At 38.8% G+C, this 69,651-nt stretch overlaps 7 protein-coding genes and 1 long non-coding RNA gene across 14 annotated transcripts in view; 4 read left to right on the forward strand and 4 right to left on the reverse strand.

Moving 5' to 3' along the window:
• Nucleotides 1-5,411, forward strand: part of gsc (goosecoid) — a 31,765-nt gene extending 26,354 nt beyond the window's left edge. For 4 of the 5 annotated variants that reach the window (XM_025062002.1, XM_025061998.1, XM_025062004.1 and 1 more), the window contains 2 exons: nt 2,795-3,054; nt 4,364-5,411. In XM_025062002.1, coding sequence (XP_024917770.1) covers nt 2,795-3,054; nt 4,364-4,513 — 410 coding nt within the window. In that variant the 3' untranslated portion in view covers nt 4,514-5,411. Of the gene's footprint in view, nt 1-1,098; nt 2,213-2,794; nt 3,055-4,363 lie in introns of those variants that run through there. The other variant, XM_008317866.3, reaches the window with a different exon arrangement.
• A 14,562-nt stretch (nt 5,412-19,973) lies between these two features.
• On the reverse strand, nt 19,974-25,365 carry LOC103384383 (uncharacterized). Its single transcript, XM_008317887.3, has one exon. It carries the CDS (start codon nt 24,744-24,746, stop codon nt 22,485-22,487), a length of 2,262 nt encoding a protein of 753 aa, XP_008316109.1. The 5' UTR covers nt 24,747-25,365; the 3' UTR covers nt 19,974-22,484.
• A 59-nt stretch (nt 25,366-25,424) lies between these two features.
• Nucleotides 25,425-30,408, reverse strand: LOC103384469 (clumping factor A-like). The gene is made up of 11 exons (XM_008317996.3): nt 30,268-30,408; nt 29,978-30,145; nt 29,337-29,500; nt 29,168-29,248; nt 28,162-29,010; nt 28,030-28,069; nt 27,813-27,940; nt 27,061-27,178; nt 26,768-26,919; nt 25,914-26,010; nt 25,425-25,526 (listed from the first exon to the last, which is right to left on the reverse strand). Exons 1-11 carry the CDS (start codon nt 30,292-30,294, stop codon nt 25,437-25,439), a joined length of 1,914 nt encoding a protein of 637 aa, XP_008316218.1. The 5' UTR covers nt 30,295-30,408; the 3' UTR covers nt 25,425-25,436.
• A 1,208-nt stretch (nt 30,409-31,616) lies between these two features.
• On the reverse strand, nt 31,617-38,818 carry mocs1 (molybdenum cofactor synthesis 1). 3 transcript variants are annotated; one of them, XM_017035503.2, is made up of 11 exons: nt 38,451-38,817; nt 37,382-37,493; nt 36,070-36,237; nt 35,539-35,703; nt 35,378-35,439; nt 34,888-34,999; nt 34,436-34,548; nt 33,992-34,102; nt 33,738-33,858; nt 33,500-33,547; nt 31,617-33,402 (listed from the first exon to the last, which is right to left on the reverse strand). In XM_017035503.2, the coding sequence occupies exons 1-11, from the start codon at nt 38,655-38,657 to the stop codon at nt 32,462-32,464; spliced, it is 2,160 nt and encodes a 719-aa protein (XP_016890992.1). In that variant the 5' UTR covers nt 38,658-38,817; the 3' UTR covers nt 31,617-32,461. The 3 variants fall into 3 exon arrangements, with proteins under 3 accessions (XP_016890992.1, XP_016890994.1, XP_008316120.1); XM_008317898.3 differs by having other exon boundaries at nt 33,262-33,402; nt 33,485-33,547; nt 38,451-38,782; XM_017035505.2 differs by lacking the exon at nt 33,500-33,547 and having other exon boundaries at nt 38,451-38,818.
• A 1,732-nt stretch (nt 38,819-40,550) lies between these two features.
• LOC103384428 (V-type proton ATPase subunit C 1-B-like) lies at nt 40,551-45,644 on the reverse strand. Its single transcript, XM_008317937.3, has 13 exons — nt 45,415-45,644; nt 44,527-44,594; nt 43,943-44,028; nt 43,314-43,376; nt 43,054-43,148; nt 42,609-42,700; nt 42,438-42,533; nt 42,271-42,339; nt 41,779-41,871; nt 41,598-41,685; nt 41,424-41,521; nt 41,015-41,150; nt 40,551-40,700 (listed from the first exon to the last, which is right to left on the reverse strand). The coding sequence occupies exons 1-13, from the start codon at nt 45,553-45,555 to the stop codon at nt 40,566-40,568; spliced, it is 1,260 nt and encodes a 419-aa protein (XP_008316159.2). The 5' UTR covers nt 45,556-45,644; the 3' UTR covers nt 40,551-40,565.
• Nucleotides 45,645-46,795: 1,151 nt separating this feature from the next.
• Nucleotides 46,796-58,445, forward strand: nol10 (nucleolar protein 10). The gene is made up of 21 exons (XM_008317926.3): nt 46,796-46,971; nt 47,977-48,016; nt 48,144-48,248; nt 48,353-48,430; nt 48,513-48,550; nt 48,788-48,924; nt 49,009-49,074; nt 49,315-49,375; nt 49,886-49,971; nt 50,461-50,539; nt 50,900-51,049; nt 51,395-51,461; nt 51,954-52,006; nt 53,428-53,554; nt 55,779-55,858; nt 55,940-56,038; nt 56,401-56,493; nt 56,653-56,829; nt 57,138-57,442; nt 57,665-57,767; nt 57,875-58,445. Exons 1-21 carry the CDS (start codon nt 46,906-46,908, stop codon nt 58,013-58,015), a joined length of 2,151 nt encoding a protein of 716 aa, XP_008316148.1. The 5' UTR covers nt 46,796-46,905; the 3' UTR covers nt 58,016-58,445.
• Nucleotides 58,446-59,580: 1,135 nt separating this feature from the next.
• On the forward strand, nt 59,581-64,862 carry odc1 (ornithine decarboxylase 1). The gene is made up of 11 exons (XM_008317949.3): nt 59,581-59,736; nt 60,614-60,761; nt 60,935-61,047; nt 61,264-61,437; nt 61,575-61,747; nt 61,836-62,052; nt 62,140-62,223; nt 62,385-62,547; nt 62,626-62,744; nt 62,835-63,049; nt 63,159-64,862. Exons 3-11 carry the CDS (start codon nt 60,946-60,948, stop codon nt 63,295-63,297), a joined length of 1,386 nt encoding a protein of 461 aa, XP_008316171.1. The 5' UTR covers nt 59,581-59,736; nt 60,614-60,761; nt 60,935-60,945; the 3' UTR covers nt 63,298-64,862.
• A 2,767-nt stretch (nt 64,863-67,629) lies between these two features.
• LOC103384447 (uncharacterized) overlaps nt 67,630-69,651 on the forward strand; it is a 5,040-nt gene continuing 3,018 nt past the window's right edge. Inside the window, exons 1-3 of the long non-coding RNA XR_522108.3 lie at nt 67,630-68,051; nt 68,176-68,389; nt 68,467-69,651. The exon at nt 68,467-69,651 is cut by the window's right edge and continues 971 nt beyond it. This is a non-coding gene — a long non-coding RNA (uncharacterized LOC103384447). The remainder of the gene's footprint in view (nt 68,052-68,175; nt 68,390-68,466) is intronic.

Below are 69,651 nucleotides of genomic sequence, written 5' to 3' on the forward strand. Positions count from 1 at the left end.
AACAGCGAAGCTGGTCATCTGGGTTGCAAGCAAAAACCAAATTAAAGGTGTGGATTCCGAGGATATTGGTGTTTTGTAGAGGTTTTCTCACTGCAGGGCTCAGTGTTGAATCAGGGTTTTACAAACTAACGAAACCGAAGATTAAACCCTGTATGATGTACTTATTATTTCGGTTTTATTCATTTAAATTGAGCCTGACCACCAGATTTCAATACAATGCATTGTTTCGGTGAATTTAAATACATTTTGTTTCGGTGATTTAAATAAATCACGATTGTTTAAAAATATTGTTTTTCTTAATTTCTTCCTTCGAAATGTTTTAATTAACATTTTAATGTGCGTAGAAATTCTAAAAAAAAAAAAATTGAATCAGGATAAACGATTCCACAGGCGATAGTCTGCTTAGTAAAGCTTAGCTTTAAATGTTGATTGGCCTCCGTTGTTTTGGGGCATTAGTTTTGATAACAAAGAGCTGCGGAGTTCTTACGCTGCACTAATCATCTGCCATATCTGCTGCAGCATTGACACATCCAGCCCGGCGTGAGTGTGTCATTAACAGGCCATTCAGAGTTAAATGCAATCACTGGGTCCGATTAACGTCTGAACAGGGGAATCCACGTTCCTTCACAGCAGTGGCGCTTCCACCCCTTCATCTGTCCCCTCCACGGCTCCTCTGCCCATGTTATTAGCCGGGTAAATATGCAATAAGTCCCCGTTTTCCTTGAATGGGAGCTATAATGGGCCGTTATCTTATCCCATGCGAGGCGGGGGTAGCGTGTCTGTGTGCCGCAGACCCCCAGAGAGGGGGATGTTGTCTGGGAGGAAACGCGGTGATCAGCTCCCCGTGGAGAGGGGAGAAGAGGGAAGCCGAGGTTGGGTAATAAGATGAATCTCAAATATAATGCTCTCTGTCTGACGAACACACACGTGCGCAAACATGTTATTAATTCACAGAATGTGATCACGTGTATTTGTCCAGGAAATATTTTACTAAATTATTACACATGTATCCCTGACATGGGGCGGAGGGTTATTGGCAATGTAAGGAATTTTATAATTTTTTTTTTATAAATTTCATTTACTTTTTTTTAATTAAATAGTTTTGACGACGTAGACATGATGCTCCGTGACTCCGCGTAAAATCACAGATTTAAACTATTAGTAATAGCGAGTAAACGACACACACACAAAACTATCAAAGTACATAACGTAATACTACGTGTACTATCCATATCTCCTTTCAAGACAGAGGAGAACATATTAGAAATGAAATAGTGTTGTATTCGGGGTGCGGTTTTTTTCATTGGTCATCAGAGACTACTAAAATAATAATAAAAAATAACAAAAAAGGAACACGCAAAACCACATTTGTCATTTGTATAAACGACACTGATATTGTATTTAGTATTTTTTTATTACCATAGTCGTGACGCTGGAACCACAAACTCCACTAGTCCGTTAGAATCACGGGGTTCTAGAATAAAGGAAAAGGCCTTTTATTATAAACTGTATGCATCAAACGGTGGTGCCTTCACTGACGTCAGAAACATTTCGGTAACTGTGTAGAAACACCATTTCACCCCCTTCGGATTAACCTAATTCAATTAATTCTTAATTCACAAATGATCTGCGGCTAATCTCGCCGTTAGTCGGCCTGACGTCAGCAGCATATAAAAGCAGCCGTGCCCTCTGATGGTCTCAGTCGGTCAGAGCAGCAGTCTGCAGGCGCTCACTCACAGCCAGACGCATCAACCATGACAACGTTCTAAGAAACGCAGTCCTTTCAGAAAGATCGAGAAAATCCCAACCAGAGGTTTCACTTCCACGTGTTGACTGAAACTTTTCCATCCACTCCCGGTTCCCCTCGTGTCTGCCTGTGTAATGCCCGCCGGGATGTTTAACATCGACAGCATCTTGTCCGCCAGACCGAGTTGCAAGGAGCCGCTGCTGCTACAGAGGAGCGCTCCGGTGGTGCTGTCCACCGGCCTCACGGATTCTATCTACGCCGACTACAGCTCACTCTACACGGCCACGTGCGGACCCTCCTCGGCCAGCATTCACTCTGCAGTCAACGGGACCCGGATCGGATATAACGGCTACTACTACGGACAGCTGCAGATCCAGAGCGCAGGAGGAGGAGGAGGAGGAGGGCCGCCGTGCTGCGGCCCTGTGAGCGGCCTCAGCCCGCAGCAGTGTCCATGTTTACCTACAGGTAATCGCCGCAGGATCCCGGTCACTCTTTAAGGATTGTGTCGAAACACTCTTTGGTCGTGAGCTTTAGACGTGGTGGTGTTCACCGGTGGACTGGTTATGATCCCAGCAGTAATTCTTATCTACAAATATATATGCAGTATAAGTACGGAGATACACACAGGAAGATATGAAATAAAACGGAACACATACTATTATTTCCTAAACACTGTGTAAAGACGACTGGATTTAACATAAGAAATGTGCATTTTACAAGTATGATGAGTTTGATAAAAGAATAATTTTTGAGGAATTTCGTGACACGCCCCTCACCCCCACAGAGGGACCCTGACTCTGGTGATTTTCATGTTTTTATACGATTTGTATATATTGATTCAAATCTACTTTTGGAAAAGTTTTATATACTTTCAAACGTACGCTGAAGATATAAAAAAAAGAGTTTTAGTGATTTGTTTAAAAATGTTTACACCCATGGACCGTCATCCATCAGAGTTTCTCCTTTTCCTTCTTCTTCATATTATTATTGTTGTTGTTATTATTGTTATTATTATTGACGTGTCTGCCTTACCCCCTGACTCTGCAGGCTACGAAAGCCCGGCCTCGGTGCTCCTGTCCCCGGTGCCTCATCAGATGGTGTCCTACATGAACATGGGCAGCCTTTCTCGCAGTGAACTGCAGCTCCTCAACCAGCTGCACTGCCGCAGGAAACGCCGGCACCGCACCATCTTCACCGACGAGCAGCTGGAGGCTCTGGAGGGCCTCTTCCAGGAGACCAAGTATCCGGACGTGGGCACCCGAGAGCAGCTCGCCCGCAAGGTGCATCTCCGAGAGGAGAAGGTCGAGGTCAGAATTGTTCTTTTCTTTTTCTAATTCAATCAAAGAAATGTCCAGCGATAGGCGAAGTTAAAAATTCAAACTTCTTCGCAATTATTATGACAGTATTGTTTACCGTTGTTATGACGTAGTAGCTGATCTGCGCCACGGCATTCGCTTTTGTAATTCCTGAGCCGAGGTCGGGACTAGAGTATGGCAGGAAATTAATAACAATTATAATAATAATCAAAAAACCAAAATCGGAAAAATAACAACAGTAATAATAATAACGAGACAGACAATTGATCTGTGATAGACGTTGGCTGCGGGCGTACACAACTCATTCATGTTCAATCGGCAACAATTGCTCTATGAGAGCAATATTGAAACAATATTTTTGTTCTATTGAAAATAATTCTTAAACAAAATGTTAAAAAATTTTGTAAAACTTGAGCACAATTTTGCACGTACATTTAAAAATTTCCAAGAATATCTGTTTGGTTGAGATTAATTATTATTATTGTTATTATTATTTAAAAGAAAAAACAAATAGTTTAATAAGCATTTTTAGTTAATGCTTCTAAATTGTACTGTTTTTAAATATTTTTGAAACGACTAAGCAAACCAAAGAATAAGGTACAGATATTGAACATAATTTGAGTTCAGGGACATTTCGTCCATTTTAGAATGTTTTCTTGACGAGGCTTTGCTAAATTACTGGGTAATGTGACATTTTATGGACAGTGAGAGTCAAGATCAAGAGAGTATCTGTAACCGTGCTATTGAATAGGCTACAGCTCAGTTAATGTAGTAGTACAGTACAGCACATACAGTATTTGTGACTGCAGATACTACTTGTACACATACATGGATAGAACACGGAGTACGTCGTATAGTTTGTCCTGTAGATGTAACAAAAATAAAATCATAACCAGAGCTTGATCAATCACTTCATTAATAAATATTACATTTGACTGAGACAAGCAGCATTAGTTAAGAGAGAACAATGTTAACTCATTTACGTGGAACCACAAGAGCTCGGCACAAGCGCGGAGCTGCAGCTCTCCGCTCTTTTATTTAGTTTCCAAAACATTATTCAAACCAGGTCGATGTTATTAATGTGAGCTATGATAGAAACTTGATAGAGAATGGAGCTCTGACCCCGTCTGTCCGTGCAATAAAAACTTGATAGAGACTGGAGCTCTGACCCCGTCTGTCCGTGCAGGCTAACGCGAGGTGAATTGCGCAAGAGTAAATCTAGAGAAAACATGTGTGTCCTTGGTAGGAGTTATTGAACAGCCAATGAAGACGCAGTTTTGTCTTTCTTAATCACGCATAGGTTTGGTTTAAGAACAGACGCGCGAAGTGGAGGCGGCAGAAAAGGTCTTCGTCAGAGGAGTCAGAAAACTCGCAGAAGTGGAACAAATCCACCAAATCGCCCACGGAGAAAACCGAGGAGAGTAAAAGTGACGTGGACTCGGACAGCTGATAGTCACAGTGACTCTGGAAACGTGACGCGCGCGCGCCCGTGTGGGTGCGTGCGTGCTTGTGTACATTCTTAGTGGAAAGTGACGTGGACTCCACATGCATATTGATTGTGGTGGTGTGATGAACCGTGTTGCACAGCTGTAAATATCTACATTTTATTATGGGTTCCATGTGCTCTATTTATATTTAATTTAATTTTGTTTTTGCATAATATAAGTGCACGTTGCAGGGTCGTGTCTGAAAATGTTATGTTCTGTGCGACATTTTATGGATATTATAGATGTGGTCGTTCTTACATTTGATTTCCGCTGTTAACATGATGAGCTGCGGCCGCTCAGCGCCTGCGGCGGCACGAGGCGCCCAGCTGCTGCAGGAGGGATAATATACCCATGGTTTGTCAGTTTACTTTGAAGAAATATATCAAGCTACCTAGAAGACAAGGAGTATACATTAAAATATACGTGAACCGTGTCAAATATGGTGTCTTTGGGTTTTTTATTATAACCATTGCTAATATTATTTGCTAATAATATTTAAATGCGGGACTACAGAAATGAAACACATTAACCAAACTTTAGTTTATATACACGCTATAAAGAATGATGACCATATTTCAACCAATACAGAGGCAGCGGTAAAAGAGACGAGTCTTTCCTTTTCATCATTTCATACCTGACCATCTCTTTCTATTAAAAACTACCATCAACACCGATGTTCTGGGTCAATCTTTTTTTTTGTTTTACTCCAGTATCAAATATTCATTTTTACTCATCCTTGATCCTTGTATTTGCTTTATCCCGCTTGAATATATTCTTAATCAGACCGTGTGCGCACATGTCAAATATTGAATCAATATAATGTAAGGCAGTAAGGCAGACTATTTGCCCCCAACAAATCTAATCATGCGGACGACATGGCATTGGACTTGTGTTTTGAAAATCTAAATCTAAAACTGTTGTTTTGTGTGCGTGGCATTTTCCCAGACTTGTCAGTTGTGATACGTTAGTGTCTGAAAGTGGACAGTACAGTAAAAAAAAACAAAAAAACAGGTTAGTAAATGAGATGTGTTAAAAGGCTAACAATACATATTTTTAGGATTTAAGAAGGTTACATTTTAGCGAGTAGAAAAGTAATTCCAAAAGACACTTCCAAGGTATTGCTGTTAAAAACAGGAAACGAGGCGATGGCTGCTCCATTTACACATAAAACGGATCTTCCTGGCACGGTACAGAGGGGGCCACATGCTTTGGAAGAACATGCCGTGTTTTTTCGTCAAAATAAAATAAAATACTGAGGTCAAACAAAATGAGCTCAAGAAAAATTTCAAGCTGTCAAAAACATGAAAAAAAACCCCAATAATTAAAACCACATATCAAGATATTTGCCATAACCATAATCTGCCTTGGTATCTTTTGAAGGTGACTCGTGATTTTCGTTGATAGATTTTCTGTTGATTAGATTAAACTTGACCGCCTTTTTTATTTCCCTGGTTAGAATATTGTCTGATTATTTTATGTTTCTTTCTTAGTTTGTTTTTAAGCAGGTCACCGCTTTTCTAAGTCAACATTTCGTGTCTAGCTCTTCGAACCAGGTTTTCCACCACGTCTCTCACTCGGTGATCGTTCATTATTATTGTGTTTTTCCGATATGGATATGTATTATTTTACATTAAACATTTTACAACTATCAGGCCATGAGTGGAACGACATGAACGACGATCTTTAACGTTCAGCATAAACCACAAAGTAGATTTTCCAACGGACTGTGTTGGTCCACAGGAGTTACGGTTCACATAACATAATATTAATGTGATTAAACTTGTTTTTTATATTTTATTTCTAGTTTGATCTTATCTTCTGATATAATTTTCAACATTTAAAACAATACATATAGACATAGACTCTTGAGTCCTGGCTTATCGTCGGGACATGTCTTCAGTTATACAGTACATTCACTCACTATATTTATTGCTATATCTAAACGACCGTTAGCTAGCTTTACTAGCCTAAAGCTATTTTTACTTTTTTTTTATTTTACGATTACCAATTTCCGAGCAACAGTGTTACGAATTTGCTGTATATTCACTACAAATACTTTAAAGGGACCTAGACAGTGAATGATTCATCCACAGCCCACGGTAGCAGCGTTAATTATTCTGCTAAAACAGCAAAGGAGGCTAACTGTCCTCTAGAATGTTGGCACATAAATTGTCAGCTCTATACCCTATTACTGTTTTACATGAATGCGCTAAAGTACAATGCACTAGACAGGACTAGTTTATTCAACATCAGCTGTTTATCTACACGTCTGATGCGATTATTGTCCCTGCTCGGAGGGGGCAGCCCATTAGCACCTGCTGAGATTTAATGGGTTTAAATGACGAGGCAGCGGTAGCTTTACAGCCGAGTCGATTGGGTAACCGTGGAAAACAAAGCGTTTCCTTCACGGACGGCGGGCATTGTTGGCAGTCAGTGATCAGACGACCTGTTGTAGAAAGTGAACCACTTTTTTTTGTTGACTTTTTGAAAAGCATTTCCTGTGTCAGTCCAAAGGCAAACAGCGAGCATTCAATAAAAACCCGAGCCTTGTTTTAGTTGTTTCTATTATGTGCTGTTTTACGGATCCAGTTGTTTATTTATATATTTTTATCATTGTTCACAAAATAGGTTACAAAACACGTTTTAGAAAAAAAAATGCATTAGCAGAAAATGCGTAATGCTCTTAATAAAGTTGTTAAAATGCAGTGAATTTGAAAGTAACTCAATTCACATTCAGCCTCAGAGAATTAAAAATAAGGAAATATACTTTGGCTCAGAGACAAATTGAAACTTAAGAAATCCCTGACCTAACTGTTAAAATGACACACTCAATAAGGACGCCTGGTGTCATTGGCATTAAATAAACAACAACCATTTTAAGTAAAACCCTCTGTCTTACACAGTTTTCTGGTCAAGTATAAATTCTTGACCTTCGTGTCAGTCTCAGATGGATTTCATACACTCCTGTTCCAAAATGTAAATGTGCTCTGGAACAGAGAATTGGAATAAATTTCCAGTGAAAAAAAAGTGAGAAATAGAGATTTGTTTTAATTAATAAAACGCAGTTAGCACAGGCCTTATGACTGAGTGGTTTCTCATGTCCGCACGAGTTAATCATACTGTTGTATGTGTTTATTTTATACATCACAAGCACCAGTTTTTCTCAAGTTGAGATAAACAGATTAAATCATAAAATTGAAAACGATGCAATCATTTTTGGTCATCAGCGGAAATGAAACAATATTCAATAATATTGGCGTCAGGAAGTGCATTTGTTCAACGGGCAAAGAGCGGAAATGGAGCTAGGTGGCAGTGTCAACAGGTAAGTTGATCATTATTTTTTAATGCTTGTGTCAAGGAAAGTTTATAGTCTATTTCCGCAACATCGGTGTTTTGGTACAGTGTGAAGTAATGCCACATTCCGTGTAATTTTTAGTATTCTTAGTTACATATATGTGTGTGAGTTTGTTGCTTTTTAACATGTCAATTCTAGCCAGCTAGCTAGCTAGCTAGCTAGTACCCCTTGAAAATTGTAGTGATACCCACGACCGTCCCGCAGTCAAAAACGGTTGGACTGCAGGCAGGCCGACAGAGACGGGTAGTTATTCAACCTTTTGTGAGAAATTCCAAAGCTTCAGTTCATGTTGGTTAAGCGGTTAGTGATTCAGCTTGGAGTCAGGTGGCGGGGTCGTATACAGTAATTAAACAACTTAAAGAACATGGTATGTACAGGAGAGAAAACTAGGTATGTAGCATTTTCGTCCAAAAATAGCTGTGATACCGAAAATAAACTAGTAGAACTAGTACTAGGTCTGACAAACCACTGATATTCTTCATCAAGTTAATCACAAGGTGCCTGTAGACTAAGTTTCAAGGTTTATGACTAGTCGTGATTAATCAAAGTAAACTGTCAGACCTGGCAATATACATTTTTTTCTGTAAATGTATAGAACAGAAAAATAAAATAATATAACAATAATAATAAAATAGCTAGAGACACAAGTAGATGTGTGTTTCACATTATTTTTCTGTATATTCCAAAATATGGAATTGTTAATATACGGAATGCTAAGAACATTTTTAAGTGTTTACCTCAAATTCTACTGTAAATATGCAATGACTGTTTTTCCATAGTGGATGTATTTTAGTCATTAACATGTCCATCTTAACGATGACTTGTAAAACGTGTCCAGAGTTGCTCTCAAAACTTCTGTGAAGCCGTTCTTCTCCACAATATTACAGTAATCGGTGTACAGTCAGCTAGCTGTCAGACAGACGGCGGTTTGTGAGGCTGGTCTGAAGCGTTTGACTGGAAGTTGAAGCCTCTGGATCAGGTGATATTTAAAGGTGCACGTAATAAAACAAAAAGTTCGTATCGACTATATATCAGAGCAACGGTGTGGAAATGGTCGGTTGAATTATATGATATATAATGCGTGTCAATATACCCATTGCTCGAATACATTAGATTTTTTAAGAACATGAATCTGCACAAATGGATCATTACATTAACGCGTTCATTTCGACAGCGCTAATTAGGTCACAGGTGTGCAGCTAGTGCTTATGTAAACATAGATGTGCTCCCGTGAAATTGTATCGCTCACCAGCACACGCATTAACAAATGACCTTTTTTTGTGACAGCAGTAAATAAACAGAAAAGCGCCCAGAATAACATATAAATCCCGTTGGGTTAATCGGTGAGGGTTCGGGGTATTTTGTTGTTGTTGTTGTTGTTGTTTTTGTGTGTTTGTTTTTTTGCTTTCATTTTAGTTTTTCTTTTTTACACCTCTACGCATTTATCTCTTTGAGATTAATGCTTTTTAAAGTCGTAGTGAAAAGTGAGCCTATCACAAAGGCTAATTAAAACATGTAAAATTATAATTATTAATAAAACATAGTCCAGATCTTTTCTACCTCTGCACCTGTCATATTTATTTATTTGGCATGGATGCAAATACCATCAACACTGGCATAGAACAGATGTCACCATGTTGGGGATTTATGCTTTTAAAGAATATGCTTAAAATAAGGACTCAGAGGACATTGACATCCTCCTAACAGAAAGGTTGTAGATAATGGAGCATAAATGTGAACCTCCCGTAGTGCCAAAGATTTTCATAGAACTGGATGGAGGTGCACTTCCTAAAAAGGCACTACCTCCTCCAGTGTAAGATGTAGGGATAAAGCACTGCCACCAATAAACCACAAGACGTTTTAATTCAATAGCACTTTTGGTAATGCAATGTATGGACTGCTTTTTCCCTTCTTAATTCTTTGTTGTTAAATGTAATAGCATTTGTCTCATATACATACAGTTTGCACCATGATAGTCTGGTCAACAGATAGAGGATAAGATAAAAAAATAAAAAACAAAGGATCAATCGCTGCCATGATCACTTTTTTCCTTAACAATGACAGACTATAATGTAGCTGTGATGAAATAGCAGTGGATATACAGTATAGTCATAAATAAACATCAAAGGTCATCACACTGGGTCTCTCTCTCTTTCCCCCTCACACACACACACACACAGTTCGGTCATTACACACAGGTATGAACTAGCAAAACTCTTAAATTTAGAGATGAGCAGCATATCATTTCAAATATGTTAAGAAACCGCTACAAATTATATCATGCGAGTCCTAATGTTTGTACAGAAAGGATGAAGGGCAAATCACTGTTGATTACGTGTTGTTCTTGCCGAGATGAAAAGAAAGCACTGTGTTAATAAACGATATATATGAAACGTGTTTTAGTTTGAAAAAAAACATTATTGGATTATTTTCTGATCACAAACGGCAAAGTCTTTGGAAGAATTCCAAAACTAAGGATGTGCGTTCACCGTTCTACTCTGAGTTGGTGCTTATAATAGTATAAAGTCTTGAATGCATCATACATGACGTTCAGTGAGTATTACTTAAAGGCACGTAATATTGCTTTTAATATCGCAGTATATCAGCACATTGAGGTTCTTGTATCTGGTATCAGGTTCTTGAGTCTGTTGTTGTACATCAAACCACTTCCGGAAGCAAAAAAAAGGTCGATGTAACTTTTATACAGCAGCAATTTTGTGATTAGTCCCATTTGTCGTTTGACACCTGTTGTGTTTACAAAGGGTTTTAGATGAAAACAGGAATCTTTCTACATTTACCTCCTAAATCTTTTATGTAGTCGTTGGTTTATGATGTTAAGGGTTATTGTGTTTATTATTGTTTAACGAATTGACTTCCACTTATCTTAACATTAGTAATCTCATGTTAAGATAAGTGATGCTAATCCCAGGAGTGACTGAACCCTAAACACTCTCTGATCAGAGGAGGAATGATCATATTTCATTCCCATAGTTCCACTTGGATCAGATAGAGAGGAAGAATGACTATACAACTTGACTTTAGAAAACAGATTAAAGCTGGGGCTGGCTCAGGCTCAGATTTGGCACCAACACAAACTCACAATCCCTAATAATTCCTTGAGTGTACGACAATGATTTATGAAGTGCAACAGTGGGACGCACCACGGCGAGCAGCAGTAATTTACATATTTACATATATATTTGTGCGTGTGTGTGTGGGTGTGTGTGTGCTTTGTGCAGTTCACACTTGGAAAAACAGCGTTGAAGTCCAAGAAAAATTAAGTATTGAGTTAACCCACAGAGAAGATAAATCTTTGCTCTTTTTAAAGCACTTGGGGCAAAGAAAATTCAGTTTTCTATTTTTTCCCTTCTTTCTGTGTGACATTTGGTGGCCATGTTGCTCTGGGGCAGGCCCCACTGAGAACGAAGAAGCCTGATTTATTTACTCTTTACCAAATAGCTTCACATCTTAAGGAATCAGAGTTAGAGTGAGTGTGTGTGCCGTGGTGGGTGAGTTGATGTGTCTGAATGATGCTGTTAATGTTCAGGGGTCTGGAGAGTTTTAGCAGTCACGGATTTGGCGGCTGGACTGACAGCTTTTGGGTGGATTCCCTGCTCTAAACATAGACAGGGGTGTTGGCTGCTCTGTGGTCCACATCCAGAAATGTTTGAGAAAATGGACTCCCTCATCATCGCCGACTTAGCCAGTCATAAACGAAAGCTAGGACAAATAATGCATATTTTTACAAAATGTAAACTTCCTTCTATATTATTATCATATTTCACTGGGGTGACATGTGGTTTGGAGTTTGTTTTTGTTTTTGCCCACGACTATCTTTTTGGCTCTGGGATCTTTGCTCAGAGCCGGAGACTTGAGGCCAGATTAGGGCTGCATGGACACACTGATAGACAGAAAGGCATGTAGTCGTACAAATACAGGGCAGAGAGCAAGACCACAGCCAGTTCAACAGGGAAGAGGTCGCTGTAAAAAAAAACAAAAAAAAAATAAACTTTGACATTCCTACAACCGCTGTGCGTCGTTGTATGTGGCTGGTTTCCTTATTTTTTAGGATTTGTTTTACTCTAAGTTGTATTGGGTTAGTTCTTTTTAACGTTGGGGTTGCAGGGTCGACTGGAATTTAAATGGGGTCGCTTGAAATTTCTAGTAATTGATTAAAAAAATACTGATAAAATATTTTTCAAATAATTATTATTCTTTTAGAAGTTAGGCTTAAAAACACCACACCCAATCGAAACAGCTGTATTCTATGATTAATTTTCATTAATATCTGAGCTGCTGCATCTTGATTGACAACTGTGGTCACGTAACAGCTACTAAAACGTCTCCGGGGTCTCCAGAAATATATTAAGTCAAAGTGGGATCACAAGCCAAAAAATACTGGAAACCACTGAATTGAATATTTCAGTTCTAAAGTGCTACGAAAGTGTTTTGTACGTTATTGATTTGATTACGTGAGAATGTGTGTGTACAATTTCAACACACACACACACACTCACATACACTAGTACACTGGTACTGGCAAAAAAAAATCACAGTGGAAAAAACAGGAGCATTTAATTTTTTTCCATTTTGGGCCATAACATTTCGTACCAGTTGCTGTGACAATGAACTAGTTGTTTTTCCACAATAATTTGTAATTTTTCATATACAATTTTTGACTTGCAGCAGTAAATGGTAAACTATGGACTTGTTTCCAAAAACAAGACCAAGAGACAGGGAGGGAAGTCCTGACACATCCAGTGATTAAGACAGAACCCGAGACAAAAAGAACAATTTGGGAAACTGGTCGTTAAAACAACAGAGGACTATGGAATGATTCATGTTACTGATATCAAGTGGGGGAAACAGGGCTTTCAATGCTGCCATCTTCAGGTGACATGTTGCTACTGCAGCAGGGAAGAAGAGATTTTCTTTGCTAAAACACAACATACAGAGTCAAAAATGAAAGAGTAAACTCGAAACAGCTACACTCTAAAGTAGCCTTTACCATTCTGACAACAAAAAAGAAAAAAAGGATTGGCAAGTACAGAAAAAGCTGAGTTGAAAGAACCAAAGGTATTTGTAGCGACTGCAGATACAGTTAACTCGTCTTTCATAACAAATTAGATTAAAAAAAAACCCTAGTGGTGGAAAATAGATTTGGATTTATATTTGATTTTGTAACTTTGAGGTTGAGATTTAATATTTTAACTGCTACTGTGTGATGGTAATATTGATAAAAAGCCTTTACGAACTAACTGTTAGTGCACCTTCATTCATAAAGCAGTACCTTCAAAGTAGAAGTACACACACTGTACACTAGTCAGTATTTTCATTTTTTAATCATTGCCCTCCATTTGTTCATTTTTGATTGATTTTTGATTGTTAGACATGCATCCAGACCAACAAGATGATGTTTGATGGGAAGTGTGGGCATCTTCAGTAGAGAAGTATAGGATTCCTGCGAGTGATGCTGGTTGTGTAATGTTTGAAATATCTGTAATAATATAACTGTGGAGGATTTCACACACTTGTACTTTTCTGGAATAGACCCGTCTGACACAAGTGTGAGCTTCAGTAGATTAACTCCCGAACTGTCAGAGAGGGTCTCTGTTAAACTCCTGTAGGACTGACCTTAAGAAGAATTTTATATTTGGAGTTAGACTCTAATTTTTTCATTTACAGTACTTGTACTGTACTTGTACCACACAAATGTACTTCTTTGTTCATGTGTTTGGTAACTACACCCTTTGCATCTCCAAAGACTTCCTGGGCCACATGTTTATTGTATATGACGTACGGCATGGCAACACTTCCTCAACCATATGTATCGGAGCGCGATGATCTTTTTATTGGCTGAGCTAGTGCCCAGCAAAATTCTTAACTGCCGTAGTGTTCTTTCTGACCAGCTGTGTAATTACATCACGTGTCACCACACAAATCACAGCACACCTGTCATCTGCTGACTGCAATTAGCCAGAGCCCTGAAATCCCCACCCCATGGGCTCAAACCCATAGAAAAGACTTAAATCTACGGTGCATGTCAAAGCCAACTACTACTACTGGCATTTGGCAATCTCTCTGGAGGAGGAGGAGGTGACTGTGGAGGCTTGACAACTGTGTATGTAGTACAAGACAAGTACTGTTTAGAGTACCACAGCTATGTTAGAAAACTACGATAAAAACCATTAGCCCGATACAAATGTGCGTTTAGTGGTATACAAGCTCTTCTCCCCCCAGGGGGTCCGTGACCCCAAGCCAGATATGACCTGCTGTGCTTTCTAATCCCTCCAAACACTATTACAAGTTGTCCAACCTGTGGTAAGGACCGATTCCCTGCACGGCAGTGCTGTGTGAAGGGAGTACTGCTGTCACGAAGTACTTTATTAGTTTGTAGTGTTTACAGACCAAGTGTTACTGCATGTTTGGTTGTAAAGTATGCTGAAATAAACATGTGCAATACACAACCTCAGAGTTAATTAAACTTGGCACATAATTTGATTAATTAAAATTAATCACACTTAATTATCAATGAGCACAATCAAACATTTTTAGCTATGCCCAGCACTATGACAATATTCATCTTCGAGATTAGAAAGTTCACTTGGTGAGGCTAAAGGTGTTTTGATTTGTGCTTTTTAAAATGTTGTTTAATATATTTTAAAATTTTAAAAACCTTTTCAAACCTCAGTTTTGTCACGTTAAGGTTTTGGAAACTTCTTAAAATAGTTTTCACTTTTTCTGTAAGACACTGTTACCTGATCAGAAAATACAACTTAGCATCTTTACAGATGTGATGTCACACCCACATTCATACCTATGGACAATTTAATGCGTCCATTCAACCTTGACTCCATGTTCTTGAGCGATGGAAGGAAACCGGAGTACCCTGAGAAAGCCTTCAAAGGGAGAATAGGAAAACTCCATACAGAAAGACTGGGAATTGAACCAGCGATCAAGTCATTTTCTTACTTTGCGTACGTTTGCCACAGTGTGAGTCATTTGCATTTTTGCAAGAGAAATTGTTTGTTCAGAGTGAATAAGTAGAATAACCTTTCCAAACAAAGTAAGTCAGGCTCCTGTGGGAGCACCTCTTTCAGTTTTAGCTAAAAGAACTGTTTTTGCTAAATGTCTGATGTGCTGAATTCTAAGCTCAGTTTTGTCACGTAAAGGTTTTGGAAACTTCTTAATATAGTTTTCACTTTTTCTGTAAGACACTTTTCAAACCTCAGTTTTGTCACGTTAAGGTTTTAGAAACTTCTTAAAATAGTTTTCACTTTTTCTGTAAGACACTGTTACCTGATCAGAAAATACAACTTAGCATCTTTACAGATGTGATGTCACACCCACATTCATACCTATGGACAATTTAATGCGTCCATTCAACCTTGACTCCATGTTCTTGAGCGATGGAAGGAAACCGGAGTACCCTGAGAAAGCCTTCAAAGGGAGAATAGGAAAACTCCATACAGAAAGACTGGGAATTGAACCAGCGATCAAGTCATTTTCTTACTTTGCGTACGTTTGCCACAGTGTGAGTCATTTGCATTTTTGCAAGAGAAATTGTTTGTTCAGAGTGAATAAGTAGAATAACCTTTCCAAACAAAGTAAGTCAGGCTCCTGTGGGAGCACCTCTTTCAGTTTTAGCTAAAAGAACTGTTTTTGCTAAATGTCTGATGTGCTGAATTCTAAGCTGTTTAAAGGTCAAATAGTGTAATTGTAAGAAAAAGAAAAAAGAGTAGTATATAATTTATCATAGGAGTGCTACGACTGTGTAAATCAGTCTTTTTAGGTCGTCGAAAATTCCGACGACATGTCAGCAACTCATTTGTGTACATTTGAACAGCGGACTTCAAAGGCACACTGGATAAATAACTACGTCTGCTGATGTCTGCACGCTGGGCACGGCTCTCTACCTCTTCCTTTTACCATTTTAAGTTTTTTCTTTTTCATGAGACACTTTTTGATTAGATTAGATCAGATCAGATTAGACTAGTTACCAGCCATAAACCAATGAAACAAATCCTATGAAAAAAAAGGTAATTGTAGCTTTTATAGAATTTGGAGTTACTTCTAGATTTGTAAAGTTTGTTACAGGCCAGAGCTAATTATTTGAAAGATCCATCCATCCATCTTCGTCCACTTATCTGTTACCGGGTCGCGGGGGCCGCAGTCTCCATGACTGCCACCCAAATCACACTGCACCCCAGCAGCCTATTTAAAACATCAATATTAAAATAACTTTTTAAAAATTCGAACTCATGATGGAGCCTTGGTAGCTGGCAGGAGTTTTGCCTGCTGCGTACTACATTCCTGGGTGGATTCCTCTAACTCGAAACTGCCTCCTGTATAAAAACGACCCAATCACTTAGCAAATCATTACTATTGCAACTCCTTTTAAAGAGAAGTGCCAAACTGGTGATTCCTCATTAAAGTAATTTGAGCAACAATTTAACTGTAGCTGTGTCGATTCAGATCAGAGGAGGTTTTCCCTCTGAAAACAGAGAAAGCATTTTGGTTTAGGATGGTTTTGTCAAAAAAGCGTGTTATCACCAGATTGTTTTGCTTAATGTTTCTGTGTCGGGGGAGGGGGCTGTGAGTGTACATGCCCTTCTGACCTGCAGTGGAACGTTTGCCCCAAGTTCAATCCCACCCTCAGGGGATATCTGGGTTTAAGCTGCTGCTAACTTCTGTCACTGACATTATTCAGAAGTCCTTTACCGCGCTACTACCTGAAACATTCCAGCATGGCAGCATATTTATATCACCCTGCAATGTCAACCTCTTCTCCGCTCTCCGCCCAACAAGCTGAAATTCACAATAGATCGCTTGTTTTTGACCCGGAGCGCCCCTCTTGTCCCCCTCCACCCTGTCTCTCGTTGCTGAGAGCAGGGAGTAAATAAAACAATGTGTGGATTAATGATCAAGTGATTTGAAGACTGTGTTCTTCCAAAGGCCAGACCAGACCGCTTTTTATTTATCCAAAAGATAAATCAAAATTATGGCCTGTATCAACAGAAGGTCTGCTCTGGCCAGAGAAAACAATGAATGATGGATAATCAATGGAAAGGAGTCGGGTTATGGATTACAAAATGTCCCTTTTTTTTCCAAGTGATAACCGAACATAGACACAAACATATGACATTGAATATTATGTGTTTCAGTTTAGATGAAAATCCATTGTATAAGAAACAATGATAAAAAGGAAAAATATTACCGTGGTCATGATGTTGAAGGGACAATTGTTAATGTGACCCTTTTTTAACTTTTAAATGCGGTCCTTTGTCAGTCGGACACTTAGCTGCTTCTTCTGGAAAAATCAGTCTAGAGTGACGTAAGAAAAAAATAACAATTTGTACCATCTAAGCTGTCAGATTTAGAAGTTTTAGCTCTGTCGGTTACTTGCTAAGTCACTGGCCTCCCTCTTCAACTGCAGTAGTTTTAAGATGAATATTAAGAACTTTTTGTGCCCCCACTTTTGTAGGTTGTAGGTAGATGAGGGGTCCTTTTACATCATGTTAAATTGTCATTTTAATCTTGTTGCTGCTCTCCTCCATGCACTCACATCTATCCATCCTTACTCTACCGTACCCCAGTCCCAGCTCCCATTCACTGTCTTGCTTCTTAGAAGGCAAATACCCTATTTTTTATACTCATGGATAAAGTTTAGAAAAACGTCAAAGTTAAGTCTTGTTGTAATTATCATTCGTCAACATAGGTCATAAGGTCATGTTCTCATATGTCTGCTGTTGTTGGGGCCGTGATCTGATCATCCTCACTAATGGACAGACAGAGAAAATTAAAATGTATCCTCAAGTTTCTGATAATGGTCCCCGACGTAACACACTTAAGAAGATGAATATATTTCTTATGTAGAATTTACTACATTATTATTATTACATTGTTGATATAATATTTTAATATTTTTTGGGCCACTTGGAATCATCCTAGAATCACACCCTGACATAAAGTGCCACTGCAGACAACCAAATATATTAGTTTAAAAAGAATACTTTTGTAGAACCTTTTGTAGTTACATCCCTCGTATTTCGTCATTGTGTTTATGGTTTCTGATGTCAACATTTTTAAAGAGAGTGAAGATCTCTTCTCCATTTACACGTGGTACCTCCAATATTGACTCTGTTGTTATAACTGCACTACATAGTGTTAGCTCCTCGGTATGATCATTTCTGTGTTGTGTAAACCACAGACTTGTACCGGTGTGTGTTTACACTCAAACAGAAGAGATTTAATGAGGAGTCTTAAAGATTTGCATTTGTGACGTGTGTGACCTCCTCTGTGTCTTCAGCGTCGTAGTTTCAGAACTCCTTACTTTCACATCACTCTTTTTATACAGCTGTTGCTTCACCTGAAAACAGCTGCATCGACTTACGGCTGATATACAGGAAGTTGATCCTAAATTACTGCGGTATATTTGTGTGTCGGTCTGCCAACCACTGCATTAAATGTAGGTTTACTGTTGCTCAAGACTAAGAGGAAATGGTTGCAGATAACCTAGACTTTCACACTGCGTGTGAGCACATTCTGCCCTCTGGTGGACTAAACGGCAATACAAAGCAATATTACTTTTTCCCCGTGAATTGCAGTCTCAACATATAACATTTGTTTAATTGACCTTTTATTCAAATTTTTTAGTTTAAATAAATGGTTATATCAGGAAGTACTTAATCTATGATTATTCTATTTAGCATAAGACATTTTTTAAAATATATTTTTCATGTGTTAATTTGTAAAAAACAAGAAACAGAATTTTAAACTGTTGATGTAATTTTGGGATCTAAAAGTCCATGTTTTTATTTTAAATGAAAGTAGGGGGATGACGTATCCGTCTGCTCTGCGTGTCAACTAATCCCCATGTCAAATTTGTTTTAGCGCTGTCCGTTGGAAAGATGGAAGATTTTCTTCATTAATTTATGGGAAATGGCGCCGTAACCACGACGATGTTGCAAACCGAGGACCTTCTGTATTGTGAATAAACATAATGAAATAAAATAATACGATCAGGTGGCGCTTTGGCCCAGAGGCCATGTCTCTGTCAGTGGTGTGGAACCCCAGGGTTCTCCTCCTGGGCAAGATCGAATCCCTGTTAGAGCGGTTGGTACCTTCCAGTGGACTCACCACCCACAGGAAGGTTCAGGGGGGTTGGTACGGTGCAGTGTGATTTGGGTGGTGGTCCTGGAGACTGCTGTCCCCGTGACCCGGTAACGGATAAGCGGATGAAAATGGATGGATGGATGGATGCGTTTCGATCAGCATGAAAACATAAAAAAGGCATAGAAAATACAACTCTCCATTATTCTTAACATGCAGATCTGGAGCAACATGTAATTGTAATGACTTGTTGTTCTAATGCTGTTCTAATGTTGGGCCGTTAAATAAATGTCTTCTTTTGGAAAAATCTTTCCAAAGACAACAACGACACATCAAGAGTCAGAGACAGACGCAGTTGGAAAAAGAATCAGGTCATTTTTCATAAAAAAAAAAACGTTTCCACCGGTAAATAATACATTACTCATTCGTTTGACCAAAGACCTAACTGTAGCTGTGTGAGTTGAAATGTTCTTTTCAGGTGAATAACTGTTAAAAGATGAAAACAGACCCCAGGACCAGGTTGATACAAAACCATAAAAATTGTGATTCCAGGCGTCCCTGCTGACCCCAGAAAGACTGTTGTTGGAAACTGTTCAGCTGTCTAATCTCTGAATGCTAAGTGAGTAATTGAAAGTGAGAGCTTATTTGTTTTTGTAATGAGTTGACAGCATATTTCCACTCCTTTGCCTGGAAGTGGGTCTAATCAACCTGGTCATGCAGCCCTCTGTTAGTGACAGCTCTCACCACAATGGCTGTGACATAATAAAATGTCAAACAGTGGACAGATGTGTGTGTGTGTGTGTGTGTGTGCACATCTGTGTGTTTTAACTGCTCGTTGAGCTCCGCAGCACCACCACTTGTTCAGTCTCCTGTACTTCCACAATGATTTACACAGATGAAACATTAACATTGATGATACATGTAAATCTCAGCTTTATTTCAGGTCACCGCTGCAGCCACTCACACACACCTTAAAGTACTTACAGTAAGATTACCACAAACCGACTGTTTTTTTTTTTGTTGAAGAAAAGTAAATATTACAAATTCTGCAAGAATTTAGGAAAATGTTCTGCTGAAGAGGAAAGTCTTAAGAGTGCCTTTTATAAAAGAGCTCAGCAATTGAAATCCCTCTCTTTATTGTGCCCACCTTATCTTCTTTTAACTTTTTTTGTATCAATATATTTTTTCCTTTTTTGTTAACTGAAGTGCTCCTTTTCAAATGCCTGGACATTTTTTTTTTTCAGATTCTGCTTTTAGAATACCTCATCTGCCGTCGTAACCACAACGCAGTTCTAGAAATGTGATTCTGGTGAACCCGCAGTAACCTGTGAGGGCGGAGGTAGTTACAGCAGCCAGCAGCAGCAGCACGGGCCTCCCATGTGAGCATAAGCCTATGTCATAAACACTGGGGTCCATCCCACAGAATTTTCTCTATTTTTTTAGAGTCATTACAATTACAGCCACACTTGATGTATTCCCTCAGCGTGTCCTTGCAGTAATCTTGAGATCTGACATTTTTTTGGGCCACTAATGCTCTGGTATCTGCAGCACAGGGCAGCGGTCCATGTGTGATGATACATAATATAATCAAAAAGTCAGCATTGTATTTTTTACAACCAATCAGAGCCAATCAGTGTGTGATTGGAGAATGGAGAAGGAAGGGGGGATCCTGGGGGCGAGTGGGGCCCCTGGCTGAGTGTGTTACTCATCAGTCTCCCAGACCCAGTGCTCTGTTTGGATTGCTGTGTTTGGATAAAGCAGATTGGTTTGCACTTAACCCTGTAATATATGCAAAACTATTCTCCTGACAATACTTTTAAAGTCTAGCCAGTCACCAATGTGGCATATCCCCAAAACCTGGCTAACCCTGAAGAAAAATTACACAAAATAAAATGTGACACGGTCACTCAGGGGGCCACATGTCGGTGCAGTGAACTTTTTCTCTGTTTTCCTCCATGCTCCATGCACAGCTAAGCTCGGTCAGGGCTGTCCCACTAAATTGCACTTTGTAACGCAACTTTGACCACAGTTTGATAAAGCACCAGTATATAATTCTAAAGAAAACATTATGGTTTCTCAATACTTGCTATAATGGAGAGCCATATATTTGGAAATCTGTAGCGTTCATATGGTGTTGAAAACAAATGACACACTCTAAGGTGAGCTGGGAGGACAGTAAGAACTATAAAAATGCACAGTGTTTCTCCACCTATTCAATAATAGTCTAAGAGTCTAAGGCAGTGGTGTTCAAGGTGGGGACCGCCAGGGGGCGCTAGGCCTCAGAAAATTAAAGGGAAGATGAGAAAAGTTTTTTTTTTTTAATAACTATTTGTCCTGAAATGTACAACATGTAAACCCCTCTAAACTCAGCACCGTCTGTTGGAGAAAACCAGAGGTACTAGAAAAATCCAGGGAGAACATACAAACTTTTAACCGCGGTGGTTCCCAACCTTTTCTGCCTTGTGACCCAAAAAGGTTGGGACCCCAATTTGACTTCATGAATTTCTTGCGACCCCAGAGACATTGTAGTAGCTGTCACTTGTGCAGTCACGTGATCACGCCTGTCAATCAAGCTGCTCCAGCTCAGATCTCTTTACATGCTGTACTTTATTTGGACTGGATTATATTTATATTCATGAAAGTGAAAGAATGCAGTTGTTCAGGATTGTGTGTTGTGCCTTTAATCATAATAGAATTTAAAAATAATAATTACTTGAAAAAATATTTTGAACAATAATCTTTTTAATCAATTACTGGTTGCTTCAGGCGAACCCAGGGTTGAGAAAGACTCTGCCTTACAGGATCATGGAAAAGGACAAATGTTGTGCAGTTGACACTGAATTTCTGATTCTATGTCATGTTAAAATGCATACTCATATTTTCCTTGGTTTTTACAGTGTGCTGAATAAATGTGAATTGTGTGTGTAGTAAAGGTGCTGTTGTTGGTGTCAGCACCACCTACAGGTGATAATACCAAATGCATTTTGTAATTGTCTTTCATAAAAAGCTTGATCTGTGTCCTGTATAAATACCACATGACCCCCACTTTTGTGCTTTTTAGTGCAAGAAAGGCCCCTGATGTAAGACCTGTATTATCTGCTGATCATCTACTCAACTACTACAGTGATAAGAAAGCATTTTTATATATATAACAGCAAAAGCCATTTATGTGAAAGGAAAAATACAAAGCGGAGCAAAAACTGGAAATAATAGAACAGCACTTTTAACGTCTGCCCCTGGTACTCTTCTGTCTCCACCTTTTTCACTTGTTCCTTTTCCTTACCTCAGTTTCTTGAGTTCTTCCTTTTCATCTCCGCACAAGAAGACCAGCAAACATATTGTTCCTGTGGAAAGGAATGCTTGTTTTCTTTTCTAAACAGAACAACTGCCATTCTGTCTCTATTGGTATATTAGGGCTCTGCTGTACTCTTTGGAGTTCCTTGTGATATTGTTAAGGTGTCTCCAAATTACTTAGCAAGTGACACATTTCTTTTCCCCAATGGACGATTAGCCTTGGTGGCCTGAGACCTAAGATGTCTCTGGTTGACCAACATGTGACACGCTGGACACTGTGTGTTGAAGAAACCTTCAAAAACTACTACATTATTAGTCTGGGGAACTGGTTGTGTCAAGCAATAATGCTTTGCCAAAAATGACAGGAGTTTAGGTGTTGGTCTGTCATAAACAATCTCCACTGGCTCTGAATTCTTGTGCTGCAACATGTAATCAAACAGCTCTAATCCATAGCCACATCTCTGAAACTTCTCAACTATGAAGAAATCAAAAACACATAGTGGTTCTGCCTCTATGTACACACCCTGCTTGTCACGCAGAAATAGCTTTTTGTTGCCAACCTTTAACATTCCCAAAACTGAACCATGACTTCCACAGTTCTCTCCTTCCTTTAAAAGGTATATCTGATACTTTTGTGATTTCAGCTTGGATGTACTTGTTAAAGGGACTCTAAGTTTTCGGGCCTCTGCTGAGGCTTTCCCAAGTTCATCAATGATGGTGCCTATGTGGGCCAAAAGACCTGGCTTTTGTGAAGATATTTCTGCAAAAAGTGTATGATCCACAACAGTAATCCTTTCAGGGAATAACTGATTATAATCAACAGAACCATCCATAATACCTTTGGTCTCTTCTGTTGTGTTTTTGGTGAGAGGAGAAGGTTGCCTCGCATTATTTCTGCCCTTTCTGGCAGAAAATGGTGTAGGTGTAGACGGGGGAGATGTTCGGATTTGAGTTGGCTGCTCTATCGGTACCACATTCTTTTTTGTTATTGAGCAGTGTTTTATCTCTCCCTCTGGCTTTTTTACTGCAGCTTTTCTCTGTGGGGTTCCTGTTCTCTTGTGGAAAAACTCCCTAAACACCAAAAAATTATTTGCTTGTGGAACCCTTTCTGTTAAGCAGTAGTACTTTGCTAGGAAGGCCAGAAAGGGGGGTGTGGGACCATCAAATGCTAACTGCGTTGGCTCTAAATTCTTGTGTTGCAACATGTAATTAAAAAGCTCTAATCCATAGCCTTGACGTTGAAACTTCTCTACGATATAGAAATCTAATATACACAGAGGCTCTGCCTCTACGTAAACACCATGTTTGTCATGTAGAAATAGCTTCTTGTAGCCAACCTTGAGAAAACCTAAAACCACACCACATCCTCCACTTTTGAGCTGACTGTCCTTTAAAAGGTAGATGTGATGCTTCTGAGACTTTAGTTTAGTAGCACTTGTTACTGGGGACTTAAGCTGTTGGGCAGCTGCTGAGGCTCTTCCAAGTTCATCAATGACCGTGGATAAGTGGACCAGCTGATCTGAGCTTTTTGCTGATGAAAAAACCATCTGGTCCAAAATGGAGATCCTATCAGGGAATAACTGATTAATATCAAAAGCAAAGTCAATCTTTCCTCTGCAGTTCTGGATGAAAGAGGGTTGCGGGCTCTTGTTGCCATTACCAAATATGGAAGAAATTTGATTTAGATACACTCTGTTTAGTAAGGATCCCACACCCTGGCCGTTGGTCCACTGGGATGATGCACTTTGCTGACTCGACTGAGGGGAGAAAAATGGCTGTTCTCCGTGTACTATTCTCCGCTCTGGTAAAGAGAAGGATTTGATATCACCATCTGACCTTTTAAGAGAAACCTTTTTAAACTGGCCAAGTGATCTCTTGAGGAAGAAACCATCAAATACCACAAAGTTATTGAACTGTGACACAATGTTTGTCAGGCAGTAGTGCTTTGCCAGGAAAGACAAGAATTTGGGAGTGGGCCCATCGTAAGCTATGAGTACGGGCTCTAAATTCTTATGCTGCAGCATGAACTCAAACAGCTCTAATCCATAGCCACGTCGCTGTAACTTTTCAACTATATAGAAATCCAAAACACACAGGGGCTTTGCTTCTACGTAAGCACCTCGTGTGTCATGCAAAAACAACTTTTTGTAGCCAACTTTCAGAAACCCTACAACCGCCCCACGTCCTTCATTTTTCTGTCTTTCTGTCAAAAGATAGATCTGATGCTTTTGAGACTGCATTTTGGCAGCACTTGTTATAGGCTCTCTGAGATTTTGGGCCACTGCTGAAGCTCTTCCAAGTTCATTGACGACCGTGCCCAAGTTATTCATAGAACCGGTCATTTTTACTGACTTGGAATACCCTGCAAATAAAGTGTGGTCCAAGATGGATATCCTCTGAGAGAATAAGCGATTAATATCAAATGGAAACTCCATACCTTTTTGCCAGATAATGCGGCAAATGAGTCAGGCATGTACAGTGAAGTGCATTAGACATGTTGATCCGTGCATTTGGCCAACAGGAACGCAAACTGGGATAAAACTCTTGACAATGGGGATGTATGTAGAGAGCTGTGTTTAGCTAGTGCCTTTTGAGGATAAATCATCAAAGGCTAGTTTAAAGTAGTGATGTCACTCCATGATATCATCAGTCATACTCTGTTTACATTCTTCACAGTTTTTTTGTTTTATTTCTTTTTGGGAGACAAACTACCCCCTAAGAGAAATATAAGTTTGTTGGTTCGATACATGATATCTTTCTGATTGTGGTTTAATTTGACACTAAACATCAACATTCCACTTTCATTATTTGTGCTAGATGACACTACTTCACCTACGGTAGCAATAAACCTGTTCACTCTATTGGACTTGAATAAATTAACCATAGGTAAGAGTAGATTATTAGCATTAGTCTCTCATGTCCCTGAACAGGATTAAGGGGTAGAAGAATAGTCATCTTTTAACCTGAACGGTATTAAATATACTTTTCAACCACAGTCTTGGCAAATTTATTTTCCAGCAAGAAATAAGGAAAGATTTTCATCTGCCATCACTAGCCACCAACCCCAAGGTTTTTCAACCCCGGGGTCGGTGGCTAGTGAGCCCCCAATAAAATCAAGAGAAACCTCAAATCGGTTTGTCTTCAGCAGACATTTCTGGAATTGGTGCAACCTTTGGAGTGGCACGTTTGAATTTGATCATTGGCTTTTTCCCAAGCTGAAAGAAATAAAAATAAAAATATTAGCCTTGCTGTTGTTAGCATAATGATAGCATATACACCCTTAATAAAATAAAAACTGTTCAGGTAGTCAGAGTCTACAAGTCAATAGAAACAAGTATCTAAATAGAAATACTAATAAAAACCTAAGAAAATATTTGTCACTCCAAGTACATCCAGTATGCCCTACATTTAAATACAGCAGCATTGGCTGAGTCTGCTTAGCTAAACACTGAAGAAGAGAACATATGTCTGAAAAAATTAGTTTTTAGTCATTATCAACAAAAGTCACACTGTACAAGTAGCACTAAACAAAATGAATAGAGGTAGACTAGGTACAGTACATTTAGCACTTAAATACAACATATTTAAGTTAAAACACTTACTTTTTTTGGTGGTGCACTCAGGGACCTGTGTAAGTTCTTCTTTGCTTTTTCACGCTGCTGCTTTTCTTTCTCACGTTGCATTTCTTCTTCATATAGTCTACAAAAAAGTATAAGATTAGAAAATTTCAATTTAGAGTTCTTAATAGTATAAGACAGAACATCAACAAGGACGTGTTTACACAAACTGGAGTCTACAGTAACTTCCATAGCCTCACTATACACACAACACGCACTGCGCATGAGGCCCATGTTTTCGAAAGGGGCCCTATGTTGAGCGACATGCAAATTGCAAAATGTACGCGCACCACTGCAATATGAGATGTGTGATGAGAACCACGTGCGAGGCAAAGGTAACGACAGCCATAACCTGACATCACACACGCCGTGACGATGATTGTCAACAATCTACATCTGACCAATCAGCAGTCTGCAGCTGCAGATGTAGTAGACATGGCATCCAGGAGACAAGTCCGAAACATCGAAGAGTTGATAGTATAAACCAACCGACTTGCACTTGAGATTAAATTATTTCCTAGCGCTCCCCCGCTGCTTACTTGGCCTCCTCCCTTAGAAAAGGTGAGTGTGCTGAGTAGGATCAGCGCACTCTACAGGAGGATAATGGCAGATGAGTCTGACCCACATGCAAAACTCCATGTTTTTAGGGAGTCTGCAAAGTACACGCAACCTGTACCATAGGTATTGATTGTCTGTATTCTGCTATGTTTTTATATGATCCCTGAGATGCTTGATTCACCGTGGTACCAGAGCCCCTCCTCTGTCCCTGGACTTTTGACTTGTTAATAATGAATTTATGGAAGTTCTGTGTTGAAGTATCCCTGCTGTACAGCACTTACCTGCGCTTGTCTTCAAGCTGTTGTACCAATAACAACATATGCTTCTCCATCACTGAAAGCTTTTCCAGAACACTGTCAGTTTCACCCTGGCTGCCTACACAGGACGGATAGACGTCTGCCACATTCTGGCCCAAAGCCTCTAGCACAGCATCCTGTAGACAGAACGACGTGGGTTACATAAAATGACAGGACCTTTGGGCAGATCTTTACCAGTGCTGTCAAACTTAACCTGTGAATTTCGTGAATTAAATTATGAAATACAAATTTTGAAGAAAAACAAACAACCCTGTTACCTGTTCCTGTGGTGTCATTTCTTTGTCTGAGTCACTGAGTGTTGAATCATTTCTGAAGCTTTCAAAACTGTTGATGTACTCCATGACCTTAGACTTAAGCATGTGGCTATCCTCAGGCCTTCAGCAAAAGACAAAGAAAAGACATGTCAGCAACACCAATGCCCTGATACTATATATTTATAAATATGTATATATACATACATATACATATATATGTATGTATATATATATGTATGTGTATATATATATATACATATATATAATTAGGAAACCAAGGCCAAAAACCAAATACACACATATATCTGTAGAGTACGTATTTGTATACATATATACATATATAGAGTATGTATATGTATACATATATATGTTTTTGATCAAAATTAAAATTGTTGGCTAAAACCGAAAATTAGGAAACCAAGGCCAAAAACCTAAAACCGAAACATCGAAAGAAATTATTATGACAATTATAAATATATGGCTATGACTGTGTAATAAACCTCAATAAAATCAAGGCACTGTGATTGCATTAATTCATATTAATGTTTCAAAGAATATATTATATTTTCCTAATATATATGCACATTTATTTATATATCCCAGTATATAAATTTTTTTTAGTGGCAAAGGTTTGGGTTGTTCAATCATTCTGAAGTTTTACTTTGTGTATTTGAAAAAGAATAAATAGAATATTTAAAAAAGAAAATGGAGAAATGCAGAAAAGAGGTTTGAGGTGTTAACATCATTCAGCTCACGATAGTGATTGGACAAGCTCATCCCTCTCTTCATCTATCCATCCCTTAATCAGGGAAAGGTTCTGCTCATTTAGTTCCTTCAAAAGTCCCCGTAGTTTCTGGGAATTGGACATATAAGGCAGCAGCCTCTGCAGGAAGATGAAAACAAGTCATTCTATACTGTCTCAGAAAAAACATGGAGGTGTTTGTTTGTGTCATATATAAAGGCAGGACTGACCTCATATACTGTGTCTGTTTCTAGTTGAGGATTGGTGAGGCTAAAAGAGCAAGAGAAACAAAGTTCACGGTTTGATTTAGATTTTAGAGGCTAAATATTGATTCAAGAGGTGAGTGTTTGTTGTTTCCTTACAGTGTATTACAGTCAGCTGCAGAAGATGTAGAATCCTGCTCTTCCTGATCATCTTTCTCTGCTGCATCGGTACCAACATCATTTTTCTCAGCTGTATCGGTACCAACATCATCTTTCTCAGCTTCTGTACCAGCATCGGTACCAACATCATCTTTCTCAGCTTCTGTACCAGCATCGGTACCAACATCATCTTTCTCAGCTTCTGTACCAGCATCGGTACCAACATCATCTTTCTCAGCTGCATTGGTACCAACATCATCTTTCTCAGCTGCATCAGTACCAACATCATCTTTCTCAGCTGCATCAGTACCAACATCATCTTTCTCAGTTCCAGTACCAGCATTGGTGCCAACATCATCTTTCCTAGCTGCATCAGTACCAACATCATCTTTCTCAGCTGCATCAGTACCAACATCATCTTTCTCAGCTGCATCAGTACCAACATCATCTTTCTCAGCTGCATCAGTACCAACATCATCTTTCTCAGCTGCACTCTTCTCCTCGTCAACTTTGTCAGGTAGGTCTTTGTCCTCAGCTTCATTCCCAGTCTGGTCCTTTCCCTGATCTTCAGGTGAGTTATCTTTATCAACTGGGTTCAGACCCTGATATTTGGTGTCAGGTGATTCTTCAACCTGATCATCCTTCTTGTCCTGATCATCTTTCTCAGATGAGCCATCAGCCTTGTCTCCGCTCTCAGGCGAACCTTCACACTGTTTATTTTCCTCAGGTGGGACATGAGCTTCTGACGTACCCAGTTCTATGTTCTGTGGATTCTGAGGGAGCATTCGGTCTAGAACGTCCCTGCTTCTTACACAGGTTTCATTGACGTGCGCAGCATCATCTCCTTCCCTGTCAGAGACATAAATGTTACCGATTTATACTACTATACTACTACTGATTCCTAAAAAGAGGGAGGACAACTGTCTGTTGCAATCTGAATATCTATTATGGACAAACTTCACAAAAGAGTTTTCTTGAAAGTACTGTAGTACTAAATTCATTCTACCTTTTGAGGGTGCTGACAGTATTAGATAGCCTCTCTATCACTGCATCCTCCACCTGTTTGGACTTTGTTTCCTGTTCAAGGCTGACACAACAGTTTTAATTAGAAATAAAAACAATGAATAATTAAACCAAATGGCTGCTCAAAAACATGACAAAACCAATCAGCTTACAAAGGTCGGGTTTTTGCTGCTTTTTCTTCAAACAACTTGACAAATTCTTCATAGCCGTAATTCTCTGTCTCAATATGCCGTTCCAGGATGTCCAGCTGACGACACTTGGCTACAATTGCGGTGTCCAGCATCTTTATCTCTGACCTGCTCATAACCAGAGCTCCCTAAGTACAGAGGATAATAGTGAAGGTCTTTAAATTGAATAGACGTCGGGAAAAAAAAACCCCGTTTCCTATCAAGAGGCAACAATGCTTGGGCTATGAAGTCTAACATTTACTTTTTTGAGTGTTACTTTCTGAAGTTCCTTGGTTAAAAAAAAAAGTGCGGACTGACACACAGTCACTTAGTGATAACCTGCTGCTTGTGTGGTATTGTCTCTTGTTCAGCAAACAGAGTTATGACACGACAACCGGGGCAATTTAGTTCGTGAACTGAATTGTTCGACAACCAGGTTCCACTGTACTGTTGTGAAGACACCCCAATTTCCCTAACCCTAGAGAAACAGCCAATCCAACTTGTTTCTATGACCCCTTCATTTACCTCCAGTAAAACAAAATCCACATCCTTCGTCCCCAAACCCTAACCCACTGAGGACACAGGAGACAGCCAATCCAACTTGTTTCTACGACCCCTTCATTTACCTCCAGTAAAACACGCTGGCGCTCAGAGATGCAGTCCTGTTTCTTGTCAGATGCCTTCAGGTCAGATGAATCTTGTGTGTGCTTGATTCGAGAGTACTTATTGTAAACTCGCTCAATAGCAGCATCAGTCATCTTCTCCAGTCTGGCCACTACAGTCTTTGGCCAGTCCTGGCCACATAAAAACCAAACGTAAAACGCATTAGAACTGCACTAATGGATGTGGATATTTCATGTCAAAAGACAAATAATCGTTATCAAATTGATTGACATTTGAGGAAAAAAAAACCTACTTCATCTGAGTCATCTGAATCTGTCATTGTGACCTTGCTTCTTTGTAACTTATTTTGGGAGTGAGAAAATATTAATACAGCGATATATTTACTGTATTGATATTCTATAGCAGTGTATAAGTTTTTATTTTTTGTTAGCAATTAACATGCAAATGTGCTTGCACTTTTTACTGTAAGTTTTTATTTTTTTGTTCGCAATTAACATGCAAATGTGCTTGCACTGTAATGTTGGTTCATTTTAATTTGCTTTCATTTCTTCTCTAGTGATTAAAAATATAGATGGATTTGTTCCAATTTTAATAACCTAATGTGAAGCCTTGGGTGTTCACTGTACTGAATCCTAAAATCCTAAAATCAAATTGCTTGAAATAAACCAGTTTTCCTAAAATCAAATTGCTTGAAATAAACTCAATATATCGTTTTGCTTATTGTATCTCAGTATATCGCAATAAAGCAAATTGTGGTCCCTTTATCAGGATATTTATCTTATCGCCAGATTCTTTCCAATACACCCCAAGTGTCCAGAGCTCTTAGCATCAGAACCCTGGGAGTACATCCTCCTTTGTATTTCGTGCAACTACCTGCTTCTCTTTTAGGTAATACAAAATAACCAGTGTAGATGAAAGTGTCATGACTGTCCTTTTATGTAAAGCCCACCCAAATGGAGAACAGTCTGGACAGGGTATCGTTGTCATGGCGATGAATAGACAAGGCCACAATAAGTGGACTGACTACCAGCTGCTTGGTCATTTTTATTTTAAAAAGAAAACTAAATAAATATTAATAAAAAATATGTTCTTAATAACAATTTTATACTAAACAAGCCTGTTCTTCTTTACTTACAATTTGGAAGGATGGAAGTGATGCTGATATAATATATAATATAATTTATGCAACCAATCCGTTAGCAACTACACAGGAGCGTTCGTGAGTTTCCCTGTCAGTGATATGGTACATGCTTATTGAAGATTTATCCAAAGCTTGGAATCACTAGCTGGGGATATGACATTACATCTAAATGAATGTACTGCCTAGTACTAACAACAGTAAAATATTCCTAGAAAGACCTGGAAGGAGTTGTGTGGTTTGTCGGCTGAATTAAATGTTTTTTTCTGTTTGGCAGAAAACATGCAAAAAAATATTTGGGGGTTTCAGACCTGTGCATAAAAGAAAAAACACAATTAGGTGCCTCATATAACATTTATTACATATTAAATGTAAATATAATTTGTCTATGTTCTGTACTTTCTTTTCTATGTATATATACAGTAGATAGAAAGATAGAAATACAAAATATATTGCTTTTTTCTCAAATATTGAGGTTGTCATAATGGGTAAATGTTACTTCATGCTTCAAGTGACTTTATTATCATTGATTATTTTCATCACCTCCAAGGACTTTAGTCAAAAAAGATGAAAGAAATAACAAATAACACTGACTGTTAAGAAATCAGATGCATAACTTCAGCAACAGCATTTCTAATTAGTTTAAGGGACAAAACACTGGTGAAGTTAGTGTACAAATAATTTAACATCATTTTTAATTTTTTAAGGTGCCAAAACTACATATTACAACAAAGTATTATTATAGTACATGAACTTAATCAACAATAAGGAGGTGTATTATTGTATGAGGAAATAAAATTAAGACATGGAATTGCATGGAAGACAAAACGTATGTTGAGAAATTATAAAAAGAACTTCCATTCATAAAACTTAAGCATACAATACTTTTTTGTAATGTGTGCATGTGAATACATACTGTATGTGTGTATATGTGTATATATATACATACACATTATTATCAAGCCACCTTAATATTGTTTACATTTTATTGATCTTTAGTAGGAAAGATGTTCTGTTTTGGAAAAACTACTGGATTTTTTTCTGGTCATTCCTATTGCAGTTCTTCCTGTTAAAATGTTCACGTCCAGATGTGTGACCTGTCCACTTCACACGCTGCCTCTCACCTGGTTGAGATTTACTTCTCCATCTAAAAGAGGAATAATTCATTTGCTCAATTTTTAGCTCTGTCCACAACTGACACAATTCTTATCTCTCGACACCAAATTTAAACCAAGACTTTTTGAGGGTTCAGTGTGGAGCTTGTGATGCAGTAATTACACAAACCAGAACAGAACAGATGTCTGGCCTTTTTCCCATGATTCAAAAGTAGCTGAGGTGGTGAATCTTGTCAGTTAAAGTCCCTCTTCCCCCCCGTTTTCCTGACCAGCTTCACGTCAGTAATAACGATGTCATGGCTCACCGCCTTACACATGTCATAGATGGTCAGTGCTGCCACAGACACAGCCGTCAGAGCCTCCATCTCTACTCCTGTTTGGCTCGTCGTGCTACACGTGGCCGTGATAACCGCAGCGCTGTGCTCCTCTTCCAGCTCAAAGCTGACAGACACATGGTTTAAGAACAGTGGGTGGCAGAGCGGGATGAGGGATGAGGTCTGCTTAGAGGCCATGATGCCAGCTATTTGTGCCACAGTCAAGGCATCGCCCTTGGCCAGCTGGTTGTCACGAAGCAGCAGGAAAGCAGTGGGACCCAGTTTAACAGTGGCGCGTGCCACGGCAGTCCGGCGTGTGGGAACTTTCCCTCCGACATCCACCATGGTGGCTCGGCCCTGAGCGTCCGTGTGTGTCAGGCGAGCTTCGGTGGCTTCACTGCTTGACACTTCCATTACTGAACTGGACTGATCACTGGACACATGTTTGTCAATAGAATCTGATCTGGAGCTGTGGTTGTGACACATTCTTACGTGGTGGTGAATCAGTTTTCTTGTGTTCCTGAGTAACAGATGCTTGAAAGCAGTAGGTTTGTTGACTTGAGCTGTGTGGTGACAGCGTTCCTTAGTCATGTCATGTCCATCATTAGTGTTTGTCATTAAACCACAAGCTAAACTGTGGTGGTTGTCCGTTGTCTTAAGCTTGTCTTTGTTGATAGTGGATTCTCTGCAGGATGCTGGGTTTGTAGCAGTGCGACATGAAAGGAACACGTCCTCCCGGTTCCCTCTGCTGTTTAACTGAGGAGCATGTAGCTCTGGTGTAGGACAGGATGACGTGTTTTTTAAAGGATGGCAAACAGCGTGGGGAGTCATCCAACTGTCGCTTGTCTTGGACAAGGTCTCTGTCGAATCAAAAATATGATTTCACAGCTACAAAAGAAATTCCACCAAGAAGCAAAAATCATTAGGCATGAGGGTACGTACAGATACGTCACCCACCAATGAGGATCATGGGCCGATTCTTCATTTGAGAGATACTGGACATACCTGCAAAAAGTCCAAGAGGAACAGGTTGTTCTTTCATTAACATGATGAGGCTCATGGTCATTTTAAAATCTAAATAAATCAGTCTGGGATCATCTTCAACATCCTAACAAATCAGAAATAAAAAGAGCAGAATTCCTGGAAAATTCCCAGTGACCTAAATAGTGAGAAATAGTGGAACATTAACAGATACCTGCGTGTTGTTTCTTCTTCCTGCTCACAGCGGTTCCTATTACTTGCAAGAGTTCTTCATTTGATGCCCCAGAGCGCAGGATGTCTCTGAGAGACACCTCAGAGTTACCAAACAAACACACCTGAGACAACACAGACCAGGATAAATATTAAAGCTTCTCCTTAGGCATTTCTTTAATTCCTTTATTTTCTTGGTAAAATAACCAGGATGTTATATGCCCCAGGTATGAGATTTTTATCCAGGAGTATTCTTACCTTAAGGTTGCCATCTGCAGTGATGCGCAATCGGTTACAAGAGCCACAGAAGTGGTCAGACATGGAAGTAATGAATCCAATCTGGCCTTTGAAACCTGGCACCTTGAATGTCTTGAATTGCGTGACAGAAAGACATAGTCTTTATTTATTACTTGCTGTGCTGTGCACTCTGTAAGCATGAATTAAAATGTACAAGAATTGTGCTTAGAAACATTAAATTAAATAATAAATCCTGTTATATTTCCCAGAAGAATTATTAATTAAGTACATGAACAAAACAAGACAACTCTAGGAGGTGAACTCAAAATCCTCTTGTATGCACCCAGCACAGCCAGTTAAGTCTGCCTGGTGACTTAGGTCAAGTTGAAAAGAAGAACATAGTGTCTTTTGCAAAGACACAATGTTGTATTTGTAGTATTTGAATGTCATTTTGAGTACACTGACCTTTGCAGTCTCTGTGTGTTCAGTCTGAAGCATTTCAAGGTCGGGCCACTGCTGCCTGATGTTGTCAAGCATCTCCTGGTAACTCACCATCTTCTTAAAGTTCCACTTGTTGCCTTTACAGTAGGTAGGAGAAGAGGCAGGGAGCGTCAGCATGGAATGTGGACAAGTATCTTTTTTAACGAGAGTTAAGAATCCAACTTCTGTGTCATCCCCACTCTGACATACTAACTCAAGATGGAACAATTCGCAATAGGACTCCAAGTAGCCAAATTAGCCTCTCTAGCATGGTCATAAGTGGCCTGACATCAGCCATTGTGGTTATTGTGTGGCAGTGACTTTCTCGGGGATCCACAGTCGTATCGCAGTCATGTAAACACCACCTCAGTAATATGGCAGGTGTGAATGAATTGCACTTGTTTATAATACAAAACACATAAGAAGAAAGAACTCACCATCAAAAGGCATGTATTCGATGAAACGAACCTCCAAAGGTTTGTTTTCTGTCTGCGCCACAAAATCTAACAGCTCGTCCTCGTTGAAGCCTCGCATGATCACACAGTTCACCTACGGAGAGACACAGGAAACGTGACAAACAATGCATTTCATTATTGATTAGGGTCGTGACAGAAAGGCCACCGTTCTGTGTGTACCTCTGTATTGACATCATGGTTTGGTAACTTTTTGGTACATAAAAAAAATGTAGAGATTTTTTTTATTTTTATATCCTGCATTTATTTACAAAATAAAATCGATGTTTTTTTTCAAATATACACTAATTTAGAGATATAATTTGTGGGTGGCATTTGACTTTTCGTGCAATTGTATTGTTTTTCCATAAAACAGTTCTTCACCATTAACTAAATCAGTGAAGTTTACATTATGAATTATTATATTCAGCATTTTCTGCAATGTGGTGATGTCAAAATAAAGTGACTGAGATACCTTGACAGGATTGTAGCCCATTTCAATTGCTTTATTTATGCCTTCCATGACTTTGTGGAAACCTGGGGAGAAAGAAAAAAATCAAATAATTTTTACACATTGAATACATTTAATATTAAACATATAAATACATGGGCTGATCAGCACCACTGTTCCCTCACCTTTTCTTCTGACAATAAATTCAAATTTGGCTGGGACAAGTGAATCCAGGCTGATGTTGATGCGGTCTAGACCAGCAGGTTTCAGCCTGGGCAGGAGCTTGGCCAGGTTCATGCCATTAGTTGTTACTGCAATGGTTTTCAGGCCTTCTAACTTCTTCAGCTCAGCTGTAGGTTTGAAAGAAGGAAACGTGGAATGAAACGATAGTTTGTGCTGTGAATTGGTCAGGTACAGATATTAATGTTGAAAACTGCAACAGTGTCCCTACGGTCAAGAAAATGTTCTCAATCTTTAAGAAAAAATGTTTAATTTTGTAGATTGCTTCACTAAATATTAATTATGATCATCTCAGTTAAATAGTAAAATATATAATTAATTATGGCAGCAAATAGAGATTGGAAACTTAAATGGTGCTTAGATAAATTGCAGAGTAAAGTTATATTTGAAAATTAACAGTTTTAAATCATTTTTTTAAGTGACTGAGAATCATCAACAGCAACTTTAACGTTTGACAGTTTTGCTTTGTGTCCTACCAATAATATCCACCACATCGGGTCTAATTAGAGGTTCTCCTCCGGTCAGACGGATCTTTGACACCCCCTCCTGGACAAAGAGGCGAGCCAGAGTCAGTATCTCTGAAGCAGTCAACAGCTGCCCTCGTGGTGTCAGCTGAACACCCTCCTCTGGCATGCAGTACTGACCTAAGATGTGATAGAGAGGTGGGTATTAGCCATGTTAATAAAGAATTAATCACGTAACAAAAATGATGAACCTTGCTCAAACTAATCCTCCGGACAACCCTGTGGATAAACAGTTGAATGAGTTTAGTTACATGTCTCTAAGAACTTTACGTTTCAAAGATGGAATGAAAATGATCCTCTTAAACAGAATAAAAGTAAGCAATTTTGAAAATGGCGGGGAGATGAACCTCCCATTTAACAGGAAGAACTCTCCAGGACTGAAGTGAAGTTGCCTGAAAATGGGGGAGATAGTAGAGAGGTGAGGGGAAAAAAAGAGAGTGGGAGCAGACATACAACAAACACTATGATATATAGTACACTCAGACAGTACAGTTGGAGGAGGAACTTGTCATTAGTGTTGGATGTAAAAGTAGATCAGCTGGTTTAGGGAGTATTAGTTATGAGTAACAAATACAAATATTGACAGATATATGATGCCTGGATCAGGTTGAGCAGTTTTGGAGTCGCAGGAATGTGTGAGGTGAAAACAGTAACAAGGAGTGAGAAGAAAAACTAGTAGAGAGTTTCCTTTAACGCCCCTTGGATGGGAATTGGGGCTTTCACCGGTGAGGTCAGCTCTGAGAGTTCTGTAGTGTAAAAGGAGGAAGAAAACTAGCATGGATTTCAACTGATGTTAAAATGTTCTACAGCTTGTACATTTGTGGTGTCTGTTTTGTCCTCTCATTTTAGATGTCTTGTTAATGAGGAAGACCATGAACTGCTCAGAGTTTAAGGACTGGATGGTTCAACAGAGCAGTGACTCTATGGTTGTTTTGTGACTAATAATGAGTTCTGGTGTTAAGCCATGCTCTCTCATAGTTATTTAAACAGTTTTTCAAAGTTTGTACAATGACAGTGTCTTTCTAATCTAGGCGTTCCCATTTAGAGAATGAGTTTGTCAATTAAACCATGTGATATTTATTTTTAGTTTCACAAACTTGTTTTTAGTTGAATTAATTATAAAAAATGACTGTTACAAAATACAAACCTTTTATTAATCAACAAAATATGCAGCAGGGAGATGTGTAAAACCTGAACAACTAGCATGCTGAGTGATAAATAAAAAAACGACATTTAAAAAAATTCTCAAATCAAGCACACTTACACCGGAGGTTGCACTTTTCTGTCAGGGAAATACGCAAATAGTCGTGCCTTCGGCCAAAGCTGTCGGTTAAGAACGCTGAAAAAGGCAACAGTGTGTTGTGTCTCAGCCTTTCCTGAAAAACAAGGATATTCCATGAAATAGAAGGTACTGTATAATTCTAACACATTTTTTTAGCATAGACCCAACGATTTGTGTTTCCCATCAATTGACGACATTCCTTTCGCCTCGCTGGAGTCTCATCTGACCAGTGGGTGGCGTGGTTAAACAAAGTCAAATCAGCATGGCCTCCTCACAGACAACAGAGTGCAGTACCATGTTTTCAACGCTCATTACACACGTAATATTTAGAGGGGCGCTGTCTTACACATTATAAACGCTCTCTCAAAGACGGAGGGGCAGACGACCGTGTTTTTGTTAAATGACAGTATAATCTTTAACCTTGGCCTCCCATGGGGGCATCCAGCCCCCACTTTGGCAAGCTGTCAACTGTTTGGGCATCAGGTCACGTGTTTTGGTTATGTTGGACATATTGTCACAAGAAGTTATTAAAATTGAAGATGTTTCTTACAGCAACAACTACCTACGCTGCCAAATAGTAAAGGCATAAAATGGAATTGTATAAGTATAATTTCTTGCATTTTTGCGATTCTATATATATATATATATATACAGTAAGTCGAGCCCGAGCACCTATACATGTCCCCTGCAACAAGGAACAAACACATGTACAGTTTGAAACCTTGGTAAAGTATTACATCTTTGTCATTGATTGTCGGAAATATACAGTACATATAATAAAAAAAGTTAAATACACGAACCATTGGCCATTGAGGAGAAAAACAATTCTTACGCAATATTTTCATTTATAGCTCTTGATTATTTAAAAAAAAGCCAAACTTGGCGTGCGTTACTCGTTGACTCTCAAACACACATATTACTCCTTGTCTGTCTTTTTTGGCTTCTGTCCATAACAGCTTTATCTACTCGGATACTTAGCACGTACGTAGCTGGGACTTAGTTCAGACACTAAGGCCAAAATCCGTTACGAACTGCCGTGAACACTTCATACCTGATTCGACTTGGCCTTAAGAGACGCATCAAAGTTAGGAGCAGCGAATCCAGAGTCCACGACTCCAAGTTGAGCCTCCCCGTGCTTAACGCTGGAATACAGTCGCTGGGATTCAAAGTTAACGCTACATGTCAAGATTCTTCTCAAATTCAATGTTAGATACGGGACTCGTGAGTCCATGAGGCGGTATAGAACGCAGCCGACCATAGTGCTGTTTGACAGCTTCTCTTCATGTGAGCTGCCTTGCGCGCCCCTGGAAAGAGGCAGAGTGTAAGGGTCGCTCGGATGGTGACGTAAGCTAATGCGTTCAATGTACACCGTAATAATGCATTCTGGGTAATGTAGTCTTAATAGTAGTAGCGTTCTTTTCTTTCATTTTGAGTCCAACCGTGTCATCACATCCGACCCAAATTTGTCTTTGTGTTTATGATTATTTATTATTAATATATTTTTGGTTATTTACAAGTTATGTCCGATAATCCATCTCTTCAAAGGTAAAATGTCACCACACAAGTCACTGGGAAAAGTATTCAAATAAATACAAAGACGCATTGTTTTATTCTGAATAGGTGTAACTAATGTCTTCCTTACCTGCCCTCTAACCTTCTTTAAAAGCCCCATTGTCTGCCCCCATTGTTGTAGACAATGAGTCTGTGCAACCATTGTCTGATGATTTTCAGGGTTTTTTTAGAAGTTTGAAGAGATCACATGTTAACGTGACATCAAGTAACGCTTATGCCACATAACTGTATTTTCATGCTAACATCACATGTCTGGCTGAAGAAACTTTATGGTAGTCAATTGAACAACAGATGTGTTCTTAACATTGTGGTTGATGTCGAGAAAAAAAATGTATTAGACGTAGACTGAAATTGATGTCCTAACAATCAAATAAGACAGGATTTAGGCAAATTGAAAAGGAAACATTTTTGACAGATTATGACTCAACTGTGTTCAACAAACAATGTTGTAATACTTTGTATGTTTTAAAGTTGATCTTTAAAGGGTGTTTTATGAGAGAGATTATGATGACAATTTGTGAATGTCAACAAGGGCAGGTCATTTGAGTATGCATTCAGGCTTGACTATTGCATGACCCGTATTGACTTAAGTCACAGGACCTCCCTTGTTGTCATGCCCTCTAGGAGCATGACAACAAGGGATTTAGACAAACGAGCAATTTGCTCTGCCCTGGAGTTTTAAGAGTAAACTATGACACCAATGCCACTCAGTCAAAGACCTTAAGCAAAATGCTAATTGTGAGACACTGAATTTTATTGGTCTTGACCAGTAATTCCCATTTTATCTGCGTACCCCTTCTACGTATATGCACCCCCCAATTCCCCAGAGCTACAAAAGAATGCAGCAAACTTTCGTATAAATCCAGCATGCTTAATCATGCCCAAATCATCAGAACACACATATAACACACACACAGATATAGTCTGCATTTATTTAATAATTAAAATGTCGGCTTTTGATTTTACATTTTACAAAGGAAATGTTTATTTACACGTCTTTATTGTCAGACTTTTTGTAGTACCTCGCGCACCCCCTAGCGGTAGCTGGGAATCCCTGTTCTAGAACTCACAGTATATGGAGAACACAGTCACACAGTGTAGGTTAAAGATTGACTTAAAGTAAAGTACATAACATCATAACATACAACGGGGCTTGACCAACTAGCAAAGATGTTAATAATGGTGGGATTAATACATGTACAGAGAGCAGATAACAGGAGGTGGAACAGGCGGTCAGCAGATAAGAAGCTGGAGGGAAGCAAAGCAGACATGTCGGACTGTTGGCTAAAAAGATACCAGCATTCATTTAAGGTGCTCTAAACTGTGGAATAAAATCAACAATAATATTATTTTTAGATAAATTACAAATCAACATGTTCATAGTTTTTCTTTTTATGAAGGGTTAAATAATGTAATGAATACCATACCCCATCCACTTCAGTTTAAAGCTGCCTGTTCCTTCTGTCTTAAATGAAACATTTAAAAAAAAAAAATTCTCTGCTAGAAGTGTATTATTCTTAGTGTCTAATTAGATTCTAATGCTCTCTGCTCTTATTGTCTAGAAATAAAGTGGAGAACATTGGTAACAGCACTGTCACTGCTTGATGCTGCAGTGGGTTCCTCTCACACTTGCTGACTGCTCAGTAATCTCCAGCACTTTGGTGTTGATGTCAAAGCAGACGTAGGAAAAGTACTCCTGTTGACAGAGTCCCGGGATGTCACAAATCTGCTCGAAGAAATAACACACACACACAAATTACACAGAGATAGGCGTCATTTAAAACGCAGTGCCTTACAATAGCCATTGTGAATGCTGTTCTAGTTCCAGACTTTTCTTCTTTCTTAATACAACATTGTGTCAACATGCTTTTGTGACATTAATCAGGGAAGGGGTTCACAAAGTGGATTCATAAGATAAGGAGACCACGGTGTGTTAAAGAGAAGCCAGACCACAGTTGTAAATAACAGTTGTCATGCCAGGTTAAAGAGAGGTCAAAGAATTTAACATATTAACTAGTCATTGTAGGGGATTTAGCCTCTTACATCTGATTTGTTGCTTTTGACATTAGCAGTGGGGTCCAGATGCCTGAAGAGTGAGGCAAGTTCTTCTTTGACTTTTCTCGAGGACTTACTGTCAGTGTGTAGCAGCAGAGCTTGGTAGCGTACAGGTAGTCCATATCTGAAAAGTCAAATAGTCATTAGTCTTTTTTTTTTTTATCTCCTGCCATTTTAAAGCAACTGTCTGAATGTAGCCTTTGTACTTAGTCTTAGTAAAAGCATAGGTATGGTATATAGTAAACTTTTAGTCAGACGTTTGTACATTAGCACCATCTCTTGGAATTATGAAGACTTTTTCATTTAATTTATGGGAGATGAAACGCTGTAGGTGGAGGATGTCGTAAACCAAGGACCCCCTGTATTCTGTACCAAGATCGATTTGACACGCACTGACCTGAGGACTGATTCCACAAACACTCTGAGGGCTTTCAGGTGAATCCAGGTTGTAAACATCTCACTGTAATTAACCTTTAGCCAACGTACAAAAGTTCCCTGTGAAGAAGACATGCTAATTATAAACACTGCCATTCCCACAAAAAGCTGGAGAGAGATTGGATGTTTGAATCACATATTGTTCATTCTTGTAAACAGAAAGCTGCTTCCTCTCCTGCAGCTTCTCCTCCTCCAGATCAAAGCTGTATTCACGCAAAGTGAACCTGTGTGGATCAGAGGCTGTACTATGATCAATGACACTTACAGCAGCTCTGTCAGACGCAGAGCCCAAGTGTGTGGACATCTGTGCTGCTTACCTCTTTTCCTGGGCTTTGGCTTTGAAATCAAACACTGCTCTTTTAAAGAGAGTAACAGAGAAAATGCCCCCTTCACCATCTTCATACAGCTTCCTGGACAGTGATCACACAAATTACACCAGAAAATTGTTTAACTTAGCAGAAGAAAAACATAAAGAATACCATTGGAATATACACTATATACGTATATATGTATATATCATATTATATACACCAGCAGTTAATGTACAGTACATGCAGAAAATACTATCTCAATGACCAGCATATCTGTCTGTCTGTCTATTTGTCTATCCATCCATCCATCCAGGACAGTACAGATATATCACTTTGTAATCTAAATAAAGATATATAATTGTGCTATTCTGATTATTTACTTTTTTTGTACATTAGCTTAGTTTAAGAGAAAACCTCACAGACAGACATAGACATAGAGTTCCCCAGTGGTATGTCAGTGTGTCTGTGTCTGTGTCTGTGTCTGTGTCTGTGTCTCACCTGCTGGACCGTGGAACAACAAACTCTGACAAAGATTCATACGTCTTCTCCCACTGTAGGTAGCTTCCTCTGTCAACAAGGAGAACAATTCAACAACAAAGTACACTGCAGTTTCTTCAATTCTTCATCTACAAATACTGTTGGTACTGGTGTACTCACACACTTACCTGCTCACTACAACCAGAACAGTCGTCAGGTACTCTGACACAACCAGGTCCTCTTTTCTTATGATGCCATTCAGACTGCGAGTGAGCAAACCACCACTAGGAGAGCAGCCATTTTAGTATGACAGATATTTTTAATGTATTTGTTTCTGAATATATGTCAAAGTAACTTACTCTAACTTGCATTCTAGGCTTTGCAGGCTGGTGTTTAAGCTACTATATGCTGCAGCTCGAGATGTCAACTCCGTCTCTACCTGGGAGACATCCTGAAACACAAAAAGACGATGGGCTGAGACAGAAGATAAACACTGTTTATCCTACTTTTTCATCAGGAAACTCGGGTTCATCTTAGAAGGGCATGCTCTGTGGCTGCTGAGTTATGTTGTGTCAATGAGTTACTTTGGATGGTGAGCTTTAGGCAGTGGGAGAGGATGGGGGCTACGATTGCTTTAATACACATTAGCTTCCTGTTGAGTGACGTGTGTTTTTTTTCTTTGTTTATGTGGAATAGCAATGTGACATTAGATGTAGAGTCATTTGCTAAGTATTGTATGTATTGCGTACATCCCTACTTTAAAATACAGAAATTAAAATTAGCTCTGTTAGCAGTAGTTAGCACCTTGTTGATGATATCGACGAGACTAGAGAGCGGCAGAGCTGTGGGATACTTAGCCTTGTCCCACTGGAACCTCGTCACACAGCTCATCATTTCAGCTGAAACACAAATGGTTTACCTTAGTATCAAAACTCGTTGAAAAAAAATACATCTACATGAACATGGTGTAACAACAACATCCGTTAAAAGAAGTAAACCACTGCAAAGACAAACTTTTTATTCAGGCTATACTCTAAAGGGAAAAAAACCAACAAAACAAATACCCCTCACAGACTGCAGGTAGGCTTTCAAAGGTGACACCACGACTTTCTTCTCAATGTTGTGGTCTGATGAGGAAAAAATACATCTTTAGTTAGGTTTTTGTTGAGCAACATTTTACTTGCTATTAAACAAGAAAACTGCTGTTGCTCATTTCAAAAGTCATATATATTTCAGTAGAGTTCAACCTAAACCTTTACTACAGTATTCAAATAGTGGGGCGGGCCCCCCTCGGGGGAACTGTGAGGTGCTGCCTATGGAATATAGCAGCCCCTCAGTGTACCATTGCTGTAGTGCTTGAATGATAACATGCCTCCAGCCACTAGGTGGCAGAAACTAATACAGTGGTTTGTGCAGATAAAAGTATACATGCTATTAGGTTCTCAATAGTATTTCAATTCGCCGGGGGTGGAAAAACATTTCTGTCCCCAGGGGGGGACAAATAATTGAGAATTTAGCTTTTATTACTTGGGTAAATTTAAAAAATCTAATATTTGACATTGTTTTGAAGGGGTCACATAGACTTTTTTTTAGTTCTAATCATTCACAGTCTGTAACTGTATTAAGTCCACCAGTGTATGCATGTGTGTGTGGCGTTGGGGTAGTACAGGAGGGTACAGGAGTAGAGGCTCACCTCTGCTGACGGAGGTCTTCTGCACCATGTTGTCTGGAGATTGTCCCATCACATCTTTGATGCACTGACGTGTTTTTTTGATCACACTGACCAGGGAACAAAACACAGAATTTAGCATAATAGCTTTACATGTAATACATTGTTGTAGATTTTAAAATACTAAATAATAAAGTTCAATCTTTGAATATTCAGATTTAAAATAAACAGATAGACGTACCTAATAGACATATGTTTATTTCATGACTGGCCTTTGCCAACATAGAACTTACTTCTGAATATTTCTCTATTTCTTTATAGTAAATTGTATGTTTCCGACTTTTTGGCTTAGGTTGTAAACAGATGATGTTAGATCATATACCACCAGTGGATTTAAACTCAAGAGGGAAACCAACCAACAGTCAGCTGATCTGGACCATCAATTAATCATGAACCAGACCACACACACGGTTAGAGTTACTGGTCTTAATTAATGACAAATGTGCACATTAAAGGAACAAATGTGTAATGAGTGACCACGAGCAATGTGCACTGACGCAGCATGTATACATGGGTTTGGATTTGTTTTGTTTTTTTTGTTTTTTTACCTTTCAGTGAGTGTGTCTAGCCTGAAGAGATTCTCCGACGTACTGAGCAAACTGTCGAGGACCCCCACCTGAGGTCAGAGTTAACACAACACAGCCCAGTCATACTAGGACTGATAGAATTTCACCTTTACACCAATTCACTAAGCTCACTGTGTCATTTATCAGGTGTTTATGAATGTTTATGAATGTATGCGTCAAATATGCGTTCCTTTAATATTTTGTTATCATAAAGAAATTGAAGTGCCCTGTTCTTCCACAGTGGGGAAATTCAGTCTCCTGTGGCGCTATTGAGTATGTGATTCTTCTGGGGCTCACACCCAGGACCTTCTGTGTGTTAGGCAGGTATGATAATCACTACACTATCGAACAACACAATAAACCACAGCTAAAAATTGGGAGGAAGTGGATGTGACTGACTGACCTCTTAAAAACTTCATTTTTGAAGTATATAAACTATTCACTTACTGTAATAAACTTTCCTATATCTGTCTTTTGCAGCATAGTATAAGCCATACATTAGAGGAGACTGGATGGTTTGACATTCCTGTGTTTACATAATACAATCAAAGGACAATCCAGCTTTTTTCTCTTGTTTATGTTCTTAACTGATAAAGATAAAGATACTGCAATTAGACAACGATCCCTTATAGTCCAGATGAACATTAGCCTGCAAAATGGGTCAGATGGAATTTTCGTCTCAAACCGTGGTGAGCAACATGAGCCTTTATGCTCTAACCTGAGAAGGACACCAAACACCCTCATTCTTCGGAAACTCATTCTACTGTACTTGAATTAGCGCGAAAGTCAATTTAAACTGCAACTTTCCCCACTTTTTTTTTTTCATTTTTTACTTGGTCCATTTAGGAGAAAAATAACAAGTAGTCTCACCTTAAGATCTGGAATGGAGAACTTACAGCAAGAAGCTTGATTGGTTTTGGCGATGGATAGTTTGAGCTGCTCTACACTGGATGAACTAGTCTTGTCCAATGGGACAGAGATCAACCATAAATCTGCCATGACGGCCAGCATTTGCACAGTGGAAGCCCAGTCTTAATTCTGTCCAACACAAATTGACATTAGTGCCAAACGCACTGTAATCAGGAACAAACAAACATTTACTTTCTTTCTTCTTAATAAAGTTCTATCCATTCATAACATTAACTGTTCAAACAAACAAAAAAAATTATATTAATATCACTAAAATGAAATTTAACAGGACAGACATTTATAAAATATATTTGTCCATTACCCAAGTAATTATTTTTAAATAAGTAGGTTACATAAAATGAGAATTCAAAAAGGAAAAAAGCCATTAGCTCATAGGCAGAGGCTCCTACCGTCAAGTCATTCTTATGGTTGTGAGCAGCAGCTGCACCTGAGGCGAACTGAGAGCCACTCACTGGTTCAGGTTCTTATATCACTACAAGTGAACTGAACAGGTACAGTCACAAATAACAACACTGTGCTCTCTGTTTAAAACTTTTATAGGTTTCAATGTTGTGAAAGAATAACAACACAGAGAATGTTTATACTGGAAAATAACTTCCATCAGAACCCTTTAAGATGATTAGGTTATTATTACTTTTTTTGCAATTTTTTTCTAGTAGTACAATTCAATTACACATTTTGTTCTTATTTTATTTTAAAAGAGATATCTGCATCAAACTTCAAAAAAGATGAGACACTGTGGGTCTTTCAGTGACACTGTTCAATGGTTTAGTAACTGATGGAAGAAATTAGTTCTGTTTTGATGTTTTGTTTAGTTTTAATTTGGTTTTGACTACATAAGAGTTTTATGTCTTATGTTTGATTGTTGTCTGAATACACTCTATAATGGGCCAGACATTTTTTGGACAGACGAAGCACATGCTCTCTACTGCAGGGGTTCTTAATATTTTTAAAATACAAATTGGTCCATTTTAAGAATCAAGTCAGGTTTTTTAATTTAAAAAAATGAGTAATATTTAGATTTGACTTACTTAAAAAATCTTAAAAATATATATAATATTAATAAATATAATAACATTCAAAATATATAAAAAATCATTATAAATGTAAAATATTACATGAAATAATGCTAGAAGATAAAAAACAAATAATTATATATATATATATTATTTCATTAATTTATTTATTTATTCATTTATTTTAATGATTTTTTCTTTCTTTTTTTCTTTGTTTCTTTCTCTCTTTTTTTAACAGGTTAAAGAATTTAGTATAGGAACGTTAACCAGTCATCACAGTTTCTGCCCGGGTGTATATCGGAGAAACTCACCGTCACTTCCTGTTATTGCACCGCTCTAACAACGTGCATTGGGTTCATTTCACTCGTGTGTAGTACTAGTGTTATGTGTAACGAGGGTTGTCTTTCTTTTTACAATGCAGGTATCCAGCGTAAATGATGCAAAGATTTATAATTTAAGTCACGGCAAGTCTCTTCCGGAAGTAAGTAACATTACAGTATTCTAAAGTGAAGTTACGTGATGTTAATGATAGTTGTCTGGCTGGTTCTAACACAGCTGATTACAAACTTCTTTTTTGTATGCGATAGTTCAGCGGTTTTATCGCAATCATGTCAATTGGGTAATAATAATAATAAATCAGTGTAAGTCAATGGTTACGGTTATACTGTAGTAGGAGATAATTCTTCCCTTTCTTTCGGCTTTGTCCCTTTTTTTCAGGGGTTGCCACAGCGAATCATTGATTTCCATCTCTCCCTGTTCTCTGTATCTTCTACTCTGACTCCAACTCTCTGCATGTCCTCCCTCACTGCATCCATATATCTCCTCTTTGGCCTTCCTCTTTGTCTCCTACTTGGTAGCTTTATCTCTAACATTCTTCTACCGATGTATCCACTGTCCCTCCTCTGCACATGTCCAAACCATCTCAATCTGGCTTCTCTAGCTTTTTCTCCAAACCTTCCTGTCTGTGTTGTCCCTCTAATGACCTCATTCCTGACCCTGTCCATTCTTGTCACTCCTAAAGAGAATCTTAGCATCTTTAACTCTGCCACCTCCAGCTCCTCCTCCTGTCTTCTGCCTATTGCTACCGTCTCTAAATCATACATCATGGCTGGTCTCACCACCGTCCTGTAAACCTTTCCCTTCACCTTGGCTGACACTCTTCTGTCACAGATCACTCCTGACACTTTTCTCCAGCTGTTCCATCCTGCCTGCACTTTATTCTTCACATCTCTTCCACAGTCTCCTTAAGTGTGTTAAGATATGATAAATGATTCAAGTGATGTGTATTGGCCGATTATTGTCGACACAACATTTTTTACTTTATTTAATCACGATCTACTTCTTCGTAAGATTGTCCCTTTATTTAATTAGACCTAAGTTACAAAAGAGCTGTATTCCAATTTATATTCCATAAAGTATGGAATAACTAAAATAAAATAAATAAATTTTGTCTTTCCTTCTTATTATCTGCCCCTGTTCAATTCAGTGGCTGTCAGATTGGAAGAAAAGGCAGCCGCAAAAGGGCGGATGTGTGGAATATTGTGCTTACTGTAAATGTACTATATGTATGTATTGTGTTTACTGTAAATATACATATATTAACACATATTGTTACACATATGCATTTATCAACTCTACCACTTTTATTTTTAAATTCAGATATTCAGCGCAGGATTGAGCTCATCCAAGACTTTGAGATGCCCACTGTGTGCACCTCCATCAAAGTATCTAGAGATGGGCATTTCATCTTGGCAGCAGGTAAACTGAGCAGTCAACAAAAGTGGTGTTTACGTACACTCTTTATAAAATAAACACTTATATGGTTTGTTTCTAATTTTGGTTCTTTTGGTAAATAATTTCAGGAACTTATAAGCCCAGGGTCCGCTGCTACGACACTTATCAGCTGTCCTTGAAGTTTGAGCGCTGTCTGGATTCAGATGGTAAGTCCACAGACATCAACACTTGGCTCGCAAGTCTGCAGGAGCAAAATTTGACAAGATTGTTTTCTGTTTCCCCCCATAGTTGTGGCCTTTGACATACTGTCTGATGACTACTCCAAGGTACGTACATAAGAATCAGAAATGTAATCTTGAACTGTTGAAGACAGAGGTTAAAAAATGTATTTACCATTACAATTGCAGCTTGACTCACTAAAATTACACTCATAATTGAGTGTACTCATAACTCATGACTCACTTTTTTTAATATCAGCCTGCAAGGACAATCAGTTATGTGTTCGTTGATCTTAATGCAAACCTTTATTTTATTTACCGTGTTTTTTGGGTGCATCTTTGCAGTTGGTTTTTTTGCACAGTGACCGCTACGTAGAGTTTCACTCACAACATGGCCACTACTACAAGACTCGTATTCCAACCTTTGGAAGAGCCTTCTCTTACCATTACCCCTCCTGTGATCTCTTCTTTGTGGGTACCAGGTAAAAGTGCATGTGACTTTGACAAATCTGTCAAGTCTGTTATTTACCCCATGCTGTTCAATAAACAACAATTTTTTTTCTCAGCTCAGAGGTTTTCCGACTGAACCTGGAACAAGGCCGTTTTCTTAACTCACTACAGACAGAAGCTGTGTAAGTTTTGAACAGTTTGTTCCACCCAGATGTCCTGAATGTTGTTACAGAAAGACAAACGGGCAAACAAGCATTCAGCTTTAGCACATGCTACATGACATAACATTACATGACAGAACATTGCACCTTAAATCAGGTGAACATGATTTCATTGTTGTACTGCTGTGATGAAGCCTGCACTAAAATGATGACTTCATAGCTAAACAGAGGTTAAAGAATTGTTTTTCTTTGCTGTTTCAGGGAGAATAACGTGTGCGACATAAACCCTGTCCATCACCTCATTGCCACTGGCTCCTCTGAGGTAACTGCCAATGAAGTTGATAGTTGACTTAATGTTTGGCTCTGAGTCCTGGCGTCCAAAAGAAAACACCACAAGTCGTTTGACCATAAAATAAAAGTAATGTTAATAAACATTAGTTATCTAATTTCTCTCATTTGTTATCTCTGTCAGTTAGACCATCCACCCTCCCTGCCACCACAGTCTCCTAAAATCTCTGTTTCCTTTCAAATGTATAAGAACTTTTAACCCGCGTTGATGTTGTTTGGTTTTAAACAGACTGTACTGTGTGCAGTAAGAAAAGCAGCGGGGTGTAATTCACACCTCGGCCAATAGTGGTCTCCTGCCTGAATAAATTCTCTTGAATGTATGAACTGTAGTTAGTAAGGGTTAGTGAGAAACACAGAGAGGCAGCAGTTAAGCCTTAGGTAGATGTGTGTTTTGGCCTAGATATCAAAAGTTTTGACCCGATGTGTTTGGTCACCAGGGGAGGATTGCCAAAAGTTTTGACCCGTAGATGTGTTTGGTCACCAGGGGAGGATTGAATGCTGGGATCCTCGTGTCCGAAACAGAGTGGGCACACTGGACTGTGCCTTAAGCAGCATCAGAGAAGGAACAGAGTAAGCACCAAGTTGTTTTAACATTTATGAACAAGGCTAAAATGTCCAAAAATTATTACGATGTTGCAGCCCTTCTTGTTGTTAAAAAATGCATACTAATAGAACCTACATAATATAATATAATATGGTAGCAAACCTGAGAGGATGTTACAGTTATTTCACAGTATAATAGAAACAGAGCTTTGTGTTGAACTGTGGCCTCTGTTTTACAGCCTCGTGTTTAGTTTTTCATCCTGTGACATATTTATTGTTGAAATAGTTTTGACCATATTTGTTGTTTCTGACCTTTATATGTGCATCCATTAATAGGCACTTATTTTCAACAGCATTCTTTTTTTTTAAGACCTGACAGTGGAGATAGAATTCTTCATAATAATGAATATTAACCACAGATACAATTAATTTTGCCATAAACAATGGCGTTTGGTCAATTCATTCATGCACTCTCTTTTGTAACATGTCTTTTTGTATTTTTCTTTTTGTCAACAGAGTTCAGGCCTTGCCTTCTGTCACTGCACTCAAGTTTAATAACTCCCTCTCGATGGCAGTTGGAACCGGCTCAGGACAGGTGAGGGAAACTCTTGTTTTAAAAATGAGCGTATGCTTAATCCCTTCATGTGTGTCCATCAATATGGTGTTCACTGCACAGTGACACTAGTCTGACTCTACATTTGTGTTCACACTGTGAAGTAATGTACCCTCGCTCCTCTGTTGTGTCTGTTAACAGTGTTATATTGACTATGAATTACTTACTATATTTTCTGGACTGTAAGTCTCACTTATTTTTCATCCTTTGGCTGGGTTTGTGAATTATACTCACTGCGACTTATAGTCCTGAAAATACGGTACTGGATGTAGTATATCTGAGAAAAAAGCACATTCCTCACAGTCAAAACCTGATTTGAACATCCTTGACTTTCTTTCATAGGTTCTGCTGTATGATCTGCGCTCCAGTCAGCCTCTGTTGGTTAAAGACCATTTCTACAACCTGCCAATCAAATCCCTCCATTTCCATGATCAGCTGGATCTGGTCATGTCTGCTGACTCCAAGATCATAAAAATGTGGAACAAAGACAGTGTAAGAACAAACACAGGCAAAGTTAAAATACAGCATCGTGTGACCTCCACCCTCAGTGTGTGAGTGCAATTATAGACGGATATCCAGGTTCCATTCTGACTAGGAAAAAAGTGTTTCTGCAAAACCATACTATAAAACACACGTAATGTTCAACCGTAACATTTTTTAAAATTTCATCAGAATTATAAAGACCAATGGGTCTGTTATCGCTTAGATACTGTATGTGTCTGTAGATTTGGTTTATTAGACAAGGAACAGAATTTAAATAATGTGTGTCAAAGATGGCAAGACTGAAAATGTGTTCTTTACCATTTATCTCCTTTCAATTCTGTCTGTTCACCACAGGGTAAAGTGTTCTCTTCCATAGAACCTCCGGCCAACATCAATGACGTGTGCATCTACCCTCAGTCAGGTACAGTCTCACTGTTGCTTATTTAATTTATTATTTGTTGTTACTGTTAGTAGACATACCAGGTTGGGCAGCATTGTATTTTACATTTTTGAGTTTTGTGTTATTTGATGTTATTGATTTTGAATAATTATAAAATTTGACTTCACTTGGTGTTGGTTCGGTACATTTTTTATTTGTCAAGTTCTTTGTTGGGCCACCGGGGGCAGGTGGGGTTTAGAAATCCCCACGTATGGGGAATGACCAAAACAAACAGTTTGAGAACCACTGATACAAAATGTTATCCAACAACATTAAAAGTAATTCATTATATAAATAAACACTGCAATGCTATGAAAATGAACAATGTTTTAGCTGAATACAAAATATTACACCTTGGTGTTTTGCTTTATGAATTGAGATCTTTATGCAGTGTCCATGGCTTCTGTGTCACCAATATATGCTATAGATGTCAGCTGTGACATTTTGAAGAGTCTATGTTCTGTATGCTGACAGGTTTGCTCTTCACGGCTAATGAGGATCCTAAGATGAACATATTCTACATTCCGGTGAGTCGACAAATAAATATGTTTTGCTGGTCCAGATTTCACAACAAGGTTACCACCACTGTTTTTATAATTTATTTCAACACAATCCCACTTAACTTACCAAACTTTGTAAGCTCTATGTTCACATTGGGGAAAAAAGAGACGCTACAATCAAGGGGAAACAGATATTTAAGCTATTATAAGCTATTTAGAGTTAAACGGCACCCCAACCACAGACTAGGAATAAAAGTACTGCCCATCAGGACGATAAGAAATAAACAGGTTATACAGTCACAGACTGAAGAAACTGAGAAAAATAAAATAGATTACCAATTAACGTAAGTTATAGATGTAAGTTATAGGTTAAGCTTGGACCTTGCCCATGTCACAAGGACTTGTTCCAACTGAAGGATTAACACAATTGCGTAATCGAAATATATTTTTAAAAATTTAGAAATTAAAAATGTTTTTCTAGAATGAGACAGTTTTGCACGTGTGCCATAAATCATGGATTTATTTATGATGGTGTGGCTTCAAATGTGTTGTGGCAACACTGGCAGCTGTGTAGAGCAGGTCTCTTTGTCTAATGTTGACAGTGAATTTCTTGTCATTGTGACACAGCACTGCACACAATGTGACCTTTGTCTTTAACCAATCACCACAGTGACATGGGGTCAGCTCAAGCAGAGCACCCAGCCAGCAGTGTGTACATCTTGGCAGCTGGTAGTCTCCAGTCACCTTCCAGACCCAAGTCTGCTTCCACCAGGCCACCACTGCCCCATTCAGTTTATTACAATATTTTAGACATCCAGTTGCCCTGATTCTTGGTGACATTTTATTTACTTATCCCAGAGCTACTTTTGATTAAGAGAGATTTCCACAGAAAACACCACTTGTAAGAGCAACATGTGTTAAAATGTCCTGAGTTGGAAAACTGACATCACATCCTTACATAATGCAGTTTACCTGCAGATTATTGATGAAAAAGAACAGTGGCATTTCATGAACTTTGGCCCCACATTATAGACCAAACACATTCAGTGTTAATTGGCAACTTTCCACCCTGGCTCACCCCCGCACTAAGATAAGAATTCCAAACAGTTGCATGATATCCCTGAACAAATCTAGGCTTTGTGCAAATAAAAAAAAGAGTCACTTTCATATTGGTTATAAAATGGATTCATGCTCATCAGAATCAGCTTTATTGGCCAAGTATGAGCACATACATAAACAAGAGGATAAAAATGAGGACAGAATATACATACATACTTCCATACCTTCATATATACATGCAAGAGACAAGCTGTAAGTGAACATGACAAATGACAAAGCGGCCGCTGTGAGGATTGATTTGTGTCTATTTCTGTTTGGATAAATACTGTCTGTACTCAGATGACGTTGAACCCTGAACATACTGTATGTAATTGTATGCGTTTGTCCAGGCCTTGGGCCCTGCACCGCGTTGGTGCTCCTTCCTAGACAACCTGACAGAGGAGTTGGAGGAGAGCCCAGAGAGTACAGTGTATGATGACTACAAATTTGTCACCCGGAAGGACCTGGAAAATCTTGGTAAACCTCTTTTCTTGTTACAATGCTGCATGAGAGTTAATTTTTTTTTTTAATTAAATGCCCCAGCTTAATCAATTTAGTTTTTTTTAATATTGAAAAATGAATCACAGTATATAATAAATATTTTTAATGAATTATTGTCAATCAGCATACATGTCGTATTGTCCTGCATTTGGCATAAAACTGAAAGAAACTATAAGGAGGACATGGCAATATTTCACACGACCTTTTAATGTAGAGCCTGTAGTTCCCTGCTCTAACCTGTGGAGTGTGCTATAAATGTAGTCAAAACTCCTTACATTTCTGCATTCAAACTAGCCTTAGCTTAAATATATAAGCTCATATATATATATCAGACACCACATGTACACATATATATATATCAGACACCACATGTACACATATATATATATCAGACACCACATGTACACATATATATATATCAGACACCACATGTACACATATATATATATCAGACACCACATGTACACATATATATATATCAGACACCACATGTGTGTGTGTATATATATATATATATATATATATATTATAACCTCGGCTGTGATGTTATAGATACTGTTGTCAACCCTTATTGACACCCTTCACTGTCAAAGTGAATGTAGATGAAAAAGAAATGAGTGAAGACAGTTACTTTATCTTAGGAAGGTTCCAACAACAGTTAAAGCAGCTGTTCCAAAGGTAAAGGTGTTTACAGCTATCTAAAGTGACGGCAAGAATAGTTCAAGACTGAAAATCATTAGGATGGCTTTGTTCCTTGTGCAATTTTAATGAGTTTAAGGAGCAGAAGCAGAGGATTACATAATAAATGACTAGGGAATGATTGACAAACCTAAGATAAAAGAAAGTAATGGGTGTGGGGGAGGATGGGCATACCACGCGTGGAGGGAGTGGTGAGTTGGAAGGCTTGAATGAACATTGGAATGCAGCCTCAGCTGGGAACGGATCAAATGTCAAGAAGCAGAGGGCGGTCGGTTGAGGCGAGTTTAAAAGCGGAGGAGGGGCGGACACACCAAACATGGGTGTTGACTTACAGAAGCGGAGTAGGATCACACTATTATGTAACCTGCAGTTAGTGGAAGGCACACAGATGAGTGTTTCTAGAAATTTTGCCTACGCTCTTATTTACCTGCACCAGCATGTTTGCAGAGCTTAAGCTGCTTTATTTCCTGAAGGGAAAAAACAGGGGATGAACAAAGTTCTTCCTGTCTGTCTGTCTGTTTAATACTGGTAAATATCAGTAAATGTTTCATCTTGAGGACTTCCCTCAAGATATGATCATAAGTATCAGAAGGGGAGAAAATAGCAAAATACAGACAGAATGTGGAAAGTTCACGTATCTACTAAAATAAATGACAGGGATAGTTAAAGGTTGGGAAAATAAAATGGAAGCAGGTTTTAGTGTGTTTCCACTTAATCTTGATTGCACCACAGAATTACTTAACGATAGAGTGAATGCTGCTACTGGTCGTAAATGCTATCTATTCTTGACTTCTGGAAATGAGGGTGTAAAAGAACGATTAAAAGTGACTATTTCATGTACAGCATAGAACGATTAAAACAATTACTGAGGCAGTGGTGGCCTAGTGGTAAAGGAAGCGGACTTCGGTCCGGAAGGCCCCAGGTTCGAATCCACCAACTGCCAGCATGAGCATGGCATCGTCCTCAAGCACTGCTCCCCGGGCGCTGACCACGGTCACTTTAAGTTTAAGTTTAAAAGTGACTATTTCATGTACAGCATGGAATATACAGTAGATATAGGAAAAGGATCATTAGTTTCCTGCCCTAGCCTTGCAGCTTATTTTCATTTTCACATTTTTATGTTTTTTATCCCAGGTAGACACGTATTTACTAATATCTTAGTAAAACTAATAACTTGTGTATTTTAAATATGTAATATGATTTTATGTCCATGTTGTGTTTTGAGAACATGCTTTTTAGACCTAAAAGAAAAAAAAGCCATTTATTCCCTTCAATTCTGGAATTCTACCTTCACCCAGTAAATAATGGTAATTTTACATTAGAGAGATCTGTTAGCTGGACTAAAACTGGAATAAATCCATCTATGTTTTTTCACTTATGTTTTAACTCTTCACAATAATAAGGATCTATGTTTTTTCACTTATTATGTTTTAACTCTTCACAATAATAAGCTGGATTACTTCTACATTTTGAATGACTTTGCTTCTCCATTTTGTGTCAGGTTTATCTCACCTGATTGGATCATCTCTTTTAAGAGCTTACATGCATGGTTTCTTCATGGATATACGTCTTTATCACAAGGTATGGCGTTGGTTGTTTGTCTGCTCAGAATCTGTCCAAGTTTTTACTCTACTTTTGACATTTTCCGTTTCCCTTCTACAGGTCAAAAGCATGGTCAACCCTTTTGCTTATGAGGAGTACCGCAAGGATAAGATTCGACAGAAGATTGAGGAGGCAAGAACTCAGAGAGTGCAGATCAAGGTGAGAGATCGTGACAGAGATCATTTGCATGTTACACCATCTTCATGTCGCCTTGGGCTTAAACCATACTTTAAATCATTTCAGCGTTGCCTCTCTAACCTTATCTCCAAACATCTTAGCCATAGCCTCTTGTCGATTTTGTTGCTATCCTTCTGTCTGCTTCTCCATATCACCTCACGACTTACAGTTTCTGTGTATAAACAGAAACTATACCGAAAAAACTGTAACTGTCTGTATTTTTAAGGCTTGGCAATTGATGTCTTCTCACACAGACTTCTGTTTGCCCTTCAGGGATATCATTGTGGACTAATTAGTCTAAGTGGTTTTTATTTAATCATTATTATGTTGTTCTGCTGAGACAGAAACTACCTAAAGTAAACAAGGAGTTGGCACTCAAGCTGATGGAGGATGGTGAAGATGAAGCAGTACTGGCCAGGAGGACAAAGAAGGGCAAGGTAGGCAACCAAATATAATGTCTAGGTGTTTGTTTTTGTATTTTCATATGTGTATATGTATGTATACACAGAATAATATGCATACATGTGAAACTGATTGTCTATATATGTAACTGTAAACTGCATATATATTTATTTGTCATTCTTGTCAAACTAAAGGCTGTCCCCAACATCCTGAGTGATGACCGGTTTAAGGTGATGTTTGAGAACCCTGACTACCAGGTAGACGAACAGAGTGAAGAATTCCGCCTACTCAACCCCATTGTCTCCAAAGTTGGACTCAAGAACAAGAAAAAGCTGCGCCTGCTGGCTCAGCAAGCTGCCTCCTTACAGAAGGTAATGCAATATCAGTTGTGTCGTTGGATTTTATTGTCAGTTTGTGTTTACTCTCAACTCGGTTTCAACTGGGAGGCTATTGTTTTTCAAAGGTAGAGAAAAAAATGTCAGCTTTTCCTTTATCAGCGGTCACCACTAGTGTAAACTGTATCGGGTACTTCACATAACTATTCACTGTACTATCAGTGTGCAGCTAAATAAGTGTTAAAGGATGAGTGACAATACTGTAATTGAGCACTAAAAATAAAAAAGAGCGCTAGATAAATACTCTTTATTTACACACCTCTACATGTTAATGTCTTTTCCAGATGAATGAAGATGAGGATGAGCCCGAAGGTCAAGCCAGCTCAGAGGAAGAGAGCTCAGATGACGACAAGAGCTGGGTGGAGGAGGTGAGGGAGCAGCGAAGGTTGCTGCGGCAGGAAGACTGGGAGCGAAGACGACAAGAGAGGAAAAATGTTGACCGTAACACTGTCTTGTTGGAGAATGCAAGACAGAAAAGTTCAGTCAAGTCTGAGAGCAAGGAGAGATCTCAGCCTCAGTTTTATCAACTCAAAGCTGGGGAGGAGTTCAGAAGTTTTAATGACGTGACTCACAAGCAGAAGCTTCAGAAGTATGTCCTTAATTACATTTTATTCAAAGTTTTATACCAGTGATTGGTAAAGAAGTGTGTAATACAAAGACATTTATTTGGAAGTGTGCAGATAACAGTTAAATACAAATGTGTTCCACATATCTTTTATAATTGATTTCACAGTTGCAGATATGTACAGTTTGACAATTCTTACTGTATCAGACTGCTGAGTATTAACTGAAGATGTGTATGATCTTCCAGGGCATCTCTTGAGGACCGACTAAAGTTGGAAGAAAATTCAGAAACCAGCAACATGGCCAACACTGCAGTGGGCAGCAAACAGTTGACCTTTACTCTTCAAAAGGTAACCTACCTTTGTCCATAAGGCCTAAGGGCTGCTAGAAACTTTCTTCTTTCTTTCCAAGTTATCGATATTGTACTGGTTACTTAACAACTGTCTAATTTCTGCAGTCCGAGCAGCAAAGGAAACAGCAACAGGCCGAGCGGGAGCACCATGAGGAGAGGAAGCAGCTGCGGCGGTCAGCTGGACATCTGAGCAGCCGCCGTGGGAGAGGCTGGGGCGGCAGAAGAGGAGGACGAGGTCGACATTGAGGAAAGCCACTGGTTTGGCCGTTATAAAGTTATTTTGGAAAAAAACAAAATGAGACACCCATTACATAAATCAGAGTTTAATAGAATCTGTCATAAACTCACCTCAGATGTCTGGACTGATGTCCTGAAGTCAGTAATGCTTTAACTTACTTCTTCAGACTCACAAGACAGTGACAGTTGCTGATGAACTGGAGTGTCCTATTCCTGAATGATCTCAACCATGTGTTTACATCCTTATTCAGAGAATCTGTCTTTTTGACAACGTGTATCAGAGCTTAGAGGAGTCCAAATGGCCAGCCAGAGACTGTACTGATGTTCACCTATAGTGTGTTTCTATTACTGCGTTTGGTAAACTGTTTTTTTTAAACAACCCTCTTCTTATTGTATGTTTTATATCAATAGTAAATTGATTAAAACAACTCTTGTTCAATCTGTCTGAGTTCACTACATGCTGAGATTGATTTAGAACTTATCAGTACAAATTCACAGTAGACCTCAAAACTGTAAAAATGTGTAAATAAAAACCGCTCCCTGTTCTCCACAGTGCTTGGAACCTCAAAGCAACACAACTTCCTTCACCAGGTAGGAAACTGGAACTATCCTGGGTGAAGTGGCCTGTTTCCAACAACGTGTGCACCTTTGTAAAAAGGAAGTTGCAAGCAAGAGTCAAAGTGGTGCACATGTCCCAAGAAGCCTCCCACTATAACTGTCATGGATAATTATTTTTTAGATAACTCTTTATTTGGTTAACTTAATGTAGAAACACATTTTAGACTGAAACTTTTATAGTTTAATAGTGGAATGTCACATTTATGTTAGCTGACTCAACACTACAAAATCTGTGACCCCGACTGCACCTGTAGGAATTAATGCTGGTTTGAATGTAAATTATATTAACTAATTGGTTTTAATTACAGATTAATCACACACACGTGACAGAAAAAAACTTTTTATTAAAGAATAAATGCACCAGACTACACCATTGTTAGTTCCCTAATTGTTGGCGCTGGTTGCACTGGTTGGATTGGGTGATATTATTGCACAAGAAAATGGCTGTGACCCCCACCCCCATCCCCTCTCCCAACTGCATTTTGGCAAGATCATGGTTGTGAGGCAACTGTGGAACCTTTTCATGTTGTGATCATTGCAGCACTTCAAGCCTTTAGTATCGCCTCAATGCTTCTGTTGTGATCACAGACACCACTGGTAAGGTAGGTGACTCCATCGGTCAACCAATATCAAACTAAAAACTCTTATTTTGTCACATATCACCTCTTTACATATGTTATTTTTACTTATTTTGTCACAATATCACCTCTTTACATATGTTATTTTTCTCACCTCTTTAAACGTATTTATTTTTAATTTAATCAACAAAACCTCGAATTATCCACAAATAAAATATCTATACGTCCACCGACCAAGAATTATAGGCGTTAGCTACTACTTGGAAAGGCCGTGTTTCCGTCTCCCTCCCCCGCCCCTATTTCTTTCTTTCATTCTCCGTAACGTGGGGACGTCCTAACAAGACCAAACTGGTTCATACGTGGATAAGAGGCCGGTTTGAGCTGGCTGCGTTGCGGTGGTATAAATAGTGACGCGGCACGGGGATAACGTCTGTTTCAGGTTTTCAGTGGCAGCTCGGTCTTTTGTGGTGGACTTTCTCTCTTCTTCTCAGACTTTGTGTCTCATGGACAAACACTTCGTAAATGCTTTGTCCGGTAAGCGATACTTTTCATTTTTATCTCTCGTTTTGAATGATAAAGTGGATTTTCTTTCTCTACAGAGAAACCAAAGTAGCTCCATCAAGCAGTCCGGTCAAAATGAAAATTCCATATTCTATCTTAAAGATCACATTCTACACGATAATAGAATATGGAGTATACATTTTATTCAGAAGTCGTGGGTAGTAGCCTAGCAATACAACGTGGCCGGCGAGGTAGGTGAAGGATTACAAGTCTTCATCGTGGGGATTAAAAAATACATTGTACTTTGACAAAAAATATATTTTAGTGCTGTTCTACTCCGTGTGTTAATGTGGTGCCTATTGTGTTGTAGGTTTAGTTTGGTCGTTTTGAGGTATTCCATGAACATAGACTGCCAATGCTAAGTTAATAGCCTTGAATCATGAGGACTAGAGAAGGAACCGGCATAGTGACGCCGGCGCCTTTTGTCGCTCTCTGATTCGTTCATTCATTCGTCGATTACGAAGTACGTAGCTGTACTCCAATGAAATGCCTCGTTTCAACTTTCGCAATACAGTTCTTTCTGTGATTGGATACAACATTCGGGTGTGTCTCCCCGCTACATCTGGTGCCAGCTTGTAATATTTGTAAAATAGGTCCGAAATGGCCGGTGATTAACCGCAGAAATGGCCGGGGATCAATTTAAAGATAAGATAACGTTAGAACAGCACGTCTCACAAACGCTACCTCCATAGTCGAACAAATACGAAAAATGGTTAAATATTGAAAATAATATACAGTCATACTCGTCATACATATGTGCGTGTATTTAGTACATATAATAAATATATACTGTATGTATATGTGTTTGTGTGTATCTGTCTAATTTTTTTTTCTAAATTCTGTCTTTTAGAATCATAACTCTAGGAAGGTACACTCTGGCTACTCTGTAGGCCCTGGCCTTGAGTCATATTTGAAGGGGTTTAACTTTACTGGTGAACCCCCTTGGCTTCTCTGCACCTGAACAAGCAGAACAGACAAGTTTAAGTTCTTATAGTCGTGTAAGTAAAGTCACTCATTAATTTCTGTTGTGTTGTGTTGTCACACTGCATATACACATATCAATAGGTCAAGTAAAGTCTCCTTTTTTTAGCACACTATAGTACAGCGTTTGACATTTCTTTCACTTAACAAAAGGTGCCGACTCTAATCTTAGTGTCTTTCTCTTCTCCAGTTTGTTTCTGAATGACCATGGCAACTGCGTGTCCTACTGAATTTGAATTCCTAGAAGAGGGTTTCACTGCCCGGGATATTGTTGAGCAGAAGATTAATGAATCATCAATGACGGTAAGAAGCTTTTGTTCACATTGTTTTAAAAACACGGATAAGGTGTGGCCTGTAATGTGATGAGTGTCAACATATTCAGATGTCAGGTTCCTGGTACTCTCTAAAACATTCTTTTATCTCCCATTAGAAGTGCAGTAGTGTTCACATAAATAGTACCTTTTTATTAATGGTTGCTTTTATAATTACATGCCACTATTTTTCTTTTCTCTGTCACAGGATGATAGAGATGCCTTCTATGTCTGTGACTTAGGAGATGTGCTCAAAAAACACCTGCGCTGGGTAAGGGCTCTGCCTCGTGTTACTCCCTTCTATGCTGTGAAGTGCAATGACAGCCGCATGGTAGTCTCCACACTGGCGTCCCTGGGAACTGGATTTGACTGTGCCAGCAAGGTATTCAAAATACAGAAAAATATTTTCTCAATAGATAATTGATAACTGATGACTTGATTATAACCCTAAATACTTGATGGATGATTGTTTTGTAGCTTTACTGACTGTTTGTATTGCCCTCTGTGTCCCCCATTTAGACAGAAATTCAGCTGATTCAGTCTCTAAATGTGGATCCAAGCAGAATTATCTACGCCAATCCCTGCAAGCAGGTTTCTCAGATCAAGTATGCTTCTGCCCATGGGGTCCAGATGATGACGTTTGACAGTGAGGTGGAACTGATGAAAGTGGCCAGATGCCACGATAATGCAAAGTAAAGACTTGCAAAACATAAATTCTGTTCTCTTTTTTTTTTTTTTTCTCTGCCCTTCAGTAGATAATTTTCTTTCTTTTATGTGCAGACTCGTGTTGCGCATCGCCACAGATGACTCTAAATCGGTGTGTCGGCTGAGTATAAAGTTTGGGGCCCAACTTAAGGCTTGTCGAGGTCTTCTGGAGCGAGCAAAAGAACTAGGGTTGGATGTGATTGGTGTCAGCTTTCATGTTGGCAGTGGTTGTACTGACCCGCAGACATACATGCAGGCCATTGCTGATGCTCGCTGTGTTTTTCACATGGGTGTAAGTTTTGTCTGAAACTAAGCTGTTGACAAAACAAGTGTTTTTATTACACAAAATTAAAAACTAACCAAATCTTTTGTCCAACAGAATGAGGTTGGCTTCAAAATGGATCTCCTGGACATTGGTGGAGGTTTTCCTGGATCTGATGATGCTGCTCTGAAGTTTGAAGAGGTGAGTAGAAAAATATAACAAGGGTTTGACTTTTAGATTGATTATTTTTAATGTTTTACATTTGATCAGTGGATTACATTACATTTGAATACATATAGAATATATTTGATACTTTTTTTTTGTCCTGTAGATTTCCTGACTTTTTTTTTTTAATATTGTAGATCACAGCCGTCATCAACACTGCCCTGGACAAGTATTTTCCTGTCGATGCTGGTGTAAAAATCATTGCTGAGCCTGGGCGATTTTATGTAGCATCTGCTTACACACTGGTTGTCAACATTATTGCCAAGAAGGTCATTATGCACTCTGAGTCATCCTCTGATGGTGAGAGACTTGTTCTGCAAAATAAAAGTTCCTAAATTGTTTTTACTCCTGTCCTCAAGTTTATCTTAATGTCTTTAGATGATGAAGAAGACGAGACCAACGACAAGTCTTTGATGTACTATGTCAATGATGGAGTGTACGGGTCGTTCAACTGTATACTTTATGACCATGCTCATTGTTTTCCAATACTGCATAAGGTAAATATAGTTGTTGGGTTGATTCCCCCTCATTGATGAAAGGCAAATGAATTCACATGACAATAAATATTTTACTCCATGTCCAAACAGAAACCAAAGCCAGATGAAGCCATGTACCCTTGCAGTATCTGGGGTCCAACTTGTGATGGACTTGATCGCATTGTTGAACAGTGTTACCTTCCAGACATGCAAGTTGGTGATTGGCTGGTCTTTGAAAACATGGGTGCTTACACAGTGGCTGCCTCTTCAACTTTCAATGGATTCCAAAGACCTGAAATTTCTTATGTCATGTCTCGAATGGCTTGGTGAGTGATTTCTTAAAAAAAAAAAATATATATATATATATAAAAGCAAGTTTTAGGTGAACATGCTAACACAAGAACTCCTCCCTTTGTTCTGCTCTGACTCTTCTAGGCAACACATGCAGCAGATTCGTCTCCAGGGAATCCCAGCACCACTGGATGATTTGCGCTTAGCAGATGTTTCATCCTGGTGCGGACAAGAGAAGGGCATTGAAATGCCTACCAAAACCTGTCAGGCTCATGTGGCTTAAATTAATGCATTTCATAATATCTCACACTCTTACTTACAGTCAGATGGCTCTTTTTTTTGAGTTTCTTTTCCCTCCTTCTCCACAAATGTATGCAAAGGAGAGAAGCCAGTTCCATGATTGGGGGTTGTGTTGCTGTGCAAGATTTCCCAGTTTCTCTACCAAATCCATATATTGACCTTCAATAAAATGTAGCTAAAGCTGAGGACACACTAATATATATTTTTTTGTTTGTTTCAAAGTTTATGCCAGATTTGTTTTAGGGTGGTGAGGGTATAAATTCACAAACCTTTTTTAAAGCTGATTCTGAAAATAGCCATGTAGTTGCTGGTTTACCAACCAGTTTGTTTATTATGTACAAGTGTCACCTTCACAAGGAAGTGATGCAATTGAGTTGGCCTTAGTTGATATGGCATCATGCTAGTGTGTGAACTCTCTTCTAACACAGTTACTAGAGTGTGTTTTCATTCATACAGAAATCTGCTGAAACCAGTTCATTAGTGTGCCTCTGGCTTTTTGTTTTTGTTTTTTGAAAATGGTAGACTGAAGGTTGTGAAGCAGTGTGGCTAGTTGGCACAAAAATGCATTAGTGTGAGAGAGGAAGGGTTGAATCGGCAAATGTTTGAGGTCTACGGGCCTGATCTCACCTCTGGAGTTTGTTGCTTTCACAGTGCTTCTGTTGGTTTGAATGAAAGTGTGTGGTCTTGTAATACACAATCCCTAGTCTTTGATTAATTGTACAAAAAAAAGACTTAGTCTTTAAACTAACTTTAAAGACTTAGTCTTTTTAAAGACTTAGTCTTTAAACTAACTGTAAGATGTAGAGTAGTGTGTCCCTAGCTTTAGTCCCACTCTTTATTTTACAGGGCATTATACTAAAGATAACTCTTATAAGGGAACATTTGCTTTTCAAAATAAATCACGATAGAACAAGTAGTGCAAAGGTGTTAATACATTAATATTGAATTGGTGACCTATACCTTGACTAGCTGAAGTCCCCACCTTGCGACCTGCAACGAGATAATACAATGGGTAACTAAACCTTCAAATTGCTGCTATTAAATATAATAATTTCCACAATCCCCCACACTTTTTGACAAAATATAGTGTTAATTCATGATAGGCTAAAGCTTCATAAAGGTTTTTGTTTTTTTTCTTCCTGTTGTGGTACCTGATATATAATAATACTTGAGCATTTTATACATCTCCAAATGTTTCCTTTGATTTTGGACTGTTTCACAAAGATTTGTATGTTTAGGACATAGCATGTGTTAGGACACTAACTTGTCATATTTATTTCTCACTTTCTTTCTCAGAGGACAATGAAAGTGCCATGAACAGCAACATATTTAAGATTAACATTTTAATTGCAGAGTCTTAGGACTTAACCCTTTTTTTCTTTCTTATCAAATTATCATTGTCTTTTGCTATTATACCTTCCAAAATACAAGAAGTGTAACAATGTGTTTGTCAAACATTACAAATAGATAGATGGAATTGCATTAACTTTTCCTGTGGAAATGTACACGTTTTGTATTTTTTTTAATAAATAAAATATAGGAAAAGCACTTGTTCTGTAAATTGTTTGTACAATTCAAAGTTATATATATATATATACAGTATAGTATACAATTTACAGCAATGTGGTTAAAATGCATTTTTATATAAATATCACTTGTCTCACTAGTCTATGGAGCCCAATTTATGACGAGGGTAAAAAAAGTGGAATACTATGTCAAAATGAGATACTGTATCATTACAGAGACACAATGTCGTTATTATGAGGTACTTTCGTCATTGTGTGATGGTATCTCACTATTATGGGATACAATCTTATATTGGGATCTCAATATGAATACAATTTTACTAATATGCCGAAAATGCACAGGTCCTTTTTTCATGGTTAAAATTCAGTAAAGATGTCTTTTTATTACGTCAACCCAGTGTCGTGCACAGATAGACACTGGGTGGTGCTGAAGCACCTTCCCCTTTGCCCTCCGGACCGACGTCAGACGCTGAAAAGATCACCACGCGCTTTGAAAAGCCACAGGTGGACGTAATTATTCCTTAATGGCGGCTCGACCCGGTCCCGATGAACGACTCCGATGAAAAGGTCACTTTTGGAATTTAATTCCCTACCGGTGACGTTTTGTGTTAACTTGTTGACTATAGCTAAATATCTTAGCGTTCACTTAAAGTGTACAGCTTCAGTATCTTCTACAGTACATTTTTTTAAAGAAACGGTTTACGTTGTGTTAAATTCGTTGTTTGAAATGAACAGATACGCTGGGATTTCTGCGCACGGAGGCCAGGTCGAAGTTCTCAAAATGACAAGAAAAGACAAGGTGAGAAATCTGTGGAGTCAAACTCGGGTTTTCTGTTTAACAAGAAAATTATGGATATGGGCAGAAAAGTAAAATGATTTGACAAATGTTGTGCTCACAGCAAAACTTCGGCAGTCTCTCTGACTTTGGTTTCTATTCCAGATTGATCATCCTGAAGATCTTCAACACAGTAAGGAACGTCGTTGTTCTTTCATTCTGTGGGGCGGCTGTTCCCCAGCTGTGGTTTGAGGCCGCTGTGCCTGGCTGTACGTGTGTTTGTGTGTGAAACATGGCAGTACAAACAAAATGTAAATGGCCACATCTCTTGTCCTTGTTTCCATTCTGGTTTTCTTGTCTTGAGTTAATAGGCTGTAGAATATGGGTTCTGGAGCAGGAGCCATAAACAGGTTAGCCAATCAGGGGAGTCTCACAGGTGGCTGGCTCTCTGCTCATGGTTGTTGTGACTCTGGTCCCTTTCTGATGGTGTGGATGTGGAACTGCTGAGCATGTAGGTAAATGTTGGCTCTGGCTCTGGTTTCTGACCGTGGTGGTTCAGTATTTGTAGTTAATGGAATGTCTGCAGAGTGTGATGGGGTGTTGGAATGACTAGAGTGGTTTTAGGCTCAGCAGTTTGTAGTCATTGAGTGTGAATGATCTGGCTCAAAATGTGCAGTAACAATTATTACTTTTTAGGTCCTGTCGACAAAGGGTGAGTCCAAAACATTTTTCTTTCCTTCTCCGGATGGCTATCCTGTCAGCCTCCATCTGTCCCTGTCCTTAGTCAGAAATAAAGATGACATATTAATAATTATGCGTTAGCACTGGTATTTCTCTAATGAAGCTAAATTTATTTATTGAGATATGGCTGAACAATGGTGCGTACTATCTGTACATCTAATTTAACAAAAAAGTTAAATCTATGTGGACAAGTTTAAAAACAAAAAAACAGGGGGGGTTGCCTGGCTGCCATGCCATAACCACTTTTCTTTCAGCTTTTCTCCTGGAGAAAGACGATCAGCCTGAGGAAGCGGTAGTAAATTGTGATTAGTTGCGCGGTTAAAAAGTGATACAAGGTAAGTGACACTAGGTCTGTTCTTTCCCAGCCGCCGTGCTGATCGTACGCTCTAACATGGCTTCCTGCCATGACCTTTTTTCCAGCTGCCGTGCTGATCTTTAGTTCTATCCTGTCAATCTTTATAAAAAAATCTTGCGTCTAAAATGGCTAGTTGTCGGTCAGTGTTAAGTACACAATAATAGCCCCTGTTCAGCCTAAAATATGTAAAACTAAAATGTTATACACCAAATATATTTTACAAAGAGTAGCAGTAGAATTTCTCCAGTGTGTACTTTCATATCTATGTGTGTGTGTGGGACCAGATGTTGAACCAGGGCTGAACTGACATGTTGTTTCTCACCTCCTGAAGATAAGGTTAGCTTAATTTGAACTGTGAGGATGCCTTGTTTTAGCTGCTGTGTCAAGGCTGATGTCCAGTAGTTAGTTCAGTGCCGTTGTGGTGCTTCCTCTTGGCTGCCCTGCCAACCTTTCTCCTATCCTTTATTTCCTATAGTGGCCTAATCTTTTAGGAACATTTGTACCTTTAATTTAGGGTTCACTGGCAGTTTATTTAATTGAAACATTACACAATTTTGATGCATCATTTGCAATTTTTCTACAATTTCGGACGTTGCGATCTCTTTCTACAATTTCGAACGTTGCGATCATTTTCTACAATTTTGATGTCCTGTTCCACAACTTTGGATGGTTCGGTGGCTGTCCTTTTCCTGCTGTCTGGTTGCTGTCCAGACTAATGACCTGAATTCCAGCTATATCTATCAACATGGATGTCCAGGACTCGAGGTCATGTCAACTTGTTTACCTTTGTATATTTATGCAAATGTACTTGCCTTTGTACCTGTTGACAATGTACTGTATATGTAACCTGCATTTGTACTTGTCAGTGTACATGTAACTTGCCTTTGTACTTGTCAATTTGCTGTACTTATAACTTGTCTTTGTACTTCTGTAAATGTGCTGTACATGTAACTTTGTATTTTTGTAAATGTACTGTACACAACTTGCCTTTGTACCTGTTGACAATGTACTGTGTATGTAACCTGCATTTGTACTTGTCAGTGTACAGGTAACTTGCCTTTGTACTTGTACCTTTACTTGTCAATTTACTGTACATGTAACTTCACTTTGTAATTTTGTAAATGTACTGTACACAACTTGCCTTTGTACGTATTGTCAATGTATACATGTGCAAATGTGTGGTATTTTGAATATCATCTTAGCCACAGGATGTCTTCAGGTTTGTTCTTCACATTGCTGTTCAGCTGCAGACTGACTGACCTGGTCTGTTCTGATCTGTATCTACAAGACCAGTGTTTACCAAGTATGGAGAAGTTGGATCCTGGTTAAAGGTACCTGAGGTGAGCCGAAGGATCTGATGATCTGTAGGTTTTTAATATTTCCAAATTCCATGTTAATGTGATCTAATGCTGAATGGACAGGAATCCAGGAAATTTGAAGTTTTTCCCTCTTGTTCTCTTGCAGATGTTGACCCTGAACCTTGGTCTATTGGACACATGTACAGGCTAACTAATGTCAAAACCAGGAAAAAGCTCTAAGAAGAACACCACTAAAAGACAGGTTTTTCTTTCTCTGGTATATTTATGTTAATGATCCAATATGTTGCTTGCTCTTATCTTGGATCCAGTAGACCAGAGATTACAGAACTACAGCTAAAATAATCCAGGACTGTCTCAAGGTTTGTACTAAACTATAATCCCTGTTGTGGTCAGTTTGTTGTTGTGTAGAAAACTTACGTGACTCCTTCATTTTTAGGTCTTGGCCTCCGAGGACACCAGGCTCAACACAGCTGACACAAGTTCAGCTGTATATGGATTGTTGTTTTTCTTTGATCATCTTTATCTGCATGTTTCACTGGTGTACAGAATATGTTCTGAGTTGTTCAGGGTCACTAATAGATGGCCCGAGTGTAACTGTAGTAACAGCCTGCTGTACAGTGATTGAAATATTGGTCTTTGTTTTAGGGCTTGTTAATACGCTCTCAGTTGTTAGATTAATATGGCTCTTCAACTCATAGATGTTGTTTTTAAAATTTATTTTAGTTTAAATTGTCTTTAATGGCATTAAACAGTTTGGATTTTTAGGGCCGGCTTATCTCCCTCTGCCAAGTTAATTTTCTACTAAAGAAAGAGAAACCCTTCAGTGGTATTTAGACGACACGTTGGGAGGCCTCCCAGCAGGGGAACTCTGTCCTCTGCCAAAAAATTGCGCGTTTTACTAGATACATGCGGGGTAAAATGGAAAACTTATAAATAAGGCGGTTTAATCTTGTGGGCATACCGGTTAGATTGCGCAATTAGGTTCTTTAATAGAAAATATACTTGGCAAAGAGACAATCCAAGACTAGGTTAAGTTTAAGTTGATATTCAAAATGGTTTTAAAAAAATGAATTTGGCAAATTCTGTGGGCTGAATAGTAGAATTTAAAGGAGAATGATGTGGACCTTTGGTAGTGATGCTAATGGCTGCTCTAGTTACTTATTACTTACTTAAGTATACAGTTTACTCTGACACTTGATAGCACTGAAAAGGATTTAGTTTTACCCTCTTGTTGTTTTTAACCTTCTGATTTTGTGTGAAGTTCATAAGTAAATAAAGCTGATTTGGTAGAACTTGTATGATTTGTCAAAAGTTTAGTTGAGAGGCAGATTTAGTGACAAATTCTCCTCTCATGTTACCACTACAACAGTGGCCAGATGGTCTAGAGTGAGATAATTAGTAGGGTGTCAATAGAATCTTTCAGGTCACCTTGGTTAATTGTTGCGATGGAGAGAAGCTGATCAGGTAGTGCAGACTTCGGACCTGGTTCTGAGTTCTTCCTACGAGTGTCTCTGCTTCAGATCAGTTCACCCTCGGCCCTAAAGTCAGTTGTGAGTATAGTCTTAGAATTTCATCACCAAGTCATTAGACTATTTTAGGTACTGATGCAGACTTCCTGTGA

This window comes from Cynoglossus semilaevis, chromosome 1, assembly GCF_000523025.1.
Source record: "Cynoglossus semilaevis isolate Cse_v1.0 chromosome 1, Cse_v1.0, whole genome shotgun sequence".
Taxonomy (NCBI): Eukaryota; Metazoa; Chordata; class Actinopteri; order Pleuronectiformes; family Cynoglossidae; genus Cynoglossus; species Cynoglossus semilaevis.

What these genes read in the sequence shown, in the direction of transcription:
- LOC103384428 (XM_008317937.3), bottom strand. Translation starts at nt 45,555, where the DNA reads ATGCTGGCCGTCATGGCAGATTTATGGTTGATCTCTGTCCCATTGGAC. An exon ending in GCCAAAGCCCAGGAAAAGAG is followed by an intron (nt 41,686 to 41,778) that starts GTAAGCAGCACA and finishes TGATCCACACAG; the next exon opens with GTTCACTTTGCGTGAATACA. An exon ending in TCAAAAGCAACAAATCAGAT is followed by an intron (nt 40,701 to 41,014) that starts GTAAGAGGCTAA and finishes TATTTCTTCGAG; the next exon opens with CAGATTTGTGACATCCCGGG.
- LOC103384383 (XM_008317887.3), bottom strand. Translation starts at nt 24,746, where the DNA reads ATGGAGTTTCCATTTGATATTAATCGCTTATTCTCTCAGAGGATATCC.
- LOC103384469 (XM_008317996.3), bottom strand. Translation starts at nt 30,294, where the DNA reads ATGACAGATTCAGATGACTCAGATGAA. An exon ending in ACTGTCAGCACCCTCAAAAG is followed by an intron (nt 29,011 to 29,167) that starts GTAGAATGAATT and finishes TGTCTCTGACAG; the next exon opens with GGAAGGAGATGATGCTGCGC. An exon ending in AAATGACACCACAGGAACAG is followed by an intron (nt 26,920 to 27,060) that starts GTAACAGGGTTG and finishes TTCTGTCTACAG; the next exon opens with GATGCTGTGCTAGAGGCTTT.
- odc1 (XM_008317949.3), top strand. Translation starts at nt 60,946, where the DNA reads ATGACCATGGCAACTGCGTGTCCTACTGAATTTGAATTCCTAGAAGAG. An exon ending in TTAATGAATCATCAATGACG is followed by an intron (nt 61,048 to 61,263) that starts GTAAGAAGCTTT and finishes TCTCTGTCACAG; the next exon opens with GATGATAGAGATGCCTTCTA. An exon ending in AGATGCCACGATAATGCAAA is followed by an intron (nt 61,748 to 61,835) that starts GTAAAGACTTGC and finishes TTTTATGTGCAG; the next exon opens with ACTCGTGTTGCGCATCGCCA.
- mocs1 (XM_017035503.2), bottom strand. Translation starts at nt 38,657, where the DNA reads ATGGTCGGCTGCGTTCTATACCGCCTCATGGACTCACGAGTCCCGTAT. An exon ending in CGAATACATGCCTTTTGATG is followed by an intron (nt 34,549 to 34,887) that starts GTGAGTTCTTTC and finishes CCTACTGTAAAG; the next exon opens with GCAACAAGTGGAACTTTAAG. An exon ending in CTGCAGATGGCAACCTTAAG is followed by an intron (nt 33,859 to 33,991) that starts GTAAGAATACTC and finishes GTGTTGTCTCAG; the next exon opens with GTGTGTTTGTTTGGTAACTC.
- nol10 (XM_008317926.3), top strand. Translation starts at nt 46,906, where the DNA reads ATGCAGGTATCCAGCGTAAATGATGCAAAGATTTATAATTTAAGTCAC. An exon ending in GAAGGACCTGGAAAATCTTG is followed by an intron (nt 53,555 to 55,778) that starts GTAAACCTCTTT and finishes ATTTTGTGTCAG; the next exon opens with GTTTATCTCACCTGATTGGA. An exon ending in AAGCTGCCTCCTTACAGAAG is followed by an intron (nt 56,830 to 57,137) that starts GTAATGCAATAT and finishes TGTCTTTTCCAG; the next exon opens with ATGAATGAAGATGAGGATGA.